Below are 72,089 nucleotides of genomic sequence, written 5' to 3' on the forward strand. Positions count from 1 at the left end.
GGGAGGTTGGGAGGAAGGATGGTGCCCCCAATGCACAAAGTGCATCCCTTGAAGATATTCTGTGCTTTCCAATTATGGAGTTGAGCTCAAATAATTTGTGAAAAGATTGGTATAGCCACCTGACCTTTTTTAAAAAGCCCCTGCTTCTGCTGAAAACAAGCTTTTTTTTAATATAGTAGGAATAATTGGAATTAATGTCTTCCCGTGGTTTAGTGATATTTTGTTCATAGACAAAGTAGAGATAATAATTGCAAGCTGTGCAGCAGAAAATTTGTTTCGCAAATGGCCTTGTGATGTGGACTGTTTTATTCTCTAGATCTTTTCAAAGTAATTTCAAGAGAATTTGAGTGCATTAGTGAAGAAATCTTGCTGCAATTGGATAGAACTTTGGTAAGACCACAGCTCTAATGTGAAGGTTTGATTTTCTTGACTAAGGAGAACATAATTTCCTTAGAGGGAGTGCAACAAGTTCATATGGCTGATTCTTGATCTGATGAAATTGTCCTATGAGGCAAAATTGAACATACTGAACCTAGATCCTCAAGCATTTAAAAAGATGAGAGATAAACTGATTGAACATGGTGCTTGACAGGAAGGATGTTTGGCCTGACCTGTGTATCAAGAACAAGGGGACAGTGTCAGCATAAGGGACAAGCTATTTAAAAATGAAATGAGGCCAAATTTCTTCACTCAGTCAGTGGTGAACCTTTAAGATTCTCTACCTATAGGACTCTCAGTCAATGAGTACATTCCAGATAGATTGTAGATATTAAAGATATTGATGATCATGTGGATAATTTGGAATAGTCTTTTAGATAAAGGATTGGAGACGGTCATTCCTAATTCTGCTTCCTAAGTTCCTAATTTCCTATTTATAAATGTATCTGCAAACTGATGGTTATAATCCATTATACAAATACTATAGTCAATCAGAGTCACTGGTGTTTGGATGAACAGTCTATGTTTGACACCAAGTCTTGCAGACTGACAAAAGAATTACATTGTATGGTGTTTTAAACCCTCCATTAGCCCAACCTCTGGTACAAATCTGAATATTTGTGGTAAGAAATTGAATTACAAACTAATTACATGGAATTTTAAGTTGAAAACTCTTTGTAGTCAAAGTTATATTTTAACATGCCTTCATTTACATGAATAAATCTCAAAAATGGTTGGTTCGTTGGTTTATTTTCTTTGCCAAACATATGGTACCATTTAGTCACAAAGGAAGAAAACAACTAAATAATGCGATGAACTAAATTGCAAACTCATTTATTTCAAAATACTATAAATATGTTGAAATATTTTTAATTTATTTCAAACTTTAAAACAAAGTTTAAAAATTAAAACAGTGCACACCAAAGTGGTTAGATAATTATGGGCTGTGGTCTTAAACTATTAATAGTAAAATGCAGGTGATCACAATGTTTTCTTTTCTTGACTACAGCTATTCAGCAGTTCAAAATCTCTGATCGGCCTTCATTGTTGATTGATGCTGTTCACATGGATGGATAATACTGTTCACAATAAATTATTACAAATCACATCCACAAGGGCCGTGTTGCATCAAGAGTTATTCAGAAAAATCTTCCACTTGAGGGATAATAAGTTTAAAGGAATACCAGGATAAAATGATGCATTGTTACAGTGAATAATCCACCTCTCAATTTCTGGAATGTAATAAACTGTATGATTCTGAATTTGTCTTTTCTTAAAGTCCACTTTGTGAAGCAGTAACAGAATGGCAGCAATTTGCTAGACCTAACATATGGTTACATCTGAGAGCACTAGGAATGATTTGATTCTGCCAGTTGTACTTACATACTTATAAGCCCTTCCATATTGAGATCTTGATCATTTATATTAGCTTGGGTGCTGAATCACTGTCTATATTGGAAAATTGACCTTATATTTTGCAGAATCATTGTCTTTAACTGACTAGTACCTATTCACACTGCACTTATGATGATACTCAAGGATTCAACAAACCATCCTTGACTGCTTTCTGATGCACCATCACATTATTCACTTGCCTTCAGAAGGTGGAAAAATAATCATGACCAAGATTAGAAGATTACTATCACAGCCAAAGACCCAAAGTTTCCTTTTCAACTAAAGGGTAAAGGTTTTGAGAGCTATAACAATCAATCTCACCAATACAAGTTTTGCTTGCTGAGCAAAGGATTCCTCAGAGAATAATATGAGACAATGGACCCCAAATTACCTCTGGAGAATTTTAGGAACAGGTTCAACATCCATCTCACCACCACATTAGTGGGGGAGACATAGATTTTTTTGTAAAGTGACATCTTAGCAGTCAAGAGAACTCTCATGAAATCTAAGAGTCAAAGGAAGACTCAGTCAGGTCTGCCCTTTTGAAGGCACATAGAGCCATAGAGTCATGGAGCTGTAAAGCACGGAAACAGGCCTTTCAGTCCAACTTGTCCATGCCGTCCAGATATCCTAAACTAATCTAGTCCCATTTGCCAGCACTTGGCCCATATCCCTCGAAACCATTCCTATTCATGTACCCATCCAGATGTTCTTTAAAGGTTGCAATTGTACCAGCCTTCACCACTTCCTCAGGCAGCTCATTCTATACATGCATCACCCTTTGCATGAAAAAGTTGCCCCTTAGGTCCCTTTTAAATCTTTCCTGTCTCATCCTAAACTCATGCCTTTTAGTTCTGGACTCCCCTAACCCGGGGAAAAGATCTTGTCTATGCCCTATCCATGTCACTCTTGATTTTATAAACCTCTATAAGGTCACTCCTCAGCTTCTGATGCTCCAGGGAAAATAGCGCCAACCTATTTGGCCTCTCTCTATAACTCAAACCCTTCTAACCTGGCAACACCAGGGTGGCATGGTGGCACAGTGGTTAGCACTGCTGCCTCACAGCGCCAGAGACCTGGGCTCAATTCCCGCCTCAGGCAACTGTCTGTGTGGAGTTTGCACATTCCCCCCGTGTCTGCGTGGGTTTCCTGCGGGTGCTCCGGTTTTCTCTGACAGTCCAAAAATGTGCAGGTTAGGTGAACTGGCCATGCTAAATTGCCCGTAGTGTTAGGTGAAGGGGTAAATGTATGGGAATGGGTCTGGGTGGGTTGCTTCTCGGAGGGTCAGTGTGGACTTGTTGTGCTGAAGGGCCTGTTTCCACACTTTAAGTAATCTAATCAACTTTGTAGATCTTTTCTGAACTCTTTCAAGTTTCACAACATTCTTCCTATAGCAGGGAGACCAGAACTGCACGCAATATTCCAAAAGTGGCCTAACCAATATCCTGTACAGCTGCAACATGACCTCCTAATTCCTATACTCAATGCTACAACCAATAAAGGAAAGCATACCAAACACCCTCTTCACTATCCTATCTACCTGCAACTCAGCTTTCAAGGGACTATGAACCTCCAAACTCTCTTTGTTCAGAAATACTCCTCAGAACCTTACCATCAATTGTATTAATCCTGACCTGATTTGTTTTTCCAAATTGCAGAACCTCACATTTATCTAAATTAAACTCAATTTGCCATTCCATTGGCCGATCTGATCAAGACCCCTTTGTACTCTTTCGTAACCTTCTTTGCTGTCCACTACACCTCCAATTTTGGTGTCATCTGCAAACTTACCGACTATACCTCCTGTTCACATCCAAATCATTTATATAAATGATGAAAAGCGTGGACCCAGCACCGAAGCCACCTGCAGAACAATTTGATGAGAAATCACAGAAGATAACTTAGTTAAGCAGGATAACTCCTCTAAGGGATCAGATGGATTTAAGAGAACAGTTCATAAACATACTCAATCCCATCCTGAGCTGTTAAAAGAACAAATAGTATATTCAGGATCTAATCATGTCAACTGGCATCCAGCAAAAGTATTTGCTGTAGTTGCAACTCAAATGACATACCTCATTGTGACTGAAACACATGAACAAATGAGTAAGAACAGAGTCCATACTCAACCTGCACCTGAGCTGGAAAAGCAGAAGAGATCATCTACAACTCCAGTAAGATCAGTACTCAGTGAGATATTATTGTTCACAAACAGTACAGCGTCAGCAATATCAACATCAAGTGATACATTAACAAACTCAAACACATCTGCAAGACTAGGAAAAATATATACACGCCACCTGTACAATGTACCAAATATAAAATGATGAGAACAATGAATGCCGAATCCTCAAGATAGATGCACAACATACTACGTCAGCAATATCATGAACAATGCTTTTCTTAGAAAATTGAAAAGAGTGTTAAAAGGTTCTTGATGTGTTCAGGTTAACTAGAACAGTTGATTGCTACTCTTCTTTCATAAAAAAAGGTTAATGATCGGAATAGTTATATTGGCTTTGGGCATTGTATATATTTTTTATAGAAAGAACATTGTAATGCTGTTGAATTATTGATAAAGAGAACAAAATAATTGTAATGGGAATAAATATCCTGGGGTGCACACCTGTGCAACAAAAAGTTAATATTATTTACTGATTTGCAGATTGTTTGTGGCACTGAGGAGTCAATGGTTCATGTATACATAGGATGTCTGAGGCTGCAGACCCACTTTCATTATTATACAGGCCACTGCTAAACTTCTGTTTGCAATTTGGTCCCACATTCCTGATCTTTAGTCACCCACTGCTTGGGAATTGTCTCACTGGCTTGCTCCTTAGTCTGACCAAGGTCATCATCGACAAGTCCAGGAAGCAGGCATGGGTGTTGTTAGACGTAACTGTGTTGCTTCTCTTCCACTGTTAAGTTTCCATTCATTTGTCCCTGAAGAGACAGAACATGCAATGTTCAGCAGTACACTTGAGACCTCCTGCAACTGCTGGGTACTTAAGGGACTGGACTAATCTCCACCCAAAATATCATTCGACATTAGTTCACTATGTTTCCTTCGAAAGCCTTTATTTTGTTGTCACATCCCTTCAAGGGGTTTTCAATTATTTCATTAGATTAATTATTTCATTTATTTAATTGCTTTCCAAAATTAATACCTGGGATAACATATTTACTGTTCCACAGAAACAATCTATCAGTTGACCAGCCAACTGTTGAGCTGCAAGAAATACACTTAATAAAACCTGAGAATTTTGAGTTGAAAGTGTGATTATTTGTAACTGATGGGACCAAAAATACATGATGGTGGCAGTGGCTAATTTGATTTCTGCTTGCAGGAAGATAGTTATAGCCAAAATGTCATTACTTTTATTACTTTCTACTTATCTATAACTTCCTGGAACATAAATTAATGAGTTGACTACACTGTATTCACACTAGACTTAATTGAAATTATCTTTCTTCCTGTGATTTTCAAAATCCTAACTTTTATAAGATGGTACTTTCTCAAGGCAGTAGCATGAGCACTGGCAAGGACAGTAACTGTTGTCCCTCATAACTGTAATTGAACTGGAGAGAGATATTGAGGGAGGAAAGAACTCGGTTCACAGAAATGTTCAGAACCTGAAGATCACAGTAAACTATTAGCCAAAGAATACTCCCGCTAGAATTAACAAGTAATGACCCAACATTTCAAGGAAAGAACCTGAAGAGAAGACAAACATGTTTTTTCTTTTTCATGACAGAGATCACTGATAGAATGAGGTTAACCTTTCAAATAAGTCTACAGTCCAGAATACTACATAGTAGCTTTTTACAGATGTCAGTCCAGCAGTAGATTCTGTTGAGGTTGAAGGTGCTGTCCTACTTTCTCGTAGAGCCTCTAAATGTCAATGTCATGACCACAGCAATGTCATACTAAAGAAAGTGTCAAAATGGTTCCACGACATACAGAAAGAAAAATTCCTACCCTAGACATAATAAGTAAACCTTCATTTCCTTGTCACCAAAATAATCTTCAGAAAGCTCTTTTTCTTCTTTTTATCCATAAAGGCCATACCAAGATCAGAAAACAAGACAGAAGGAAAGGAGAACAGGAATTGCAACTTCTTACCTACACTTTCAAGAGTCTGTGATAATGAGAGTCCCAGAGTTTTCTCCTTTGAATCTGGTGCATTCAAATTATTGTGAGTGTCAAAATCAAGTATCAGCTGTCATCATACTCCAGCAATGTATTCACCTTCTAAGAAAACAATAAGAGAGCATGTAAGTCCTGTATGTCCAATAAGGCACCCTAGTACACTGTTGGAGATTAATGTCTCAGGAAAAAGAAGAAGCAAACTGGATTAAAAATTTCAACATTCATGGTTAAATGATAATGGCTAAAAAATTTGGGATGGAGATTATTAAGTCTAAAAATAGCTATTGACTATGTGTGAAAGAAACTATGTCAAGTGATATCAATTCACGCAAAGCAGGACCCTGAGATTGTATTGTTCCAGGTAAGATGTCCTCCCTGGTCATCCTTGTTATATGGTTACGTTCAGTAAAGCCTTTTACTCCAGACTCACAGAAGTGTGAAACTTCCATTAATAAAGCTGCTTGCTTTTTATGAATTATTATCTATGAGTATTAGTCCACATAAATAGTTGAAAAGCTGTTCAGCTATGAAACTTCCAAATACTCAACCTTCTTTGCAGTGATGGCTGCTTTGCCTATTGTGATTTTCAACAATGTGTCTCGTAATTACTTTAATTGGTAGCAGAGTGGAGGTCATAGGCCAGATGTTGCAATGAAAATAGATGCATTCAGTTTGGATTAATGCAGTGAACCAGGACCATTATAAAACTTCATGATGACTATGTTTGCCAATTCTAAGGTCAACATTTTGCTCTTTTGATTCTTGAAATTTTGGAGATACTGTCAGATTGACTTGCTTAAATTTTGTACTCTTTCACAATAATGTTATAATAATGTAACTTCCTTGAATAATTAAATAATACCAAGAAACCAGTTTGACTTTGCATGTGTCTCCAAAATAATCGTCAGAATATCACATTAAAGTGGGTATTATTCAATGGGGGCAAGGAGCTGATATGTTCAAAGAATATTGCAAGCTATGAGCATGCTGTTATACTGCTGTCTCTGCTGTCAACTCTGTTACTTAAGTGCAAATCTTACATAAGCCAATGGCTTTGAAAGGGTTAATTTTCATGCTACATTGGTTTCACCAACTCTACTTTTTTAACTGACAATCTGTAGTTGGACAAAAGTGGATATACCCCAGTTTTCAGAGGGAGCAAATGTGTCTGTACCAGCCTTCTCAAGTCTGAATAATTATGTGTGACCTATTGTACTTGTACTTATTGTTGTCATGCAAATAAACCTTTTTGTTTTATGTGATCAGTGCCTCTTCTGTCGGTAATCCACAGCGATTCATTCTCTACCAATAATCACTAGATAGGCCCAAATTGAAGCAACGACAAAGGAGGACAGGTGGCAATGAATTATCTCAAATAATCCTTGCCCAATACTACATACTGGGCTGGCAAATACTACAAACTGCTCTGATTGACTATTTGAGAAGATACGACAGTTAGTTTAGTTAGTTTAATAATGTCCACCTAAAGTTATGCATGCATTTATTGTGTTCAATCTACTTCATAACAATATTCATGGGAATGAAAAGAGACATTGCTGGAAATACACTGCAAGTTATGGAGGGAGAAGTAATGAGTCTATAGCTTCTTTAGAATGACCAGAACATCAGAAGAACAATTCTGAAGAAAAATAATGGCAACTTGAATATTTAAATCTGGCTGTGAATTTTTTTCAACAGTATGCTATTTCCACTGTTGGAACTTGAACCAAGATTTCTCTTATTTTTCTTTCTCCCAGGTGATTAGAAATTGCATTTTATGTGTCAGCATCGAGAATGGAAAACACATGCAATTCAGCTGTGGGAGCGGCTTCCCAGTGGTGAAACCTTCCATCAGCAGATAATACAGCAGGTATTGCCACACAGTATAAGAGCTTCCTGGACAGAGAGGGATACATTCCGTCCTGACTACCACTCTCTTGTCCAACTCCATTGCTAATAACAAGACACTTGAGAGCACAAAGGTTCGGGTGTTTTTCATATTTGAAATTCACTTGTAAATATTTCACATAACATCAATTTTGCTTTAATCGCGTGCTCATCTTTGTCATTTGTTTAATAAGGCTTAAGCAGATAGCTCAGTGTACTGGCACACTTCACAGTTGGCATGCTTTGATGGCTACGTGGGAGTTAGAAGCATTTCAATTATGGTTCAGAAACATTTTGTTTGGTCTTTATGGAATATTCATGTTAAGATTGAGTCCTATACTTGCCACTTTGTGAGACAGGGTTGAATTTGGAGGCTCAGCTGATTCTCAGTTCTGTACACTGTGAAGAACATTGTCTGAGATCACTGTCAGCAGGATAATTGAAATATTAAGGGTGAACCCAATGACCTGCAGGGACACTGTCAGCTACATCCTGAGATGGATGCACATGGGGACAATACTGACATCACACTTAAGGCCCCTCATTTTCTTACCTTGACTGATTGTCCACACACTTCCCCTTCCTCACATGAAGTCTGAAACTTCCCATTCTACTCTTCATTGCAGCTAACCCTTGGAATCTTATTCTATTATTCTAATGACCATGACCTCACTTTGCAACCTTCTTCATCACTGGTCCTGTCTTGCCTGTCCTGAGTTTCCATGCAAGCTGCCACTCTTCTGCTTCCTTCTGTTGCGTTATAGAGTTGAACAAAGAAACTCGCTTGCTGAAACTTTATTGCTGGAACAGCACAGCAGGTCAGGCAGCATCTAGGGGACAGAAGATTCGACGTTTCGGGCACATGCCCTTCTTCCAACACAAAGAAACTCGCTTACCTTACATACAACAACGCCAAGCTGACAGATGCATGCCACCTTTAAACAAGGATAAGATATTTCCAAAATCACTTTTTTACACTTAAGCGTATTTATATCATGCAGATATATTGCATGTTTGAACCCACCACAAGCTGACAATATATCACTGACTTTGTTTCTGTTTCTCAAAATGCTGTACGAAAATTGAAATTTCATGTCCCACGTAATTCATCCGTTCTACACATAATGTTTCCACTCTTACAGGCACCATCACATTATCCCCTCTCTGCAGATACTGCCTGCCCAGGTCAGCATTTCCAGCACTTTCAGCTTTTGTTTCACATTTCCAACATCTTTAATATTTCATTTTTATATCAATGCTTTGTTGGTATTATTTATTCAAAATCAAAAATGATAAGTTGCTTTAAGTAGATGGGATCCAGACTGTTGTTAGTACTCATTTGGCTAATTGCATGTTTGTTCTGGATGTTGGTGTAATTGGTGAGTTAATTGATAAGCTCTACAATTAAGAGACAATCTTTAATCACAATAGAAAAACTTTTAGAATGTTGTGGATTGAGTCACATCAATACTCTACCTGTGATATTCAGGCACTGTGCTAACACAGATTCTCCTTTTTCAAGTGCCAGAACATGGATTTAATTCTGCTGCCTCGTGTTTACGCTGGCCAAGGTACTGCAGTGGTTTGTAATTGCCTTCAGCAAATGGTTGACAAGATGTATGTTAAAAGGATTCAAATGTCAGCACTCAAACTGCTTGACTGCATTCTGAATGTACCTTCAAGTGTTGGAGAGTGGCTTGAACTCAGACCTCTGGCTCAAAGGCAGGATGCTCTCCACTTCCCACAAGATCTCCAACCCTGACTATATTTGTCAAATAATGGTCAACTTATTTACAAATAAACTCGTGTTCCCTTTTAAAAAAATTATGACCAACATTTTTTTTACAAGCAGAACATTTTTTAATTTTGAACGTTGAATGGTTGAATGGCCGGTGCTGTAGGCCATGGAAATGGAATAAGGTAAACAGCAGCTTTTCATAGCAAGACAAGGATCAGTGAACTTGCAGCTATTAGTTAGCTCACAACTTTGTTTCAAAGACAACTGCAATGAAAATCAATAGGCCTTGTGGTGAACCCAAGAGTTGCGCACTGTCATGCATTACATTGTTGAGGCTTGCCAGGAAAAGAATGCGAAAATTACTTTTGGGAACATGAAGTTGCTTTAAGAAATTCCTTAAAGGAGCCATTAATTGGCTGTGACTATTTCCTCCAATCCTTTTATTGCAACGGCTTGGAAGAAATTTGAAACTAACCCAGAAGCAATAGCATCCTAAACAACTTTTAATTGTCAAAGCCTATCCAACACTAGTTCTGGAGCCTTCCATCGTTTCGAAAACGCGGCTCTTTATTTTCTCTGACACTTAATGGTAAGGTCCTTGGGAGTGTTACTGAACAAAAACACCTTGAAGTGCAGGTTTATAGTTCCTTGAATGTGACATTGCAGGTAGATAGGATAGCGAAGAAGGTGTTTGCTTTTCTTCATTGGGCAGGACGTTGAGTATAGGAGTTGCAGGTCATTTTGCAGCTGCACAGGACATTGGTTAGATCACCTTTGGAATATTGTGTGCAATTTTGGTCTCCCTCCTTTTGGAAGAATGCTTGAAACTTGAAATGGTTCAGAAAAGATTTACAAGGATAGGCTGAGGCCCTTTCCCTAGAGCATCGAATACTGACGGATGACCTTATATGGGGCATGGATAGGGTAAATAGACTAGGTCTTTTCCCTGGGGTGGGGGAGTCCAGAACTGGAGGGCATAGGTTTAGGATGAGAGGGGAACAATTTTAAAGGGACCAAAGGGGCAATGTTTTCACACAGAGGGTGGTGTGTGTAGGGAATGAGCTGCCAGAAGAAGTCTTTCAGGCTGGTACAATTAGAGCATTTAAAAGGCATCTGGATGGGTATATGAATAGGAAGGGTTTAGTGGGATATGGGCCAAGTGCTGGCAAATCGGAATAGATAAGGTTAGGATATCTGGTCGGCTTGGACAAGTTGGACTAATGGGTCTCTTTCTGTGCTGTACATCTCTATGACTCTATGGCTGTATGATTGAGAACCAATCCTTGCAGCAGAAACTATTTGTGTAGTAGGTACGCAGTGAACTTCTTAACTCACTTACTTATTGTTTTTCAAGTTCAGCATAATTTGCATGCATCCCTAAACCCAAGAACCTGTCAATATTTCTTGGTAGAACCTTTTGATGAGTTAAACATCATCTTGGTTTGCACATAACTGTAGTATTTCTTGCTTGAGGACAAATAATGTAATTATTTCCTTTATCATTTGACAAGAGATTAAAAGGAGATAATTTTCCTTTTTGATAAATCTGCATCTGACATTTTGTTTTTTTTTTCTACATTAGTTTAAAATTAGATGAAAATGAAGCATTTTATAACTTATTTACCAAATCACTTGTGTTTTAAGTGTTAGTCCCTTGATATAAAAGATAGTGTGTTTGTCTGAAGCCACATATAAATATCAGAGTGTGAAACAGATACTGTAAGTGTGTCATAGACATTTTAGCTTTAGTGGCAGCACAAGTCACATTCAGTATTGATGCACTACTACAAATTAATTTGTTACTAAACACTTTCTGAAATATCATTTATCCATGAAGGGCTTTTAAAGTTATATTCTTACGTTCACAGTTACTTATTAATGCTTTCCTCTATTGTTGGGGAAAATATTTGATAAATGGTTTATGTATACGATACAAAACATATACAAATAAAAATTAATCTTGAATCCAACCACCTCTCTTCAGTTTGCTTTCCTGTAAAATCTCCATTAATAAGACAGATTTCAAACGACTAATAGGACTAAGTAGGTATTGATACTAATAACCAGAATGTTCTGTAAGGTTTCCTTCTGTTCTATCAACTGGACTTTCAGATTAATTTAGAGCTTAAAGTGTTCATATTTTATATTTTACTAAAATGTCTATGTTTTAACAATGTTATATTAGTATTTGATTTAAATTAACTAAATTTCAAGGTCTATGTATACCCGTACCCAGATTTTCACAGCATGGGTGACATAGTGGCTCAATGGTTAGCACCGCTTCTTCAGTGCCAGGGACCCTGATTTGATTCCACCCTTGGGCGACTGTCTGTGTGGAGTTTGCACATTCGCCCTGTGTTGACTTGGATTTCCTTTGGGTGGTCTAGTTTCCTCCCACAGTTCAAAGACGTGCAGGTTAGGTGGATTGGCCATGCTAAACTGCCTAGTGTCGAGGGATGTGCAGGCTAGTGGATTAGCCGTGGGAAAATGCTCTTTGGAGGGTCAGTGTGGACATCATGGGCCGAATAGCCTGCTGCCACATTATAGGGATTCTATGATTCAGTCACCACTGCTCAGAGTCAGCTGATGAGTGATAAAACACAGCTCACGTATGATGTTTTATTTGATCTGTTCATGTATGTGATCACCAGTGGCTGGATTAGCATTGATTTCCCACCCTTAATTGTACGGGAGAAGATGATGTTTGGCTGCCATCCTGAATTGATGTGATCCATGTAATGCAAATGCACACATGGAGTGCCGTAACCTTGAACTAGCATCACTGTAGGATCAGTGATATAGGGATGAATCTTACTTTTTTTGGTGAGATCTAATTGTGTTGAGCTTTTCAGAGGTCTTGATAGTGTTCCCACTGTATCTTACCAACTTCATCACATTATTATTTACCCTCCCCCATGGCACCATCAAATTCAGGCCCTATCATACAATGCATTATTCTCAGAACAACTTGTCACTCAGTTGTTATCTGTCGTCTCTGCGTATCTGGATGAGCAGAGGCATTCGGAAGCTGCCCTCAGTTAAGAACAGATTCTAAGCACGTCACTTCTCCAAAAGTGAAGGGCAAGAGCAGAATATCCAGGGAACCCTGCATGTCAAGGGATGTCATGAGGTTGATAAAAAAATGAAACACTTTTAGAGGACTGACGTGTTTTGATAATGCTAAGGGTACACTAAGACCTTATTGAGGGCACTATGATGGCTCGGCTAAAATGGACTGTATGTGAATTTGTGCATTTTAATAAAAAAGATGGGATTGGCATAACACACTGCCATACAGCAATTCATGAGCTCTCCTTCCCTGAGGACTGCTGACCAGCAAGGCAAGCTGCTTGGTTGTGTGACTGTACTAATTGGCAAGACAAGTCGAGGCAGGATAAAGCAAGGCAAGGCAGGGATGCTGTGCCTAGACAGATGTGAGCAAGAACTATGAAAGCAAAAATGGAGCCCTGTGATGCAGGTTGTTCGGCCCTTTGTTTAGATGCAATGGGCTACAGGTCTTTTACCTGTGATGTAGATTTCTATCAACAATACATAAGAACAGAGATTTAAAAACCAATTCAATCTACTAAAGTGGACTAGAAGGACTGAATGTTTTTGAGCATTGCAGGCTGGGTTTGAATATTAGCATGATGTAACATTCATCAGAAACCTATCCTTAATTATCCCTATGTTGCAAAAGACCTCGAAATAACTCTGTGTACTATAACCAGTTAAACAAAATGTAAACAGAAGACTCTGTCTTATCCTGAGTACTAAAATATCAATCAACTTACAAAACCAAGAATCTCAAAACACAAATGTTCAACTACCAATGTCAATGTTACCAATAACCTCCTCTGCAATGGTGTAGAAGAGGAGTGAAAGGTTATGATAGTGGGTGGCATAGCTATTACTTTTGGTGCAGTTGGCTCGTGTCCCAATCAAATGAGTAAGCAGCGTAGAGAACATTGAGTCGTAGAGTCATAGAAATTTACAGCATGGAAACAGACTCTTCGGTCCAACCCGTCCATGCCGACCAGATATCCCAACCCAATCTAGTCCCAGCTGCCAGCACCTCCAAACCCTTCCTATTCATATACCCATCCAGATGCCTTTTAAATGTTGCAATTATACTAGTCTCCACCACTTCCTCATCCCATACACATACCACCCTCTGCGCAAAAACGTTGCCCCTTAGGTCTCTTTTATATCTTTTCCCTCTCGTTATATCTATGCCCTCTAGTTCTGGACTCCCCGAGCCCAGGGAAAAGACTTTATCTATTTATCCTAGCCATGCCCCATATGATTTTAAAAAAACTCTATAAGGTCACCCCTCAACCTCCGACACTCGAGGGAAAACAGCCCCAGCCTGTTCAGCCTCTCCTTATAGCTCAAATCCTCCAACCCTGACAACATCTTTGTAAATTTTTTCTGAATCCTTTCAAGTTTCACAACATCTTTCTGATAGGAAGGAGACCCAAATTGCATGCAATATTCCAACAGTGACCTAACCAAAGTCCTGTACAGCCGCAACATGACCTCCCAACTCCTGTACTCAATACTCTAACCAATAAAGGAAAGCATACCAAACACCTTTTTCACTATCCGATCAACCTGCGACTCCACTTTAACGGAGCTATGAACCTGCACTCCAAGGTCTCTTTGTTCAGGAACAGTCCCTAGGACCTTACCATTAAGTGTATAAGTCCTGCTAAGATTTGCTTTCCTAAAATTCAGCACCTCGCATTTATCTGGATTAAACTCCATCTACCACTTCTCTGCCCATTGGCCCATCTGGTCAAGGTCCTGTTGTAATCTGAGGTAACCCTCTTCGCTGTCCACTACACCTCCAATTTTGGTGTCATTTGCAAACTTATTAACTGTATGTCTTATGCTCGCATCCAAATCATTTATGTAAATGACAAAAAGTAGAGGGCCCAGCACTGATCCTTGTGGCACTCCACTGGTCACAGGCCTCCAGTCTGAAAAAAATAATCTGAGGCAACCTTCTTCACTGTCATTTAATGCTCAATTTTGGTGTCATCTGCAAACTTACTAACTGTACCTCTTATGCTCACATCCAAATTATTGATATAAATGATGAAATGTAATGGACACAGCACTGATCCTTGTGACACTCCACTGGTCACAGATCATCAGTCTGAAAAACAACTTTCCATCACCACTCTCTGTCTCCTACCTTTGATCCTAGTGGCTAGTTCTCTCTGTATTCCATGAGATCTAACCTTGCTAACCAGTCTCCCAGGGGGAGACTTGTCAAACACATTACTGAAGTCCATATAGATCACATCTACTGCTCTGCCCTTATTAATCCGCTTTGTTACTTCTTCAAACAACTCAATCAAATTTGTGCGACATGATTTCCCACGCACAAAGCCATATTGACTATCCCTAATCAGTCCTTGTCTTTCCAAATACATGTACATTCTGTCCCTCAGGATTCCCTCCAACAACTTGCTCACCATCAATGTCGGGCTCACTGATCTATAGTTCCCTGGCTTGTCCTTACCACTTAAACATGCACAGTTAATTGTCTCAGGGTGGATGTGAGTGAATGAGGGAAGATGTTGCTGGTGCAGTAGTAGAGAAAAAATGGCACTTACGCTGGCTGAATGGAGAAAGACTTGACCTGCTTCCTACAGTAATGTGCATTGCTCCATGTGGCTGAGACTGCTTTAACTTGGTAAATTTGGACATGACCAGGTGTTGTGCTTTCCACTGTTGATCCTAATGGAAGAAGAAGAAGACCCAGCTATGCATCATCGTTTTTTGCAACTGCATCACATCCTTGCCCGATCAGTGGGATGCTGGTTTCCTCCTGTCTTCCATGTCCTGGTCAAGTGTCAAGAAATATGCAGGACAGCGCCAGATAACACTGCTTGTCTGGGTATACAATGGACTTTTTAAAGATGGAAGTGATGCCAGTCCATTCCAAGATGTTCTGGCAGTAGCAACTTCTTCCATGTATGGAGAGTGCTAGAAGGGGGATAGAATCAGATGAAAGGTGTGTCAAAGGGACAGGGTAGTTAATAATGAGGCATGTTTGGCAAGATACTGCACAACGCTTCACTCGGCATCTCAGAAAAAAAATCATCCATGAAACTTGATGTGACTGACAGTTAAAAAAAGAAGATCCAGCCCAATGTGTTTTCAAACACTTTGATTGTGGTTACTGATATCTTCATATCTTCATTGAATAACTGGGAGAAAGTGAGGACTACAGATGCTGGAGATCTGAGTCAAGAGTGTGCTGCTGGAAAAGCACAGCAGGTCAGGCAGCATCCGAGGAGCAGGAAAATTGACGTTTCGGGCATAAGCCCTTCATCAGGATTCCTGATGAAGGGCTTATGCCCGAAACGTCAATTCTCCTGCTCCTCAGATTCTGCTTGACCTGCTCTACCTTTCCAGCACCACACTCTCAACTCTTCATTGAATAAGACTATTCTGAAGAAATCATTTTGGACTCAATATGCTTACCTGTTTTCCCTCCACAGATGTTGCCAGACCTGTTAAGTCTCTCCAGTACTTTCTGTTTTCATAAACTGTCCTGTCATTTTGTGTGAAAATCTTGCTGAACCTGCAAAACAGGTCTGTTGGTTTGGTAGCCATGAGGTGGTGAGTGAGGTCAAAACACAATATACATATCATGCAAAAGTCATATTACAACATAATTAGCTAAGAAAACCAACAAACATTTTTGGTGCTTAACAAAGCATTAGGCGTACATGTTGGTTGGAATAAAGAACATTGAAATCATGCATGCTTTTGCGAATATTGTAAGAATGTCAACATTTGGCTCATTGCATTAATGCTGATGCCAGTTTTATATTAGAGGTATCTGGTCTAATACCACTTATTGCTATTTGGACAAATATTTTACCCTTCAAGTGGTTGTCAAATTCTCTCTCTCTCTCTCTCTCGAATGTCAAAGTTGACTTGCAAAACACGTTCTCATGCTCTAGTAAGACTTATGTGCTTATGCTAACTTATACATAGGATCCAGAAAATGAAAACAATATTTTAGTCTACAATATTTTAGTCTAAACATTCATATTTTAACTTTCCTCAAGCTTAGCCATCTTTGCTGGACTGAATATTATCATCCTCATTCTTAGAGGCTGAATTCCATCTTCCCTCTGTATACTGACTTCCAAGACTTGTTTATTTTTCCTGTAATCTGGTGCCCAGATTACCATATGTCTTGTTTCAGCAGCAGACTAAACACATGAGAGATGGAAGCACAACAGATGATCATAAATACTCAACATTGAATTTGGATGTTATGATGTTGCATGGCTTCATGTCAACAAGGTTAAGAAAATCCCCTGACTACCATGGATCTTGCACTTGATGATGTAGTACTCTTCCACTCTGGATTCCCTTTAGCAAAAACAGTGAGCGAAGCATCTATAAGGGATATTTGAATGTCCGCTGCCAAGTGTAGTTTTTACCAATCTGAAACATTAAAGTGGGCTGGAAATCAATTAGCAAAGGAACTGATATGAAGGCATCTCATGGCTCATAGTTTGTAGATACTTCTGTCTGCAATAACATCGGAACACTTTACTTTGTGCATTGTCATGTTATTAAGAGAAATAAATCCAGTAATCAACAATTGGAATTCAGGTTACACTGTGGACCATAGTCAACATAATTGTCAACTGCTACAATTTGTACCTTTATAACCCAGTACATCCTTTAATACATTATCTTATGAAACCCAGAGTCCAATGTTTGATGGACAATATAGAAGGGTGCAACTTCAGGTTTTTTTATGATTCTAGTATTTCATGTGTGAGTTACTTAATTCTCAACAACTGCTGTAAACAGCACTGTACAATCCACATGTACAGTCAGGCCACTTATTATCCCCATCATGTTGCAATTGCCACCATGTATTGCAGGGCACTAAGACAGAGTGGCTGGAGTACCTGCTTGTTTCACTTATTCTCATTCCTGAGTAATTACCTAAACCTGCAATTCACCCAGAGCCCATGTATGCAGTCTAAACATGTAAATAACCCAAACATCAATTTGGCAAGAATGGTTGCATACGAATGAGCAAGGATAGGGTTTATTGGCAGTTAACCCTATTATGTTTCATTAATCTATTATTGTGTCTATCTTCAGAAGGCATTCTATTTTAGCAATGTGAAACCCTATTTTACAACGATGAAACTAGCAAATTTGCTTATTTAAATGGCAACATTGTCTTGGTCAATAAATGTCTGTGCAATGTCAGTGAGGAAGCTCTTTCTGGTCTTATGACCTAGGCTTCTAATAGATTAAGGAATATGCATCAACTGTATCATTTTCTAATTATACATTTAGCATGATCACACAAATATGGTACGTTAGGTATATCAGCTAACTGATAGCTGATCTTGATCTTGAAATTCTTTTCCTGTAATACTTTATTTTCTGAAGCACTTTTTCCTTGTAATACACTGTCAACTACAGTTCTCACCTCATATATCAGATGGGTTTGTACTAGGGTGATTTGGTTATTGCAAATGTTTTTAGTGAACCTGCATCTAAAGAGCAGATGGGACTTGAGCCCAGGCCTTTTGGCCCAGAGGTGGTGACACTACCACTGCACCAAAAGACTATGCTACTCACTTAACAGCCCCAATCTGTTTTCTCCACTTGATTTGATTTGATTCATTATTGCCATGTGCACCAAGATACAGTCAAAAGTATAGTTTTGTGTATTATCCAGACAGATCATACCAAACATAAGTACATTAGGGTAATAGAATAGAATGCAGAACATAGTGCTACAACTACAGAAAAGGTGCCGAGACAGATCAACTCTTTCAAGGGTGGACATTGGGAAGGTGTTTCTGTTAAGCAGGAAGACTAGAACCTGTGGACAGCTTTAGAATTAAAGGGGGTCAATTTAGAACAGAAATGAGGAGATATTTCTTCAGCCAGAGAGTGGTGAGCCTGTGGAATTCATTGCTACGGTGTGCAGTGAAGGCTGGGACGTTAAATGTCTTCAAAGCAGAGATTGATAAATTCTTGATCTCGCAATGAATTAAAGCAATGGGGAGAGTGCGGGTAAGTGGAGTTGAAATGCCCATCAGCCATGATTAAATGGTGGAGTGGGCCCAATGGGTCAAATGGCCTTACTTCTACTCCTATGTCTTATGGTCTTATGGTCCAACTCTAATATATGAGAGTTCCTTTCATTAGTCTGATAACAGCAGGGAAAAAGCTATTCTTGAACCTGTTGGTACATGTTTTTAAACTTTTCTATTTTCTGTCTAATAGAAGAGGATGGAAGGGAGCACAACAAGGCTGGGAGGGATCTTTGATTACGTTGGCAGCTTTCCTGAGGCAGCAGGAAAATCTTCAGAGTCAATGGAGGGAAGGCTGGTTTTCGTGAAGGACTGGGGTGCATTCACAACTCTCTGTAATTTCTTGCGTACTCGGGAGATCCGTTTCCGTACCAAACTGTGATGCATCCAGATACTTTCTGTGGTACATCTACAGAAACTCCACACCTTCCCACAATTGATTACAATGCAAATAGCTGATTGAAGTTGCGTGAATGACTGAAGTCAGCTGAGGAGGTGCTGATGCGCACAAAGTTAAAGGCCTGATATGGGCTGCTATCAATGACAAACTGTAGATGGTGAAAATGGTCTAAACTGTGCATATTACGACTGAATTCCTCTCAGTGGCCACGGTAGCGGTACCAGAATTGCATGGGAAATATTGCTGGCATTACTGAAGATGTTTAGTGAGATGTGAGCAGGTGTGCTGCCTGGGGACTCCCTAGTTATGGACTAAGCTGGAATAAGTTGGCTTCATAGTAGCAGTGAGACAGAATGGAAAGACACAATAACAGTTTATTTCATCCTGACTTTATTTCAACTAGAAGTTCAGTGCGCATATTACTTTTTTACAAGAAAGGCACCCCTGATTTATTTGCAAAACTGTACAGAATAAATAGCTTTCAGAATCTTACATTTTTGTAACTTAAAAAATATCTTGCAGAGTTCTATATAATATTTGAAACAAATTGTATCCTTCAGCATTTTGGTCTTTGTGTGCTTCTTGTTTTTACCCTACATGTGTTAGCTTTTAACTTTCGAGTGATTTGAAGATTTGCAAATGTATAGCACAAATTATTTTGTTTAAATTTCTCTCAAAATAAAAAGTGAATGGAGTCCCGGGCTTGGAGGACCTGGGAATGCCTCATGATATAAATGATGCAAGAGAAACTTCACAAAGAGGAACATGACATAGTCTAAATACAGTGTGCAGCCAGCTCTGTGTCTGCTTCATACAGTAGATTTTTCAGGCTTGCAGATTTTCAAGTACAAACTATAGTCTATACTGTAAATTAACATCCAGCAGCATCAGAAGATTGGATTGTCAGAAGTCATGTAACACACCCCAATATCAGACAATGAAATTGTAACAGGCTGTCAGAATATACATTAACTAAAATAAAATTAAGCCAAGTTGCTTGTTTACATTGACTGAATAAGTCAAATTTTGTTTTGTTACATGCAATTATTACTGTTGCTTTGGGGATCCCGTTCCACGATTTCACGTCCTTTTTTTTTCATGAAAACTGCAAACCGGTAGCCTTGAAAATAAGGCTCCCATTAAATGTGCATACAAGCAGTAATCATACCTTCAGGTTACCTCTTTTAACCACCATTGGCTCACATGATAACATTTTTAGATTATATTAATAGGATGTCTTTACAACTACAAAATGATCGTCCTGTCACTTTATAAAGCTATGTGCTTGACTACCACATACAGTCCCTGCATACTGTGAAACAAATGCTATTGACAGTTGCTGCACAGGTATCTGCATTCTCAATGGCTGTTCCCAATGGTTTGCCCATCGATCCCTGAGATTAATAAGGATTACTGCTGTATTTTGTGTAGAAAAAAGAGAACCATCTGTAAAGGCACTAATGTCTTAGAGTAGCAAATGAGCTTATTTATCACAACGTAACAACCAAGATAAAAATGTTAATATCCTTCCAGACATCATGGTTGGTTTAATGCTGTCTGTTGTTCCAGTACTTCTAGGTAGTCAGGCTCAGCCTGTAGTTTTGCTTTCAGCTCAAAATACTCATTTTTTGTCTCTTCCACCACAACCTTTTTAGGTCTCGAATACATGATCGCTTCCATCAGTTTCAGCTCTTCATGTCTTGATGGATATCGAACATCAAGTTCTGATTGTAGAGGTGGGATATTTTTCTTCAAATATTCAGCAATTCCAATTTGTTGAAGCTCCCTTTCTTTCTCAAGCATATTTCTATACATTGAACCAGGATCACAGAGAGGTATAAATTCTGGGGTCTGCTCTGTTACACTAAATTTGGAACCTGTGAGCATAGAATTCTTTTCTCTCATCATGTGACTCTTATATATCATTTTTGGTTCAATTCCATCTTTGTTTTCATTTTCCAGCTCTACGTCTCTAATGTTGTAAGGACGGCTTCTGCACACTGGACCAATTGCATTAATTGTATGCTGCTCATATATATTTCCATCTGGTCTTTCTTCTGTATGGTGGGTCCTCTTGTGTCCATATACACTATACTGAACATGCAACGGACTGCAGTCCTGCACTGGAGTAGTTTTGTGTTTCTTTTTTGATCTCCTCCGACGATGGAGCACAAGGACCACTATTCCGGCTGCACTAAATACAATCAAAATGAACACCACCAGCATACTTAGAATCAAAACAGAAAGTGGCACTGTGTCCATGATAGAATTCAGAAGGCTAGATGCTGTACTTGTGGCTGCTGTGACTAGGCTGATATCATTTGACTGTGTTGGTGCAGCTGGGACATTTATTAATCCAGGACATATCAATTCATTATTTAACATTTTCAAATCTTTCTTGGCAAACTTCTCAGGAGATTCACACATAATCTCACTCACAGTTACATTTTTACTGAGTTTTTCCATCCATTGTTTCAAGCTTACCAAGTCGCAAGTGCAATCCCATGGATTGTCTTCCAGATCAATTTGAACTAGAAACTCGAGTTGATCAATCACATTGCTTACAGGAAGATGCATAAAATGGTTATGTTTAAGATTTAACCGTAAAAGTGGAACGCCAGAAAATATATGTGGAGGAAAACTATGAAGGAGGTTATTATTCAAATATAAGACCTTGAGCTGTGGTAAGACACTGAACGTTCCTGGTAATATCTCTTTAATAATATTGTGTTCCAGATACAAGTACTGGAGGCAATGGAGCCCAATGAACATTTCTTTTGTTAATCTTACAATACCATTTCCATTCAAATACATCTTGTGGAGATTGGTGAGGTTGGCAAAAGCACCATCCTCAATTAGTGTTATTCGATTGTTGCCTAAATGTAATACATCCAAGCTGCCATATTCTAGGAGATCATTTTTTGCCACAGACTGGATAACGTTGTCAGTGAGATAAAGCTTTATTGGATGTGGGGGACTAGGCACAAGGTCCTTTAAACTCTTAATGTTTCTTTCTTGACATTTCATTATCTGCCCAACATTTGGTTGTGTACTGCAATGACAAGTTGTTGTGCAGGGTGATTTTGGATGTGATCCAGGCTGTGTTGTAGGAATTTTACCATCATCCTGTCCATCAGGCTGTGGAATAAATGGATCATTTTTAGGTTCTTTAATAACAGATTTATTTGCATTGTGAATATTGATGTGATTGCTATCAGCAACCGGAGTTACCACTAAATGGATTGAAGTTCTGGGCTCTTCAAAGTCAGTACCAGACCCCATTGGGCAAATCTCAGTAATGGATGTTTTAGTTAACACCTTGCTTTTCAGTCGAAATGGGTGCATACAAACAACATTGCCAATATTAGACTGGGGAGGCATGTTTTCTAGCCACGATCTGAGTGGCAATAAATCACAGTCGCATTTCCATGGGTTATCTTCCAGCTGAAGCTCCATTATTCTGCCAATGTGCTCCAGCAGACCAACATAAGGAAGTGAATCTAACTGATTTCCACGAAGGTCCAGATGGGTCAGAGGCACAAAGCGAAAGATATTGGTGGGAAGAAAAGAGATTGCATTGTCGTTCAGGATTAGTACCTTTAACCGGTGCAGCTTGCTGAATGCGCCAGGCTCAATAATGTGAATCAAATTATTGTCTGCCTGAAGGAATTCCAAATTTTCCAGTCCTTGAAATGTGCCCTCTCGTAGCACTTCCAAGTAGTTACCATTTATATGTAAGCGTTTCAGAGAACTAAGGCCAGTAAAAATGCCAGCCTCCAAATCTTGCAAGTTATTTTTGCCCAGGTGTAATGACAAAGCATTCTTAAATTTGAGAAAACCATTGCGATATAATGTGGTAACAAAGTTTTCCTGTATGTTAAGATTATAGGTACATGTCTGGGGTGGTTTTATTTGGGATATTTCAGTAATGTCCCTGTTTTGACAGTTTATATGCAGCAAACCATCTCTCTCTTCGCAGGAGCACAGATTCTCACACACTTCTTTATCGGAAGGATCTGCCTTCTGGGAATTGATTAAAACTAAAACTGCACTTAGAATAAGAATCCAGGTCAACATTTTTGTGGAATTAAAGTCCATCAACATTTCACAGGAGCAGTATCTGTAAGAGAAAAAAAAATAAGCTCACTTAAATATACAGCATTCAAAATATAAAAACATCTTTTAATTTAATGCAATCATAAAATCTTTATGATAGAGAGTTAAATTAGAATGGAACAGGCTGTTTTCAGGTGCATTTGTATTGCAAATGAAGTGTTTTGGTAGTTTCTGTTTCACATAGATGCTCACATGGAGTGCAATCCAGAAGTTAGCAGTCACCTGATTAACACAGGGGCATGAGACTCCTGCCTCGTACACATCATCATTTGGACAGTAACTGTACAGCATTGCTACCTGTGTGGAGTTCTCAAAATCATGCAATATAGGCGCTCATGAATAGAAAACACAAGTACTTTCTTTCACAGGATGTGAATGTCACTAGGAAAATCAGCATTTGTGACCCATCCTTAATTGCCCTTGAACTGAATGACTTGTTTGGCCACTTCAAACAGCAGTTAAGAGTCAACCACATTGCCATGTGTCTGGAGTCACATATAGGCAGTAGATTTCCTTTCCTAAAAGAACATTTATGAACCAAATGGATTCTTATCACAACAAATGCTGGACTTATGGCCACCATTACTAACCACCTTTCAATTCCAGGTTTATTAATTTAATTCAAATCCCACCAACTTTCACAGTGGGATTTGAACCCACATCCATTAATTACTAGCCTAGGTCTCTAAACTGCTAGTCCAATCATGCCATCAGTACACCACTGTTTTGCCCTCCTAAACAGAGAAAAGCTATAAGTTTTTGAGGTTTCACGTCATTAACTGTTAAATTGCCATTGGCCATTATTAGTGAAATGCACTTGAGGAATATTGAGTTTTTTTATCTCAATAATACAAAGTTATGTTAGAGCTATATGATTATAGAAAACAATTGGAGCATTATTTTCAGTCCTGGATACCACTCACCTATATTGCCCAAAGATGGAGTGCAGCATAACCTTAGCAACAGAGTGGTATTTATACTCTAAAGCAAAGATTAAGACTTGTATAATTTGGATTTTAGAAGATTATGAGATAATTTGAGCAAAACTATCTTATCATAACAGGGTACTGTTAGGGTATACAGAGAGAAAATTATTTTATCAATAGGATCTAAGACTAGGGCCATAAACTAATAACTAAAGTCAAGGTGTGGGTCAGAAACAACTTCACACACAAAGTCTCAGTTTGCAGGTGTGGGTGGGGTAAGGTAACATTTTAATAGTGTTTATTACATGTTTAAGTTCTTGGAGTTCTAACAAACTTAGCGATTTGTCTGTGTTAGCAGTTAACAATTTGATTTTAAAAACTGCAATACCCATAACTCTAAGTGAGAAAAAGTTCCTTGAGATGCCTTCCAGAAGGTTTAGAGGGAGGATATTTCAGCTTCTGAACAAAAACAAACCCAAAAGAACTGTGGATGCTGGAAATCATAAACAAAAACAAAAATGGCTAGAAAAACTCAGCAGATCCAGCAGCACCTATGGAGAGAAAGCAGAGTCACCTTTTTGGGTCCACTGATTTTTTTTTCAGAACTGATTGTAATAAGGAACAGGTTGGTAAGTGTGCTGAGGAGGAATAAAAGATAAGTGAAGATGGAACCCAGAGAGAGAACAACAGTTGGGCAGACAAATAAATGGGTAATGGCTAACATGTTTTTTCTCTCTCTGGGCTCCACCTCCATCTATCGGTTCCCCCAAACACCAAACCACCCCTACCCCTGACGCAATTCCTGTCTTCAGCATGTATACCAAAGTTTTCTTAGCTACAATCAGTTCTGAAGAAGGGTCACTGGACCCGAAGCATTAAGTCTTCTTTCTCTCTGCAGGTGCTGTAGGACCTGCTGTGTTTCTCCAACAAATTCTGTTTCAGATTCAGACTTTCATTTTTCCATCTGTGTTGGGAAGTCATTTAAGAGAGAATATAATATCAACCTCCAAAGTGCTGAGAAGTCTTTTGACGGAGTGCTACGCAGCATTCCTAAGAAACACTGTATAAAATAATGAAGCAATTTTAGATTAATAAGTCATTACTAACCGCAGTCTGGAGGATTAGGAGTCAGTCAGTATAAATGAAGTGAAGATAAGTTTTTATTGAAGTTATTTTTGTTAGAAAAAAATGGAATTGAAATATTATCAGAGATAGTATAGCATTGGAATGAAGCTAACCCATTAGTATAAGATAAATAATACTTCAGAGTTTTCTATAGTTTCAGATGAGTTGAAATCTTAATAACTTCAAGCCCATCAAAGTATTAAAACAAAAAGAGAAGAATCTTGGAAATGAGCAGGACTATGTCTTGCTAGAGATATAGCATGAGATGTTATCAGCATTGCAATAAAGTTCGTAAAATGTACCAGGGTATATATTGACTCAGATTCAAAGCTGTTGTTTCTGTTTAATCTACAAACAGTCCTTAGGTGATTTCTACTCTGTGCTTAAAATTCTTTGAATCTTGAGTTATAAGACAACAAAGGTGTTCTTTTTTTCTTGTCTGTCCTCATTTTAGTTGTCAATAAGTTTTTTTTATTTTACTCTTAAAACAAAGACTGCTATATTGTGCACTTATATTTTACTAAAAAATCACTTTAATGAGAAAAATAAACACAAAGTTTCTGATTTATCCTGCCAGGTTCCTGTCAGGGAACTGACTGGTCTGGTGTGAACATCAACTGTGATTGATTACAACTGGGTCCACTAGATTATAATACTTCATTCCATGGATTTGGCCTTTATTGGCTAGACCAACATTTATTGCTCAACACTAAATGTCCTTGGTACACTGCTCCCACTGTGCATCAGTAGTTGAAGGAGTCAATATAGAAGGTCATAGATCCCAAATGAAGCGGGCTGCTTTGTTTGGGTTGGTGTCAAACCTTTTGTGTGTTGTTGGAGCTGTAAGTGGAGGGTTTTGCATCATGCTCCTGACTTAGAGTTCCAGGGATGAATTACAGCAGAATCCCCAGCCTCTGACCTGCTCTTGTAGCTATAGTATTGATATAGCTGATCCAGTTCAGTTTTTAGTCAATAACAACTCCCAGGATGTTGATAGTGGGGTATTCAATGAAGGTAATACCGCTGAATAGAAAAGAAGATGGTTAGATTTGCTTTTCTTGGAAATGGTCATTGTCTGGGACTTGTGTGATACAATGCTACTTTTCACTTTATCAGTACAAGTATTGATACCCTCCAGGTCTTGCTGCATAGAGACATGAACTGCTTCAGTTTCTGAGGCATTATGTAAACTGCTAAGCAATATGCAATTATCAATGAACTTTCTCACTTCTGCCCTTGTGTTTAAAAGAATGTCATTAAGCAGGTAGCTGAAGATGGTTAGGCCTCAGACATTTCTCTGAGGAACTCCTGTTGTCATATTCTGAAAATGAGATGAATAACCTCCAAAGTTGATAAAATAAGGAGCTAGAAAAAACATAGCAGGTCAAGCAGCATCAAAGGAGCAGGAGAGTTGAAATTTCTGGCTGGACCCTTCATCAGGATTGGGGATGGTGAAGGGGACCGAGAATAAATAGAAGAGGGGGGGTGGGGCTGGGGGAAAGGTATGTGGGATGGCCTATCAACTTCAAACCCCTCAGCAGCCATGCTGATCACTGATGTTCCCTCAGCTCTACTCAACACAGCTTACAGCAAATGCTCATTTGGAACCATCCCCAGGGATCCTGACTGTCGCCTCCTGTGACTGACATTTCTTGAACATCTGATTGGGCTGCTGCTTTGGCCACCTGCCTCTTGGGAGGCAGTGCAACATGAGCTTAATGAGGCTGCACTCTTCAGATTGGTACAGCTTCAATTTTCTCAGATTTGTCGATGTCTTTCGTCCTCACTCTCTCTGGTTTGACATTAACATTTGGCTTATAAATCTGAATAGGGACAAACATTGTGATCCTGAGTCCCAAATTTTCTGTGGAGATGTAGCAATAGAAGACTTTTCAACATTTTACATGCAAGTTGAAAACAAAATAAAAATAAAAATAAAATAAAAAGTATTTTACTTAATGAAAGAAATGAAGAATGGTAGATTTTATCTTTGGCAACAGAGCTTTTTTTTCTGAACACTGTGATTTCTCAAAGCCTTTTCAAGTCCTGCTTGTATTTATGCCAGGATTTGCCTTGCCAGAAGGTCTGAGCAGCAGCGCTGGAATGCATCAATGAACGCTTTAATTGGGGGAGGGGAGAATGAGGTCACCATGCTCCAAGCGAAATTTACACCTCACTTGTTGAACACAAATCACTTACATTTATATTCCAATGTTATACACAATTTGATTCAAAAAGTTGCAAAAAGAAAATGTCAAAAAATCGTCTGTATTCCATTGTTGTCTGTGTGTGGGATCTTTGAAAACCAATTGTATTTGTCTATGGGTGCTGGGGAGTGGTTGTGAGGAGAGGCTCTTCATATTTTTTGACAAAATGATCATGGGTAGCGTTGATAATTGACATAATTTATGAGTGTGTCAGTTCCAGGTTTCTTTTAAAAAGTTAATTCTCATAAAAACATGACTAGTTTGTCAGAATGTGTTCTGCTTGGATCAAGGAGATGGTGGATGTGCAGATTTTTTAAAAGTTGGTTTTCACAGTCGAAGATACAAGTAAGATCCCAGAGACAGCTGTAAATCAGGAAACGTAACAGAAAGAGCAACTTAATACAAAATAGTACTGAGCAAATTGTGAAAATTGCAAACTGACAAGTTCTGGCATCTCATTGACTTGGGTCTGGGGCCTTAAAAGAAGTGAAGTAATTGTTGTGTCAGTTTTATTTTCCAAAATTATCTATTGGGATAGTAACAATAGATTAGAAAATAGTGAACATTACATCTTATGCAAAAAGGGAAGGAGATAAAGAAACAGGAATCTCTGAGCTGAATGCCTATAGATAGGGAAGATGTTCAAAACTATTATTACAGATACTTGAGCAGGATTCTTACAGATGCACATGGTAATTAGGCAAAGTCAACATGGCTTTTTAAAATAAAAATCATATTATATCAATATCAGGATATATTGTTTTTACATTTATAGAAGGTATTTAATAAGGTGCCACAATAAAAATTTAACTGTGGAACATAAAAGATCATCATTTAAATGCTTTAATATTGGCATGGAATGAAGTTTGCTATTTTACAGGAAACAAAGGTTAGGCATAAATAGATATTTTTCAGGTTGGCAAATGTAAGGAGGGGTAATGCCACAGGGATCAATGCTTAGAAACAAATTCTTACGGTTTATATAAATTACTTGGAGGAAGGCACTTAAGTTACTGCTGCCAAAGTTGCTCATGACACAAAAGTAGTTAGAAAAATAAGTTGTAAAGAAGACATAACGAACATCTGAAAGTGAACTTTGCAGCTCAGCGAGTAAACCTACTTCCAAGACATAAGGAGGCTATAATGTGGCTGGATAAAAATCTGTCAAATAGAGTAGGTTGTGGGAAAATGTAAATTTGTCCAGATTGGAAGTGAAAGTAAAATGATGCATCTTATGTAAATGTTGGAGGATTACAGAGTTCTGAGATGTAGAGGGATCTGAGTGTCACTGTGTGTGAATCACAAAAGGGTAGTTTGCAGGTACAGAAAATAATTGGAAAATATCACAGTATCAAAATGTCACTGTTCATTATGAGGAGAATTGAAAAAAAAGTGGGGCGGGTATTCTTCAGTTATACAGGACATTTATGAGGTCACATTTGGAGCACTGCGCACTGTATTAGTCTCATTATTTAAAGAAGAACATCAATGTGTTGGTAGAAGTTCAAAGAAGGTTGACCAGACAGATACCTGAAATGTGCAGGTTGCCTTAAACAGAATGGTTGGACAGGCTAAGAAGTCAACTATAATCTTCTTGTATGGTGGAGCAGACTCAGGGCTGAGTGGCCTCCTCCTGCTTCTAGTTCACATGGTTAGATCATTCTTGTGGGGAATATTAATACCTAATCATCTACTCTATCTCCCAGAGACCTAGAAGTTAATTTTGCTTCCACGTCAATCCAATTTTCTTTTGAAATTATTAATTGTATTGACTTCCACCAGCCTCAAAGGCAGCAGGTTCAAAGTCCTCGCCACATTTTGGGCAAAATAATTTCCTCACATTACCCTATATTGTTTTCTCAAAATCCTAAACTTGTGTCCCCTACTCCTTATGCAATTAACTAATGGGATCAACTTTTCTTGTGTAACTTGTGCAAACCTCTTGTACACCTCAATCAAATTTCCCCTCAACTTTGCTTTAAGAAGAACAACCCAGCTTCTCCAACCTAACCTCGTCACTAAATTCCCCCATCTCTGGTAAATCTCCTATGCACCTTGACAAGCTTACTCACATTATTCCAGAACTGATTGAAATACTCTTACTGGGGACAAAGTGGAGGTTTATAAAAGCTCAGCATATGTTCACAATTTTTGTACTCAATGCCTCCACTTATGGAGTCTAGGGTCCAATATGCTTTGCTAACTATTCTTTCATATGTGCTATAATCTATGCACATGAACCCCCAAGGTCCCACTCTCCCTGAATGTATGTTAAATTTTACCATTGCCTCAATATTGCCTCCTTATCCTTTCTCACTCTTCTGTCTTTTGTCTATCCATTCTGCTACCTTTCTAAATTCTATTGTAGTTAACTAATATCATCCTTATTGTCTGCCACAATTTATACCTAGGAACATAGGACTATAAGGAATAGAAGTAGACTGCTTAGCCCAGCATTCAGTGAGATGTTTGGCCTCCTACTTCAACCCAAATTCCTATCATCATATCCCTTAATGCCACTGATCTCCAGAAACTTGTTAATTTCAGTCTTGAATAGATTCAGTGATTAAGGTTCCACAGAAGAATTCCAAGGATTCTCCACTCTCTGAAAGAAGAAATGCCTCACCTCCATCTTAAATAGCATAACTCTTATCCTGAGACTATGTCTCCTGCTTATAGAGTCATAAGCCAGGGGAAATAAATGATCTACATTGACCTCGTCATGACCTATAAGAATTTTTGAAGTTCGAATGAGATCAACTCCTATTCTTCAAAACTCTAGAGAATACAGACATTGTACTAACTTATTCCAAGTATATCCTTCCTTAGATAAGGATATCAAAACCATACACAATATTGTAGTTGCAGTTTCACCCAGACTCTATATAAACACAGAAAGACATTCTGACTTTTGCACTAAATATCTTTCAAATTAATGCTAACATAACATTTGCCTTTTTAGTACATTATTAAGTACATTCAACTCTGAAATAGACACATTTTTAATCAGAGATCTAATCAAAGATTATGGGGTTAAGTGGGGTTGAGCATCATAAGATCAACCAATGCTGGAAATGTGTTGCTGGAAAAGCGCAGCAGGTCAGGCAGCATCCAGGGAACAGGAGAATCGACGTTTCGGGCACAAGCCCTTCTTCAGGAAAGGGCTTATGCCCGAAACGTCGATTCTCCTGTTCCCTGGATGCTGCCTGACCTGCTGCGCTTTTCCAGCAACACATTTCCAGCTCTGATCTCCAGCATCTGCAGACCTCACTTTCTCCTCTAAGATCAACCAATGTCTAACTGAATGGCAGAGCATACTTGATAGGCTGAATGATTTGTTTTTCTCCAACATCTTATGACCTTACATTCAAACTTCATGCAAAATTCAATCATATTGTGTTCTCCATTTCCAAAATCTCCATGGTAGCATGGTTTTTATTAGACAACATCAAATTAGAGTTGAAACTTTATTGCTGGAACAGCACAGCAGGTCAGGCAGCATCCAGGGAACAGGAGATTCGACGTTTCGGGCACAGGCCCTTCTTCAGGAATGAGCAGAGAGTGTTCAGCAGGAGAAGATAAAAGGTAGGGAGGAGGGACTTGGAGGAGGGGCGTTGGAAATGTGATAGGTGGAAAGAGGTCAAGGTGAGGGTGATAGGTCGGAGTAGGATGGAGGCGGAGAGGTCAAGAAGAAGACTGCAGGTCAGGAAGGCGGTGCCGGGCTGGAGGGATTCGGCTGAGACAAGGTGGGGGGAGGGGGGATGAAGAAACTGGTGAAGTCCAAGTTCATCCCCTGTGGTTGGAGGGTTCCCAGTCGGAAGATAAGACGCTCCTCCTCCGACCATCGCGTTGTTGTGGTTTGGCGGTGGATGAGTCCAATGACCTGCATATCCTCGGTGGAGTGGGAGGGGGAGTTGAAATGCTGTGCTACAGGGTGGTTGGGTTGGTTCGTCCGGGTGGCCCAGAGGTGCTCTCTGAATCGCTCCGCAAGTAGGCGGCCTGTCTCCCCAATATAGAGGAGGCCACACCGGCTGCAGCGGATGCAGTAGATGATGTGGGTGGAGGTGCAGGTGAATCTGTGGCGGATATGGAAGTTTCCTTTGGGCCTTGGAGAGAAGTGAGGGGGGAGGTGTGGGCGCAAGTGTTGCACCTCCTGCGGTTGCAAGGGAAGGTGCCGGGAGTGGAGGTTGGGTCGGTGGGGGGTGTGGATCTGACAAGGGAGTCGCGGAGGGAGTGGTCTCTACGGAAAGCTGATAGGGGAGGGGAGGGAAATATATCCTTGGTGCTGGGGTCTGTTTGGAGGTGGCGGAAGTGACGGCGAATGATGCGCTGTACATGGAGATTGGTGGGGTGGTAGGTGAGGACCAGTGGGGTTCTGTCCTGGTGGCGGTTGGAGGGGCGGGGCTCAAGGGCGGAGGAGCGGGAAGTGGAGGAGATGCGGTGGAGGGCACCGTCGACCACGTCGGGGGGGGGGAAATTGCGGTCCTTGATGAAGGAGGCCATCTGTGTTGTACGTATTTTGAACTGGTCCTCCTGGGAGCAGATGCGGCGGAGACGAAGGAATTGGGAGAATGGGATGGCGTTTTTACAGGGGGCAGGATGGGAGGAGGTGTAGTCCAGGTAGCTGTGGGAGTCGGTTGGTTTGTAGTAGATGTCCGTGTTGATTCGGTACCGAATCAACACGGACATCTACTACAAACCAACCGACTCCCACAGCTACCTGGACTACACCTCCTCCCATCCTGCCCCCTGTAAAAACGCCATCCCATTCTCCCAATTCTTTCGTCTCCGCCGCATCTGCTCCCAGGAGGACCAGTTCAAAATACGTACAACACAGATGGCCTCCTTCTTCAAGGACCGCAATTTCCCCCCCCGACGTGGTCGACGGTGCCCTCCACCGCATCTCCTCCACTTCCTGCTCCTCCGCCCTTGAGCCCCGCCCCTCCAACCGCCACCAGGACAGAACCCCACTGGTCCTCACCTACCACCCCACCAATCTCCATGTACAGCGCATCATTCGCCGTCACTTCCGCCACCTCCAAACAGACCCCAGCACCAAGGATATATTTCCCTCCCCTCCCCTATCAGCTTTCCGTAGAGACCACTCCCTCCGCGACTCCCTTGTCAGATCCACACCCCCCACCGACCCAACCTCCACTCCCGGCACCTTCCCTTGCAACCGCAGGAGGTGCAACACTTGCGCCCACACCTCCCCCCTCACTTCTCTCCAAGGCCCCAAAGGAAACTTCCATATCCGCCACAGATTCACCTGCACCTCCACCCACATCATCTACTGCAACCGCTGCAGCCGGTGTGGCCTCCTCTATATTGGGGAGACAGGCCGCCTACTTGCGGAGCGATTCAGAGAGCACCTCTGGGCCACCCGGACGAACCAACCCAACCACCCTGTAGCACAGCATTTCAACTCCCCCTCCCACTCCACCGAGGATATGCAGGTCATTGGACTCATCCACTGCCAAACCACAACAACGCGACGGTCGGAGGAGGAGCGTCTTATCTTCTGAATGGGAACCCTCCAACCACAGGGGATGAACTTGGACTTCACCAGTTTCTTCATCCCCCCTTCCCCCACCTTGTCTCAGCTGAATCCCTCCAGCCCGGCACCGCCTTCCTGACCTGCAGTCTTCTTCTTGACCTCTCCGCCTCCATCCTACTCCGACCTATCACCCTCACCTTGACCTCTTTCCACCTATCACATTTCCAACGCCCCTCCTCCAAGTCCCTCCTCCCTACCTTTTATCTTCTCCTGCTGAACACTCTCTGCTCATTCCTGAAGAAGGGCCTGTGCCCGAAACGTCGAATCTCCTGTTCCCTGGATGCTGCCTGACCTGCTGTGCTGTTCCAGCAATAAAGTTTCAACTTTGATCTCCAGCATCTGCAGACCTCACTTTCTCCTCGAAAACATTAAATTAGACAACATCAAATCCAAAATAGCCCAATCCTTAGTTGGCTTCTTAACATACTGTTTCAAATCTTCATGTTATACAAAGTCCAGGAATTCATCCTCTACAGCATTAGTACTGACTTTGTTAACCCAGGTGATATGTAAATTTAAGTCATCCTTTATAATTGTATTACTCATGCATCTCTGTTTTACTGATTTATGCCATAACCAAAAATTAGCTCTACCATCTATGGCTTAGAAATAACTCCCAACAATATGTCCTCAACTTGCCATTGCTTAGCTCTACCCAAGCTAATTCTTCATCTTAGTCCTTCAATCTAAGATACTCTTTTACAAATGTACTGATCTCATTTCTTATTCGGAGTGCTATCCCACATTGTTATCCTTGATGCCTATCCCTCCTAAAAAGGAGAACATCATTGGATATTTATTTCACAAATTTGATTCGCCTTAGCTGCATTTCTGCAATGTTAATGAAAACATACATTTACAATCAATTCATGCACTCAAATAATCATTGACATTTGCCATTATTTTCCCTAGACTCTATTTTGGCTCACTATCCCATTATTCCCTTTTACCACTTTTGCTTCCATTGAATCACAGCTCTCACTTAGATTCTATTCCCCTACTGTCTAGTTTAACCCCTCCCTAACAGCAAAGCAAATCTCCCCAAGAGAGTGTTATTTCTGATCTTTCTAAATTGCAGATTGTCCATCTTGCATATGTCCCATCTGCCCAAAACTGGTCCCTCTGCCCTGTAATCTGATGTCCTAACCACATAGGTTTTCTAGCCATATATTCAATTGCTCAGTTCTCCTGTTTCTATTCTAGCATGAGAGACTGGAAGTAAACATGGGATTACTACATTAGGTGTCTTGCTTTTCACTCTTGCTCCTAGCTTCCTGAAATCTACTTTCAGGACCTCGTCCTCCTTTCTACTCAAGTCACTGGTGCCAACATGGAACCTCTCCTTGTAGAATGTCCTACAGCTGCTCTGTGACATGGTTGGCCCTGGCATCAGGGAGGTAGTATATTATCCTGGAATCCGGTTGTATAAACTCCTGTCTAATCCCCTAATGAAAGGATCCCCTCCTAGGACCACTCTTCCACTCTTCTTCCTCTCCTTCTGTATAGCTGAGCTACTAGAGGTAACATTAACTTCATTCTAACTGCACGCCTTTGAAGGATCATCACTCTTACCCGTAATCACTGTGTAAAACCAATTTGTGAACAAGAATGTCTCTGGGACTTCTGCACTACTTATTTGGTTTTTCCTCGCAAATTGCAGTGTGACTACTCCCTAAGGAAACTATCCATTTTGTCTTCAGTTATGTAGATGCACAACAGTGACACTAGCCATCACTCAAGTTGTGAAATCCAGAGCTCAAGTTTATGCAGGGAACCGCACTTCCTGCAGACATTTGCATTTTGGACATTTAGTGTATCCATGACTTCCCACATTCCACAAGCTGTATATTCCACTTGGCCAAGCTGCCTAGCCATGTCTTAATTGTACTGACAAGTTAATGTCATAGAATAATTTGCCAGTTATTCACCAACCTGGATGGTGAAGAAAGTAGGTTAGAAAAAGGAAAAAGAATACCTCTTCCCTCTTCATCTAAATCATGAAACTCCATGATATACTATTACATAAATATATATGCAGTGATAATCGCACTAACTATTGAAGAACACCATTATCTCCCACCCTCCAGTCTGACCACTTTTAAGGGGCATATCTAGAACTAATGCTACCCATCATTAACATGATATGATGGATGCTCATGTGTTCTTCAGACTGATGATATCAGCAGAGCTAGAAATCAAATGTGTGAACTCTTAGATTTGTTTCTATAGTTTTATTCCTTCAAACAAATGCACACAGTTTGAGTTACCAGTCCTCTGTATGGATTAGCATAGATAAGCACAACAACCACAATTCACTGCTATCTTCTTTTAAACAAATATTTTATCCAAGCTGACACTGACCTTCTTGTTGCATGAGCTTCAATTTGTGATCAAGTCTTTTATTGACTTTGTCATACACTTTCTGAAAGACCATAGAGAAAATATCCAGTACATTCTCTTCATTAGCCATCTCTGTTACTTCATTGAGAAAGTCTTGAGATAAGTGAGGAGCATGAGAGAAATATGAAGTTATTTTATGTCACAACTAAACATTTGATTTATGAAAGATTCTTTGCTATTTTACTCCACATTGGAAGCTATGAAGCTTTATCACACACTTATGATCTGTAACAGATGCTACTTCAGCAGCTTTTTATTTTTTCTGCACAGTTTCAGGTGTTTGTCAGCTTTAATAGGATAAAAATGTGAACAGATGTCTTATGCAGTAGTATGATATACAGGATATACTGTATTGGTTGCTCTCTAGAGTATAACACATCATCACTATGCAGACATATGTGAGGAAAGCAATTGATCACAGCTCTTTTTCATCATTACCCACACTGCATTGCTGTTGTTAGATGAAACTATCTGAAGCAACAGTATATGAGATCCTCTCTACCTAATAGGCTATTGTACAGTGTACCATTTAAAGATTAAGCAGATCTTTCAATGAGGTTAACATAAAAGCAAAGTATTGTGGATGCTGGAAAATTTAAATAAAGAAGATGAAAGGTCTGGAAATGCTTAGCATTTCTTTCTACTACTTTAAAATCCTTCTTTAACCAAGTAATAGTGATTCAAAGCATTGCACCACAGATATAGCCAGGTCTGCTGAGCATTTCTAGCACTTTCTGATATATTCCTCTGAAGCATCATTTTTAACCACCACAGTTAGTTACAACATTCTGGTAATACCACTGTAACGCAAACAATCCTTTTTGTACTGTGAAAGTTAATTGTTTGTAATATAACATGAAGATCCAATGTGACACAAAGCAGAATCCTTTGATAAAATTTGCTGAAAGTGATTCTAAAAGACCCTGGAGACTGATCATGGTCCTAATAGCACTGTGGATGCCCCTGGACCCCAACAACTGCAATTGTTTAAGAAAGGAGCTCAACACCATCTTCTGAAGGGCATGCAAGCATGGACAATAAATGCTCATCCAGCCAGCAAAATCCTCAACCTATGAATAAATAAAAATGTGTTCACTCACTGTATTCTCATTACTGTGCTCTGTGAAGTATGTGAAGGGCTGTCCTTCTCAACCACTTTCCTTTTTTGAGATGTGTTATAGAGTCATAGTGTTGTAAAGCACAGGAACAGACCTTTCGGTCCACCCTGTCCATGTCGAACAGATATCCGAAGTTAATCTAGTCCCATTTGCCAGCTTTTGGCCAATATCCTTCCAAACCATTCCTATTCATATACCTATCCAGATGACTTTTAAATGTTGTAATTGTACCAGCCTCCACCACTTAGTTTGGCAGCTCATTCCACACGCCACCTTCTGTGTGAAAATGTTGTCCCTTAGGTGCTTTTTAAATCTTTACCCTCACACGATAAACATTTGCCTTCTAATTTTAGACTCCCCTATCCTGGGGTAAAGGCATTGAATGTTCACCCTATCCATGCCGCTCATGACTTTATAAACTTCTATAAGGTCACCCCTCAGCTTCCGGTGCTCCAGAGAAAATAGCCCCAGCCTATTCAGCTTCTCCCTATAACTGAAACCCTCCAACCCTGGCAATATCCTTGGAAATCTTTTCTGAACCCTCTCCTTGTTTCACAACATCTTTCCTACAGTAGGAAGACCCGAATTACACACAGGATTCCAAAAGTGGCCTAATCAATGTCCTGTGCAGCCACAATATGACCACTCAAACTCTTCTACTCAATGCAATGACCAATAAAGACAAGCATATCAAACACCTTCTTCATTGTCCTATCTACCTGTTACTCCACCTTCAAGGAATTATGAACTTGCACTCCAAGGTCTCTTTGTTCAGCAACACTCCCCAGGACAATACCATTAAGTGTATTAATCCTGCCCTGATTTGCCATAGGAAAATATAGGGCAAATTGAACTCCTCAGCCTATCTGATCAACATCCCATTTTACTCTGAGGTAACCTTCTTTGCTAACTACTACACCTCCAATTTTAGTGTCAACTGGACTGCAGATGCTGGAAAGTGAGAGTCAATAAAATATGGAGCTGGAAAAACCACAGCAGGTCAAGCAGCATCAGAACAGCAGGAGAGATAATGTTTTGGACAGAATCCTTAATCAGGACTGGGGAGGGGGAGGGGCTGAGAAATGGATAGGGGGACTGGGCTGGGGGAAAAGGTAGTGGGATGGCCATAGGTGGATGTAGGTAGGAGGTGAATGAGTTTGGTAAGTGGGAAGGGTGGAGGGGTAGGTGGGAAGGAAGATGGACGGGTTAGATCAGATCAAGGGGCAGGGTGGAGAGGGAGGGCTGGGCCTGGTATGAGGTGGGGGGTGGGGAGATCTGGAAGCTGTTGAATTCTATGTTGAGGCCATAAGGTTGTAAGCTCCTGAGGCAGAAGATGAGGTGTTCTTCCTCCAGTTTACATGTGGCTTTATTTTGACAGTGGAGGAGGCTCACAATGGACATATCATTAGAGGAGAGGGAGAGGGAGTTGAAATGGCTGGCAACCAGGATGTGGGTTTGATTAGAGCATGAGGACCATAGATGTTCCCGAATTGATCCCCATCTTTGCACTTGATCTCTCCAATGCATTCGAGACCACGTGGTAACAAAGTATGCAATAAATCAGGTTAGTGGAAATGCAGGTAAATCTCTGCCAGACTTGGGAGTGATTCTTTGGTCCCTTCCCACCGACCAATCACCGTCCCACCTACCTTTCTTCCAGCCCAACACCCTCCCTCTATTTAATTCCCAGTCCCCTTCCCCCTCCCCAGTTCTGATGGAGAGTCCTGCCCAAAACTTCGGCTCTCCTGCTCTTCTGATGCTGCTTGACTTGCTGTGCTTTATCCAGCTCCTCACTTTATCAACTCTAACTTTCCAGCATCTGCATTCCTCACCATCTCCAAGTTGCTGCAAACCTTCCTGCGAAGCCTCTGCAAAGAATGCTCATCTTGAAGAGGGTTTCTTCCTCCTCCTGCTGCAAAGATCTCAGCGAGTGTCTCTCCCACTGCAACCCTCGGCCATCTCCACCACCTTGAAGCTCTTTGATCACATCCTGAAACAATCCCATTACTACAGCTATGTCTCCTTCCTCAGCACCTGCCTACACAGCTTCAGCCACCCATACAGCCACAGAGGATGACATCTTTTCTGCCGATCCTGCCGACCACATCGCCTTTGCAGACTGGACCCACCACGCTGCCCCCGCGACTGCCACTGACCATATCACTTCTGCCTTTGCTGACAACGTTAATTCCATCTTCACCAACAACACCACTTCTGCTAACGTCACTGCAGATCACATGACCACTTCCACACACTCCCTCTTCAGAAGCAATCTTCACCCTCATTCCCAAATCCAGCTCAACACTAGGCCCCAGCTCCAAGCCCTGCTAGGTATTTACCATTCTCCCACACTTCCCCCTCACTGAGGATGAACAGTCAGGCCTCAGCAAAGGAATCACGTTCATTCCACTGCGCCCACACATTAATGAATTTCATACATGTTGAGATGTTGAACTCTTTTTCTGCCGCTTCCACTTCTGTGCCTACTTCTTCAAACATGACTCAGACCTTCCCTCCGAAGACCCCTTCTCCATCCTTCTGAACACCGCATCCTGGCCTCCTACCTTTCCTTGACCTCTTCATCTCCAGCTGCTGTTGCAACATCAACTGCCTCAATCTCTCCACCCCTCTCACCTACTCCAACCTCCCACCCTCACAATGTGCAGCAATCAGCTCCCTCCCCAACCTTACCAATAAATCAGCTGACAAGGGAGGTGCAGCAGTAGTTTGGCACACTGACCTCTACCTCACTGAAGCCAGACACCAACTCACTGACACCTCCTCTTACTGCCCCCTTGACCATGACCCCACCTCCTATCACCAAACCTATATCTCCAGGACCATCCACAACCTCATTGCCTAGGGAGATTACCTATCCACAGTCCCCAACCTTATAGTTCCCCAACACTGCACCATCTGTTTCTATCTCCTACCCAAAATCCAAAAACCTGACTCCCCACGTCGACCGATTGTCTCTGCCTGCTCCTGCCCCACTGAATTCATCTATTCTTATCTCGACTCTGTCTTGTCCCCTTTGGTGCACCTACATTTAGGATGCCACTCACACCCTCTACTTCCTCCATGACTTTCAGTTCCCTGGCCTAAAAGCCCTCCACTTCTTCCTCTTCTGCAGACTCAATCAGTCCCCCTCCACCAACACTCTCGTTCACTTGGCAGAACTGGTACTCACCCTTTACAAATTTTTCCTTGAACCCTCCCACTTCCACAAAGCAGAGGGGTGGCTATGGGCATTTGCATGGATCCGAGCTGTGCTAGCCTCTTTGTAGGATATGTGGAACAGTCCCTCTTTTGCAGCTACGCCAACTCCAGCCCCCACCTTTTCCTCTGCTATGTCGATGACTGTATCGTCACTGCCTTGTGCTCCCACAGCTTGAACAGTTCATCCACCTCACCCAGATCTTCCACCCTGCCCTCAAATTCACCTGGACCATTTCTGACACCTACCACCCCCTTTCCTGGACCTTTCCTTCTCCATTTCCGGCAACCGACTCAGCAGTGACATCTATTTCAAATCCACTGTCCCCCATAGTAACCTTGACCACACATTCTCCCACTCCACCACTGCAAAAATGTAATCACAATTCCTCCGTCTCTGCCGTATCTGCTCCCAGGATGAGCAATTCCACTCCAGGACATCCCAAATGTCCTCCAACTTCAACGACCGTAATTTTCCCTCCCCATTATCAATGAGGCCTTCAACTGCATCTCCCACCTCTGCCCTCAAACATCCAAGACACCCCACCCTCAAATACAACAGGGACAGAAACCGTACCTCACCTTACACTTTACTCATCTCCAAATCCAATGCACCATACTTCACCATTTTCACAACCTGCAGTCAGAACCCACCACCAAAAGGATATTTCCTTCCCCACCCCTATCTGCTTTCCATAGGGATCGTTTCCTCTGCAACTCATTAGGTCCACACTCCCCACCAACAGTTCCTCCACACCTTGCACCTTTCCCAGGAGGTGCAACACCTGCTGTAACACCTCTTCTCTTACTTCCATACATGGTCCCTAAGAATCATTCCAAGTCTGGCAGAGGTTCACCTGTATTCGCTCGAACCTGATTTACTGTATCCGTTGCTCTCAATGTGGTCTTCTATACATTGGAGAGACCAAACGCAAACTTGGGGATTGGTTCAGGGAACATCTATAGTCCACACTCGCCAATCAACCCCACCTCTCTGTTGCCAGCTATTTCAGCTCCTCCTCCACTCACCACCACCACCACCAAAACAAGACCATATGTAAATTAGAATAAGAACACCTCATCTTCTGCCACAGCAGCTTATAACCTTATGGCCTCAACATAGAATTCACCAGCTTCCAAATCTCCCCACCTTCCTACCTCATCCCAGGTCTAGCCCTCGCTCTCTGATCCACCCCCTTGACCTGATCTAACTTGTTCATCTTCCTTTCCACCTCCCTCCTTCACCCTTCCCACTGGCCAATCTCATTCACCTCCTATGCACATCCACCTATTGCCATCCTACATACCTTTCCCCCAGCCCCACTCGCCTCCCTCTACTTATTTCTCAGCCTCCAACCCCATTCCCAGTCCTAATGAAGGGACCTGCCCGAAACATCAACATGCCTGCTCTTCTGATATTGCTTGACCTGCTGTGCTTTATCCAGCTCCACATTTTACTAACCATACTTCCTATATTCACATCCAAATCATTTACATGAATGACAATTGACCCTTAGGTTAATCCATCACCAGCCATCTCTCTCTCTAGTAAGAGAGTAGCCATATAGTCTGGTAGGACTATGGTGACTTTACCTTTTATGTTGCACCAGGAGTTAAATCATGAATTACCAAATTAGAAAATCTGAAGATTCACCCCATAGTTATGATCTCTAGTATGTGTTGTTCAGCAATTTTTTATTCCTCCTTGCATTGTTTCCCCAATTTGCCAGCTATAATGGAATATAAATAAGAGATGCTTATATAAGATGTTGTTGTAATACGGAAGAGTATTATGATATAGGCATCTTTTGACAGAATCTGGAAGATATGATCTGGTGACCTGTCACAACAATGTCTCCTTTTAATATCTGATTAACATTCATTAAAAAAAGAAATTTTAAATTATGTCTCTTATAGTTTTTAAATCAAGTGTTGTAACAATGATCCTAAAGTAGCTTTTGAACAAGTATATAGAAAAGATAAATAAAGAATCATAGTCTTCCTCAAATTCAAAGATTTACCTGAACTAAGCCCATGTGACAGAGAGGCCCTTAAAATGTATAAGACTTTGATGGTAGGAAAGATTGAGCAACTTAGCGGAAAGGTGAGCAAGGTTGTTCTCTGAAGAAGCAGCTTGGACTTGCTGGATTTTTTTTTGAGTATCTGATAAAAGTCTTAGGCTGGATTTTTCACCCTCTTGCCAGTGGCTTTGAAGATAAAGGAGGCACATAAAATCCATTGGCAGTTCTCCTGCCAGTTCCTGACCTGTTAAAAAGGTTCGGATGGAGGAGTTGTTGAACAGCCCATCCATTGTGCAGTCTATCATGAACCCAAAGTGGCTGAGTAAGTAGCTGGCCACTTAAGTTCCTTAACCTGTTTGGAGAAATATATTTGCATATGGTACCTTGTACACTGTAACTTGCTATACTTTAAATGATCTTTGATATAGTTATTATCTAGGCATGAAGGCAGGGGTTATAGAGTCATAGAGTCAGAGAGATGCACAGCACAGAAAGAGACCCTTTGGTACAACTTGTCCATGCCAACCAGATATCCCATCTCAATCTAGTCCCACCTGCCAGCACCTGGCCCATGTCCCTCCAAACCCTCCAAACCCTTCCTATTCATATACCCATCCAGATGCCTTTTAAATGTTGCATTTATATCTTTCCCTTTTCACCCTAAAACTATGCCCTCTAGTTCTGGACTCCCCCTCTCCAGGGAAAAGACTTTGTCTATTTATCCTATCCATGCTCTTTATGATTTTATAAACCTCTATAAGGTCATCCCTCAGCCTCCAATGCTCCAGGGAAAACAGGACTATTCAACCTCTCCCTATAGCACAAATCGTCCAACCCTGGAAACATCCTTGTAAATCTTTTCTGAACCCTGTCAAGTTTCACAACATCCTTCCGAGAGGAAGATCAGAATTGCACACAATATTCCAAAAGTGGCCTAACTGATGTCCTTTACAGCTGCACCATGACCTCCCAATTCCTGTACGCAATACTCTGCCCAATAAAGGAAAGCATACCAAATGCCTCCTTCACTGTCCTAATTACCTGTGATTCCACTTTCAAGGAGCTATGAACCTGCACTCCAAGATCTCTTTGTTCAGCAGCACTCTCTAGGACCTTACCATTAACCGTATAAGTCCTGCTAAGATTTGCTTTCCCAAAATGCAGCACCTCGCATTTATCTAAATTAAACTCTCATTGGCCCATCAGTAAAGCATGGAGCATGATGTCACAGTATGTTGCTTAAATTGTGTAAATTTTGATAATTATAAGAAAATCAATTATTGCAAGGAGCAGCAAAAAATAACTAGAACTATTATTCCCAACTTGACATTGCTGGGTGAGTCAGTACAGCTGTGAATTTTTCAGTCCTGTTCCTATAGGGAAGAAAGTTGATTCGAAACAGAATTGGAATATTTCCAGTTTTAATAGCAAAATTATGAGAGAGCCACAGAGCTAAACAGAAAATGTGAATGAGTAAGAGCTGCGATCCTGCTATCAGTACTGGGGGACAAGTACTATAAGCTCAGTTACAACCCAGACCTCACAGAGTTGCAGAATAGCCAGACTGGAGAAAATTTGAAGTCTGTGAAGATCCACTTTGAGCCTTCTACTAATGTTATTTATGAATGGTACATGTTTAAATCGAGCACGAGGAGAAGGAAAATTTTGATCAGTCTGCACTGTGACATCTAACTAAATCTTCACTGAAGTATGATCTCAATTGAAAAAAAAAAGAATTAGAAATTCTAAAATGCTGATGTGTTTGCTGAGAGAAGAAAAGTTATGCTCAAGAAAACAACTGACGTGCAGAAGTTCTGAGGTTCCTGCAAGTCCTGACCTGAACATCGTCTCTAACAGCAGTAAGAACAGGGATATTACAACTGATGGAATCATGCAGTGTTGAAATGTATTCCCAGGGTGACTGTTATTGCACACCTACAAATTAGCATGAACACAGTTTAATGGCCTGGTGCCAGTTCTGAGGGATCAGTCAGGATGAGGAACAGCCAGCATCTGCATCTGCTTTGCCTAGTTGGCATGACCATAGGTCTAGTATTGCAGCACCTTTATACCATCTATTGTATATCCATTTGGCAAGTTATTTATATAAGTCAGTGAAATAGAAAGAATCCCACTCTACTGTCCTACTTCACACTTGGATTTTTGATCTCTGTATTCCTTTGGCCTAATTATTTGACGCCATTAATGCCTAATTACTGATGCCAACAATAACTGTCACCTTAGGGTTGGATTTGGGTAGGATCATTGCAGATTGTCTGTGGACACAAGAAAGTCATGATACTAATAATCACTTCCAGCTATTAATAACTTGCTTATAAAATTTTAATTTTTTAACTTCCCAATATTATGTAATCCTTTACATTTGCAGAGTTTTAACTGTTCACTTCATGTCCAAACTTGTTCAGCCCTTTCTGAGACTTTCTATAGCCTACTATCAAAAAGCTCCACTTTTATGAAATCCTTTGAATCTGTTGCAAATCTTTTTATACTTGATCATTAACTTTGCATTTTGAATCTGCCATTTATTGCTTTAGATGTACATCATTTTGATTACTACATATCAAATATCCTCTTGTTTTAAGGTAAATTTGAATTATTTCAAATAGTTCTTACTGGATACTGTCAGCAGTCTGCTAAAATGGCAGAAATTGACGTGTTCATGTGACAATACTGTAGTAGATTGCACAACTGCATAAAGTGTCTCAACGCTTAACAATTCTAGTCAAACCTCCCTTGAATTCCTGGGATGTGGCTACATGTTTAATTCTATCAGCATGAACTATTATTTTTTGGGCAGTGGCTACTTACACCAATAAAGAAAGAAAGAGTATTACACACATCCGTTAACAGTCAGTATAATATCACATAAAACACCATATTAGATTCAGCTATGTCATTCACTTCCCAGAGATCCCAAATATTCTTTCAATGATATGTAAAATCCAGATGTTAACTTACATCATCCCAGATTTATGCTTTTCTTATCCATCAAAGACCAGCTAGAATTTAGACTAATCTGTGGTATACCTGCTCTGAGGGTGTTACATGAAGCAAACAACCACAAAAAGGTAACATTCTTGGACAGCTTAATTTGTGTATATAAATGCTGCTAACATAATTTTGCATCAATTATAAGATTATCTGTTGGATTTATAAAACAAATAACTTTATTTGGAGAAGAAAACTGAAAGGACAAAAAAGTCACTCCAGATTTCAAAAGGAAGCAATATCTTTTGGAGAATACAAAAGTTTTTTTTTACTCACTTATGAAACATGAATTTGCCACTCAATCATGTGGAATGACATATTCCTCAGTAGTAATTCTACTTCTACCTGTCAAAATAGAAGAACCCTGACATCAAAGATGCTATAACACCTTTATCACCCAGCAATGTATCATTCTTTCCCCAGACGATCAATAGTATATCATTCTTTGAATAATTAAAATAAACATAGATACAGCATGTTCATGAAGTGTATGAAAACGCAGATTGGAAAAAACCTGTGACATAATTTTTCATCATAAGTTATTTTTGTTAACGTCTTAAGTTGTGTTCTGCTACTTTATGCTCAGTTTAAATTCCTAAATTCAGTGATACAGTGATAACTGTACTCAGGCTGTACATTTGTATTTATTAAAATAAAACATATTTATTTTAGAAATATTTATCTCAATGCAGCAATGGGCTATCACTCCACTATTATGCCACTCGTTAACAGACTGAACACATTTTCATGTGATAATAATTTTATTAGATGGAGGAATAGGGTCCAATTTTGAAAATGTTTTACTAACATAAACTATTGCATGAATACTTTGTCACATTGTTCTTTGATTCATTGTTTTAACAGGGCTGTTTGTCTGATGAAAATAAATGTGTGAAGCACTTGCATGCTAAAATTTCTAATAATTACTTTGAATGAGTCATTTTTTAAAAATTGGACTATTAAAAGCATTTCAAACCTCAGTTGATCTTATGAAGAGTTAAATTATGTATTTCTTTAGGGATGGATCAAAGCAGACCACTGCGTGTTGCATTACATTACATAACACCTTAATAGTCAAAATACTCCAAAATATTTTATGTTTTGAATTTGTTGTATGGGTAAACACAGTTCTCCACATAATTATTCACCCAAACAGCACAAGCTTTAAGGAAGCTTTACTTGAGCTCAGCGGTGAAATATGTTTGCATCATATAAAGTTATAAAGCAAGACGTTGTGGATCACACTCCTCAGCTGTGTTGTTAACTAGTCTTAATTAGGATCATACAAACAAAGAACTTTTCTTGCACAGATAACAGCCCGTTGTCCACCATGTCCACACTGGCCAAGAAATGAAATGGCCAATGTAATGTTACTTTCTAGTATGAGGAGGCACTAACCTAGTGGTATTATCACTGGACTATTAATTCAGAGAGGAGAAAGTGAGGACTGCAGATGCTGGAGATCAGAGCTGAAAAATGTGTTGCTGGAAAAGCGCAGCAGGTCAGGCAGCATCCAAGGAGTAAGAGAATCGATGTTTAGGGCATAAGTCCTTCTTCAGGAATGAGGAAGATGTGACAAGCAGGCTAAGATAAAAGGTAGGGAGGAGGGACTTTGGGGAGGGACGTTGGGAATGCGATAGGTGGAAGGAGGTTAAGGTGAGGGTGGTAGGCCGGAAACGGGGTGGGGGCGGAGAGGTCGGGAAGAAGATTGCAGGTCAAGAAGGCGGTGCTGAGTCCGAGGGTTGGGACTGAGATAAGATGGGGGGAGGGGAAATGAGGAAGCTGGAGAAATCTGCATTCATCCCTTGTGGTTATGCAGATTTCTCCAGCTTCCTCATTTCCCCTCCCCCCCACTTTATCTCAGTCCTAACCCTCGGACTCAGCACCGCCTTCTTGACCTGCAATCTTCTTCCCCCCCTCTCCGACCTATCACCCTCACCTTAACCTCCTTCCACCTATCACATTCCCAACACCCCTCCCCCAAGTCCCTCCTCCCTACCTTTTATCTTAGCCTGCTTGGCAACCTTCCTCATTCCTGAAGAAGGGCTTATGCCTGGAACGTCAATTCTCCTGCTCCTTGGATGCTGCCTGACCTGCTGCGCTTTTCCAGCAACACATTTTTCAGTATTAATCCAGAGACCCAGGTAATACCTATGTGATCTGGGTTTGAATCTTGCCATGATAGGAATTTGAATTCAATTCTTAAAAAAAATCTGAAATTGGAGTTCAATGATAACTGTGCATTGTCAATTGTCAAAAAAAAACATCTTGTTCACTAATGTCCTTTAGAGAAGGTAACTGCCATTCTTACCAAGTCTGAACTATATATGACTGCAGATCCACACAATATTGTTGACTCTAAACATTCATTTGGACAATTAGGGAAGGGCAATAAATACTGGCCTAGCCAGCAATGCACACACAAATGACCCAAATATATTTAGCTACTGAGTTCAAAGATTGACCCATAAACTATTAGTTAAAGAATCCGAATATATTTTTAGTGAGTTGCAGGTTTCTCTTTCTACTAGTCTTTCAGATAGTAAGTTTCAGACCTCTACTGCCTTCCAGGTGAACAATGTTCCATCATTTTCCCCCAACCTTTCTACTTTAATCTTATGCCACTTCGTCACTAACCTCTCTGCTAAGTAGGCTCTTTCCATCCACTCAATACAGGTCCCTCATAGCTTGAACTTTGAATTAAATTTCACCTCAGTCTATTGTGTTCTGAGGAAAATGATCCATGTGTTTTCAACAACAGATGAATAAGTTGAAAGAATAGATAGACAGATTTTTAGTTACCAATGTTTTGAAGAAAGTGGCCAATAAAGTAGATTTGAGGCTGGTATAAGATCAACTGTAATCGTATTAAAAGGCGGAACAGGCTCAAGTGGCTGAATCTCCTACTCCTGGACTGAGGTTCTTATTCAAGCTTTCTTCTTTGCTGGTTTTCAAGTCCTGGCATCATCTCACAAACCTTCTTTGTACTCTAACTAGTGCATCCTTTCTGTGATAAAGTGATCAGATCTGCATGCAGTTATTAAGTTGTGCCCTAATTGCTGATTTATCCAGTTCCAGCAGAATTTTCCTGCTCATGTATTCTATACATCAGCGAATAGAGGAATGGATTTCAGGCGCCCTCTTCATGAGGTCATAAAGAGGCCTTAATTTTTGTTCTTGAACTCTTATCTGAGGCTCCTTGCTATAAAATGTACATAACTGGATATCAAGTGAGGATAGAATTAGCCTTAGTCATACTTACACACACTGTTGCTAGCATCTTGAGTGCAGAATCTGCCAGCTGTTATGCAAAGTTGGCTAATCTTTGTTAAACCACATGCTGGTTCTGAACAGAGCCCAAGTGCAGTTACAAAAGATATTTTCTGGCAATGATAATGTTTGATGTTAGCAGAATTACAGGATGTCCAAACTTAAAAAATTTCATTCAGTGTTCTCAAAATTCACATGAAGCTCAGTGAAATATCGGAGCAACTTTTAAAATTTAATTTTACACCAGCCAAGTTAAATCAGCCTTCCTTTTGAAAGGACAAATATCTCTTCGATTAATGCACTTGGATTTTATTTAGCCCATTCTTTCATTGAATGTAGGTATCAGTGGAAAAGCCAAGATTTGTTGCCTATGCCTAACTCTGGCAATGTGCCATCACTTGGATCTGTTTGTGCAAGTAAACCTACATCGCTCTTCAGGGACACCCAGGATTTTGGATCCAGCATTAGTAAAGGATTCATGATATAGTTCCAACTTAGGATGGCATGTGACTCAGAGGGGAGTTTGGGGATAATGGTGTTCTTGTGAATCTGCTGCTCTAGTCCATCAAACTGCAAGAGGCAATAGGTTTAGAAGGCCCTGTCAACGAAGCTTGGATGAGATGTTGTATCATACCCTGTAAATATACTATATCCTGCTGCCACCATGGACTGCTACAGGAGGGAGTGAATGCTTGTTGATGGAAAGTATGCTGACCAAGCAGACTGCTTTGTCTTAGATGATATTGGGCTTCTTGAGTGTTGTTGTAGTTGCTCATCCAGATTACTGAAGAATATTCCATTATATTCCTGACTGGAGCCTGTAGATGGTGGGCAGTTGGTTGGGAGTCAGGATGTTAGTTATTCACTGCAGGATTCCTAGCCTCTGACCTTCTCTTGTAAACACTATATTCATATGTCTAGTCCAATTCAGTTTCTGGTCAATGGTAGTTCCACTGGATATTAAAGAGAGACAGATGGTCAGGTTATTTCTTTTTTTTGTTAGAGATAATCACTAACTGGCATTATTTTAGCACAAATGCTACTTGTCACTTGTCAACCCAAGCCCCGGATGACATCCAGCTGTCAGCTTAGATGACACACAGCAACCGAGAACAAACTAGACTGCACTTCTTTCAGAAATTGAATACACCCATGCACAGTTGCAGTTAGTACTTCACATAATGGGATAACACACCAGTGCCTGGTTGTGTAGTCTCACTTGACAGGAGCATGAGTCAGAGAATTGGATGTCATTCAGTTTAATGGATGAGAAACTGTGAGTTGTGTGGACTAAATCCAAATCTGAAGATAGGTTTTCAACTTGCAGCAGGACATTAAAATGAAGATTTTGTTCCTTTACTTAAAGAAATCAATTTTGATTTCTGTTCATCTCATAAAGATTCACACATTCATTCAGCTAGTATAATTGTACCAGAAACCAAGACTCTGAAAAGTTAAATTCTCTTCTGAACAGTGCATTGTATAGGAAATGATCTTGCATTCCACAGTTGAGGTAATATACTTCCTAATGCTTTAGTGATTTTTAAAAACAAATTGCCTCCTCAAACATTGTCCTTAATGATACGCTAAAATTGAAAGTTATCTTTCTCAATCCTCCTAGATTAATTTTATTGCATTCATGCATCATATTGTTGCATGAATATGAGCAATATTTTCAGTTAGTAGTAATACATTTCAAAACTTTGCATGTTTTTGCTCTGGTTTCTATTACTCTCAGCCAGAAACTCTTAACACTAAAGTTGGCATTAATATCTAAATCAGTTTTATTAATATGAAGTGGCTCAAGTCTGAACACGACCTCCACAGGAGATCATTCGACACTTGAATCTATTAGTGAGACTTCCCTCTCTTTTTCCTGATTAAGAGTGGCAATTTTTAAAAACAACTTGGCATCGAATTCCATATTTATTTTTCTAACCTTTGTTCTCTACTTTATATTAAATCTATAAATTTCATGTATGATTCTGTGTCTCTGTGCATCTACTTTTAACTCTTTGCCTTTTGGTATTCTTGACACTAGGATTGTTTTCTTGCTCCAATTCTTCCAAATAATGCAGCTTTTCAAAAAAAAAATCTGACTATTATTTATCTTCCCATATGCTTGTACCTTTTTCCATTCTTAGTATTGCAGTAGATGTTGAATATTTTACCAAAACAATGAGTGGCAAGAGATCATTTGATCTATTTTTGATTCAATTAGAAGGAAACTGCTCGCAGAGGTAATATATAAATAGGAATATTTTGAAGTTAATCAGCATATACAGCAATAGGGGGGCAAAGTCACTATGCTCTGAAATAAATGAGATCAGGTATGGAGAATGTTGCAATAATGAGTAATGATGAATGCAGGATGCTTTAAATATATAGGTCTGCAGCGAACAATGCCTGACATCCATAGGGAGCACAAGCCAAAGAAATTATGATAAGGATTCAGCTCACTAAGAGCAGATGTAGGACAAATAGGCTGGTACATGTTGTCACAATTCCATGCTATCTGCTATCTTTATGCAAAATTACATGTGCCATATCTGAGAAAGACAACAGAAGTAGCACTCTAGTGCTTGATAGTGGAGAGGTCAAACCACAAGATAATTACTAATGATGCTAAGCTCTAATAGCTGGCATTATATCTACTACCAGTGCAGTAAGGCATGCATTGTGCCTTTTTCATGCCAGCCTCTGAAATTACTATTTTAATAATTTTATGATGAATCATGTAACTGAGTAGGCGACCAGTACAACGCAAAGGAAAATTACAGCTTAACCATATCGGTGGCACATTCTTGTATCAGTTCATGAAGGTTAGGTATTTGAAAATCTCAAAGCAGATCACATATTCAACATAAGGGGAATTTTCACATTGAACAAAAAGACCTTGTTTGGTCACTTGACCACCTGGCATGGAAATAATAGCCAGGTGAAATAAAATATTCTTGAAATCATTTTCAACAAAATGCATTTTCTTACTCATGATTAATGAATGTCAAAGTTCAGCAATAGGCATTGGTGTTATTCTGAAATATGATGCTGTGAATTTGGTCTATGACTTGTATGCAGATGCATCTATTCTAGAATGTGATAATAAGCGTAACCTTAGTTTGGACTTGCATGTTTCATATCAGTATCTCTGGAACATGACAAAGAATTAGTAGGCAAAAGTTATTTGCCTACTGTGTATCACAGTAGGCAACTGATAATGAAAAACTGAACATCTAAAGGACTTCAGTTCCTGGAAGCTTTTTTTGAATGTTAAGAGTGGACAGGAGTGTTCACTTAAACAGTTCAGTTATTTGTGTTGAAATTGAACTAAATGTTATTAGCATACAATGGTGTTAATGGGTTGAGACATTTATGTTTACAATAAGTATGATTAAGGCATCATAAAAATACTAATTTAAATAAATGCTTTTCAGCAAACTTGAATCTCATCCAAATTGCTAATATATTTATAAGCTAAATATCACACAGAAAAATGTCACCTACTTTAATGAATTAATTTTTAAAGTGCCTAACCAATCCTTAAGTTAAACTGAAACCTATTTTCATAGCCTCTAGAAATTGTTTCTGAGCTCCTATCCAGAATGTCAAATGGGAGACTGGATCACAAGTCTTATGCCATTGCACTTTGGTTGGTCCCATTTTCATCTCTAAGTCAGAGGAGTGTGGGTTCAGTTCCACTCCAGGCCTTGAGCACAAAGATTCTGACTGACATTAAGTGGGGATTGTGCTGCTTTTAGAAATAGATGACTCCAGAGATGGTCCCATGCAACTTTTCCTCACACCAAAACTAAGTGGATGGAGAAGATCTCATGGTATGATTTCAAAGAACAGCTTTTAAGGATATTACCTCCATTTGCAGGTCAATAACTATCATTCAATCAACACCTGTGCAAAAGACAAGCTTGAAGCATTTGTAACCATCATCAGCAGAAGTGCCAAGTGGACAGTCCATTCCTGTCCCCATCTGAAGTCTCCAACATTACAGATACCATTCTCCAGACAACGATTCACTCCACTCAGTTTCAAAGAATGGCTGAAAGCACTTGATACAGCATAAGCAATAGGCCCTGACAACATTCTGGCATTAGGGTTCGAGAACTAATTGTGTCTTTACGCAAACTGTTCTACTCAGCTAACCTGGTCCATTTTACCATTTTACAAATATCAGCAAAGTGATGCAAGGTATTGTCCAAAATGATATCAAACAGCACATACTCAGCCATATCTGGCTCATTCACACTCAGTTTACGTCCATTAGACCCATCCATCTCCTGACCTCATCTGAACCCTGGTCGAAACATGGTCAAATGAGCTGAATTCAACAGGGAAAGCAAGAATGGCTGTCCTTGACATCAAAGCTGTGATTAACCAAGTATGGCATCAAAGAGCTGTGGTAGAACTGGAGAATGTTGATAGCAGTTCTCCACTGGTTGGAGTGATAACTAGTACATAGGAAGACTCATTGTTGCAGGTCAATCATCTCTGTCCATTTGCGACTTTTAGATACAAAAGCAGATTGCGCCCATATGCAACAGGATCTTAGCATCATTCAGGCTTGAGCTGGTAACAATTGTGCCTTACAAGCACCAAACAATGACCAAGTTCAATAGGAGAGAATCTAATCATCTCCTCGCAACATTCAGTGGTATCACATCACTAAGTTCCCAATTATGAACATCCTGGAGATTATCATTGACCAGAAAATTAACAGAACAAAAATGTGCAGGGCCGGTGAATTGACCGTGTTAAGTCGTCCATAGTGTTAGATGCATTAGTCAGAGGGAAATGGGTCTGGTGGGTTACTTTTCAGAGGGTCGGTGTGAACTTGTTGGGCTGAAGGGCCTGTTTCCACACTGTAGGGAATTTAATCTAAAATGCAGTTAGTGCATAGCATATAAAACAGCTGGAGATTCGATGTTATAGTGAAGACCCAGAACATTCTATTTTGGCAACATTGTAAGCGTGCCTGTACAAACCTTATATCGAAATTTCTATCAAAGTTTTCGAATACATGGCATTGCTCCAGTCAACCACTTACCTTGATCTTTTTCTTTTAAAAGTTATTATTTGTTTGATGTGAGTTATTTTCTCAATCGAAAGTACGTCTTCATCAATTCTCCTTCTGGGCTACGAGTCCAGTTTTGAAAACTGGGACTACAAACTGCTTCAGGCAATAATTGCCTGACCGCCTCAAACGCTGGCGGGATTGTGGACAGGTTTCGCAAACCCTGAGCAGCGTAGCGATAAGAGGGGCAAGCTGTCACCAACAATGGCCTGTGCTCTTTACCTTAGTCCGGACGGCTGTGGCAAGCTGTTAGTACAATTTTCTGGTTAACTGCCAACATGATTGCCTGCTCTGACCTGCTGCTCAGATTAGGATCCACTGTAAATGTAGGTCAAAGTGATTATAAATCGGGAACACAGACATGCACTACAATTATTTGCTGAAATGTCATTTCCACGGAAGTCGTTTTACCACTCAGAAAATGCCTGGTGCACATTGTTGATCCAATATTATTAATTTCTGGTAGAAATCCCCGTCCGGGATATGTGTGTGTTTGTATCTGGTCCTCTGTTTTCTGAGTCCAGCTGCAAATAACCGAAACATTTCACCACTTCCGAGGAAGCTTCCGATAGGATCGAGATATCCCGAACTGTTTTGCAAACATGATTTGGAGATGCCGGTGTTGGACTGGGGTGTACAAAGTTAAAAATCACACAACACCAGGTTATAGTCTAACAGGTTTAATTGGAAGCACACTAGCTTTCGGAGCGACGCTCCTTCATCAGGTGGGTAGTGGAGGGCTCAATCCTAACACAGAATTTATAGCAAAAATTTAGTGTGATGTAACTGAAATTATACATTGAAAAATTGATTGCTAAGCCTTTCATCTGATAGAGGACAGTGATAGTTTCACTTCTTTCATTCTTTCACATGAAAGAAGTGAAACTATCACTGTATTCTAACAGATGAAAGGCTTAACAGACAATCAATTTTTCAATGTATAATTTCAGTTACATCACACTGTAAATTTTTGCTATAAATTCTGTGTTAGGATTGAGCCCTCCACTACCCACCTGATGAAGGAGCGTCGCTCCGAAAGCTAGTGTGCTTCCAATTAAACCTGTTGGACTATAACCTGGTGTTGTGTGATTTTTAACTCTGTTTTGCAAACGAACGTCCGCAGAAGGAATTTCTCACAAGATTTTGACTGAGCCCCGATTTGGGGGCGGGGGAGGGGGTTGCTTTACGAATACCTACACTGAATTTAATTCATTCTCCTAAATAACACTATACCACAAAGGCAATTACTCGGCATGCAAACACAACTGGGCATTAAATGTTTGACACCATTTGACTGTCATCGTTTATTACTTTGCAAGGGCTATTATAGACTTACTTAAAGTCACAGGAACAGGACTTTATAGGAACAATCGTGTCTGGTATCTCGAAGGTGATCCTTCCAAAGGGACAAAATCGCGCGAGCTCTCCAAGCCCTTCATTATATTCTCCTTTCATATTGTGCTAAAATAACTCAAATTCCAGAAAAAAAAGCCACCTACCCCAACATCAAGCAAGCACCGGCGTCAATAACTGTTTACGCCGCGTTTGTATTCACTGGACACTTTTAACTTAAGCCAGGAAAGCAGCCTATGTGATTTCTCTCTCTTTCCCTTTCCCTTTGATGCGATGCCTTGCTGGACGACACTGGGAGGAAGCAGCTAGGAAGGAGCTCCTCTTACCTGCAAAGCGGCCGGTCTGTCCCAGAAACAGGTTTTCAAGTCGAGTGAGATCCGCCAGTTATCTGGGGAGCCACGCGAGGTGCAGCCCGCATTTTGTCTTAAAGGCAACAAGCGGCGTATCAAACAAACTGCGTTTTCTAAGACAGGATGCAGGTGTAACGTTTAAGATTCACTTACCCGTAAGTGCAGCCTACCCAGAAGCCGAGTTGCACAGGTTCTCGGCGATGTAGATTGGCAGAAGAGACAAGCGAAGTTTCCTCTCACTCGGCGTCTCCTCTCAGACAACAGAATAGTCTCATTTTGATCCGTGCTATCAGTGTCCCAACAAGTCCGGAGTTATACTGACGCTGGCGCTGTGTGGAAGTCAAACACACGCTTGCAGGAACTTGATTTAAAATTTAAAAAAACACGATTGTGAAGAACTGATACTTCTCAAAACTGTGTTCACACTCCAACAGACACGACCTATTCCGGTGACAGTTTCCTCAGATGCTGTGACAGTTTTATAATCGGTTTCCTTTCTTCTTTCTGTGGTTCCTGTACAATAACGCCAACAGCAGAGAGAGAGGGAGAAATACAGAGCGGAATACGCGCTGGAGCTGCAAAGCTACTGTTTTCCTGGTGTTCTCTCAGATTGCCAGAGGTTTTTGTTTAGGAGACTTCTTTTGACTTCTGAATCAGCTCAGAAGCCCTGCCCCCTTCAAACTCGCTTTAATCAGCTTTCGTTGGAAAGGCCGGGAGCTCCACCCGAGCGATTTGCATGAAACCTCAGCCCCTCCCTTTCCCACCCCCTGTCCTCAGTACTACCTCAACCCTCCCGAACCTCTCAGAGGTGAGCAGTAATTCTCAGAGGGGCGCCGAGACTGAGCGCGTCACTGCAACATTTCATGTTCACGCTGCAACGTTAGGGAAATGCACGGCTCTGCATCGGTCCTCAGGAACAGTTTTTTTTTTGCCTTTTGGACCGAATTCATTTGATTGGAAACATCAAAGCTTTGCGGATTCCGGAATCTTAAATGAAAGCAGCAAGGGCTGGAGAACCCAGGCAGTTCCGGCACCATGTGTGGAGAGAGAACGAGCAGTCTCTCCACAGACTTTGCTGAGATTCTCCAGCATCCACGGTCTTTTTTTTAAAAAGTGTTGAACCGGTGACAATAAACGGCTGGCAAGAGGGGAAGAGTGATGAGGAAACATGAGTAGAATCCAGGACACACCGTGGGACAGTGCCTGAATGGACCTGTCCAACTCTTTCAAGCCCATTATGGGGAATATGTTAAATAAATGATGTGCATTTTACCAATTACGTGTCCAGGCCTGAGATTTGATCTACACCAGCGCCCTGCCAGTACGGTGCATTCTCGCTAGGTTGGGTAGGGAGTACTTGGTTAAAGTAAAACTGACCCTGATCTTCAAGCAAACAGTATGATAACAAGATGTATGCCGCTTGCAAAAAAGAAAAGCCAGGCACACTGACACTTTGACTCGGTTTGCCTTTCACATAGAATGTAATGTGGTTTCATGCATCCGTATGTGCTTCTTTCTAATCGAATCATACACTTAAAAAAAACTTTACTCTGGTAAGAGATAAAGCATTGCAGCATCACACACGATAGCAGTAAAAAGTAATTCTTGCTGACTGTATTTTGTGATTTTAACCTTTCGCTGATATACTTCCCCAAAAAGTAAAATAGAAAATAGCTAATGTCTCGTTTGCAGTTAGTTGCATGTACACTCCCGTTCGACAGGCAAACCAGACCCAGTTAGTAGTACTCATCGCAGACTTCTTAAAACACAATGTGTGGGGTAAATGCCTGATTTCAAATAAAGATGCTACACAATATCTTTTTTGTTTCTCTCCCTGACAAAGGTAACACGAACTTCTGGCATCAAATCGTTCTCATTTGCTTTGCCAGATGAACTTCCCCCGAACACAGCCACACACTCCTTTCGGCAGACCCAACCGCTTTGTGAAATTTATGGCGTTCCAGCACACAGCTAATTGTCTCACTATTTGACATACGAGTGGAATCCTGTCTGGGAGGTTTTTTTTTGCCCCGTGAATTTATGGAGTTGACCACTTCAGTGTGGCCTGATTACTTTACAACACCACCCTAATGACATGTCTGCATTACAGTGACAGCGAGCCGGAAACAAGATTTTGAACTGCAATTCAACATCGCCCTCTCCTGACCGTAAACCATGCAGGAATAATTGGCAATCCCGTCAGTGTTGCAGGACATCAGTTTTGTTTTGAGCACGAATTCTTATACGTCCGAAACCGTTTTGCTGCCCCTATAGTTTAGTGTAGTTGCACATCTCATTAATGATTAAATAGCCACTTCTCTTCAAACGTGAAATATGCCGTGCACAGATATTTATTTTAAATGGTTTACTTTTGGCAAACATTTCCTTTAATAACGCATATTATCTAAACATATCGTGGGCATTCAATGTTTCAGTGCATTGATTTCAGGTAGTGTTATTCTTTCTCGCACTGTGGTGTGATCACGAAACACATTTCAGTCTATTCAGTCATGCTATAACACACCTCTGGAGCAGGTGCGATTTGAACCAGGGCTGCCTCACGCAGATACTGTATAGGGGGACTACCTAATGTCCTAATAATGCACATCATAATCTTTTCTAATCAACCAGCTCAGACATATAATTATACAGGTGCCTCCTAACTCAAAGTTGGGGCACGAACAGCGCGCCACAAAAAACACCGAATATCGCACATTATAGTTTTTAAAATCAACTTGCTAAAGAGATATTACGATACACCACTGGAGCAGGTACGATTTAAACTTGGGTCTCCTGGTTCAGATGGAGGGACTTTACCATTGCACACAAAAGCCCAGACACATTGCATTTTTTTTCTTATGCGATGATTGAACCCTGGAGCAGGTGGGACTTGAACTCATGCCTCTGGAGAGAGGGACACAACTTCTGAAGAGCCTCTCAAGCACACATTTTAACTTTTTTAAAACTAACCATGTTATTGCACACGTCTGGAAGCAGGTGGGATTTGAAGACGGACCTTTTGATTTCGGGGTAGGGACTATAGGACCCTCAAGCACTTTATTTTTCATTATGCACCCTCCTACCCACCGCCCCCCCCCCTCCCTCCCTCCAGCAGGTGGGACTTGAACTGGAGTCTCTTCATTCAGGAGTAGGGAATGTAGGGTCCCTCCAGTATGGAAACAGGCCCTTCGAAGACTAACCCATCCAGACCCATTCCTCATATTCACCCCTGACTATGGGCAACTTAGCATGACCAATTCACATAACCTGCACATCTTTTGGATTGTGGAAGGAAACCCATGTAGACATGGGGGGAGAATGTGCAAACTCCACACAGTCACCCAAGGCAGGAATCGAAACTGGGTCGTTGGTGCTGTGAGGCAGCAGTGCTAACCACTGTGCCACCGTGCCGCCTACTACTGCTGCATCACAAGGGCACCCTCAAATGCACATTACATTAAAAAAAAAACTATTTTTCCAATCAACCTGTTCAGAGACGTTATTACATACCTCTGGAGCAGGTGGGACTTGAAGCTGGGATTCCCAGTCCAGGGGTGGGAAGGAACTCTGCCTCTGCACCTCAAGAGCCCCTATACTGGTGCAAAATGCATGTTCCAGGTGCTCCTACAAATGTGGACTTGTTCACTTTATCCTGTGGTTTTTAATATTGCTCATGAAATAGACAGGCAGCAATTATATCCATAGCTAATGGGAAAATAGTTTGACATGGAAAATGTATATCTGAACCAGAGTTGGAAATAAATTGCAAAGATGCCAACATTTGTGAAATGTGTTAGCTGTTGGAAAAATGATTTAATTCTTTCTAAACCACAGATGCTGATTTATTACAGTTGTGCAACATCAATTATAACTGTAAACATTGTGGTGCAGTTTCCGATGGTTAGGCTTTAGTACATGCTTCATATAAAAAGAAGTCATTTGCATAATCACAAATGATTTTGCATGAACCAGCAAAAACGGCTACTGGCAGTGCAGAACAGAATTTTTTTTTTCACTTTACTTTGGCACACATAGAAGTGGCAAGTGGGCAGGTTCACTAATTTAGCAAAAAGTGAATTTTATCATACATAGACAAAAAAAATTAGGAAGATTATCTAGCCCTCTGATTTTTTAAAATCATTCATTAATTCATTCACTGGCTTGGCCAGTATTTGGTGCCAATCCCAAACTTCCCTTGAGAAGATGGTGGTGAGCTGTGGTCCATATGGTTTGGCTACACCTACAGTGCTGTTAGGAGGCAAGCCCCAGGAATTTAGCCCAGCCTGAAGGATTGGCAATATAGTTACATGTCAGAACAGTATGCAACTTGGAAGGGAACTTGCAGGTGGTGGTGCTCCCATGCATCTGTTTCCCTTGCGCTTCTGGGTGGTAGAGGCTGCAGATTTGGAAGATGCTGTCAAAGATCCTTGGTGAGGTGTGGTGGATTCAGTAATGGTAATAACATTGAACGTCAAGAGGAGGATCAGATTATTTCTTGTTGGAGATTGTGATTGTCCATTTATCTTGCCTTGACATTAAATTCCATTGCTGTAGTTGAATCCCTGCCTATTAACATTCAGGTAGTTACCATTGACCAGATGGAGAACTGGACCATCTATTTTAAGACTGCAGCTACAAGAACAGGTCAAAAGCTAAGAATCCTGCAGTGAGTTATTGAATTTGATTGAACAACATTGAAAATTACTTTAACAAAGTTAATTGGAGCCATGACTAATTTCATTAATGTGCTCAAAGTAATTTTTCAGTATGTTAAATATTTTGTGACCTATAGAAATATTTAAAAGAAAAGGAATTTGTCCATTGAAGAAAACTAATACAATTTGATCAATCAGTAGAAAAATTCACTGTTGACTTATAGGCATTGTGGCCAGGGCTAGATTTGGCTGAACTATTGTTGAACCATCATAAAAAAGATCACAAGATCTTAAATGTGAATAGTTTTCATTATTTTTGATAATTCCTGCATCCTTTGGGCTAGTTTGCTCAGTGGTACCTGGAGTGTGTTGACATCACTGCCATAAAATTGTGGAAAGTTGACCTCATTATGTGCTTTCTAACTTTTCATCCAGACATATGTATTGATGTTGATTCATGCCGGGCTGCTGAAGTGAGATGTATAGCAGTAAAATAACTCAAAGGAGAAAAACACTGAGTTAGCATATTTTCCCAAATTTTACTCTTGTGACACTGTTTTAATATGTTTAGAAAAAAGATGAACAAACTTGTCACTTCCTCAAATTTTGCTCATAATGTAATTTTAATGTGAAGAACACTTTGATAGTCATAGGATATTCTTGACAGTTGTTAAGAGCAGATATGGAGTAGCAGGAAGTTCTTCTGATCTTTTAAAGTAGAAGATAAGTCTAGAGGGAACACTATCAATATTAACGTACTCCATTATCTAGATATTCAACAAAAACTGAAGAGAAAAGCAATCACTTATCTTGAACAAGATAATCATTATATTAATCACAACATCATTCCTTAGAATCTCCCCTCTCACTGAGACAAGTCAGGAAGTGGCTTCACAAAGGAAATTGGTATTTTGATTGATCATCACAGAATTCCTATAGTGGGGAAACAAGCTATTTGGTCCATCCTATCCACACCAACCCATCGAAGAACATTCCACCCAGAATAGTCCTCCCTCTATCCTATCCATGTAAATGTGTATTTCCCATGGCTAATCATCCCAGTTTATACATCTAAGGACACTAGATGTAATGTGGCCAATCTGCTTAACACAGACATCTTTGGACAGTAGGAGAAAATCGGAGCACCTGGAGGAAACCCAAGCAGACACAGAGAGAATGCATACTCCACTCAGCCAGTCAGCTGAGGGTGAAATCAAACCCAGGTTCATGGTTCTTTGAGGCAGCAGTGCGAGTCACTGACACACTGTGCTGCCCCACATCTTGGGAGCTTCATAACTAGACCTAGTACCTGGATGTTTCCCAACCTACATCCATGATTGCAACAGAGGCTAATCCATGAGATTACAAAAAATTGCAATTTACAAATGAAAACATTTGGTCATGCATGAATATGGTCAATTTATCCCTAAGAGGAAGTGTCATGAGTGCCAAGTGCTTTTTGTCACATTAGGTCAGATGGACATTCTTCATACATATGTCAATACTGTTTCAGGAGGCTTCACTGGTCACTTTGAATTGTTGTCTTCAGACATCTGCAGTTTTTCACCCTTAAGATTCATTGGATAGCAATCCAGGCCAGGAACACTAGCTAGTTTGTATTACTTAATCTGTTAGTAGCTTAGGAACATAAGAGCGAAGGAGACCAGTCAGCCTATCAAGCTTGCTTTACCAGAAAATAGGATCATGCCTGAGTATTCACTTAAATGCCTCCCTTACACACTATCCCATATGCCTTTAAATAGGGTGCCACAGTCCCTTTGTACATTTACACGTTTTAACATTTTACCAATAATGAAATACTCTGCACATCTGTTCCTTCTATTGAATGGATAATCTCAAATTTTCCCACACTATATTCAACTGTCATTTTCTTATCCATTCCTGAAGTCTTTCCAAATTGTTCTGAAGCTGCTTTTCTCTTTCTCACAGTGAGTACTTAGTTTTGCGTCATCTGTAAATGTAGAAACATTACATTTAGTCTTCAAATTCAAATCAATGCAATAAATTGTGAATAGCTGGGACCAAGTAGTGATCCTTGTAGTACCTTACCAGTCACAGTCTGCCATAGTGAGAATGGCCCATTTTCTCCTACTCTCAGTTTTCTGTCTATTAGTCAATCTTTAATTCATACCAGTACTTTACCTTCTATCTCATACATTTTAGCTTTGCTAACCAAATGTTTGTGGTGGCCTCTATGAAAAAACCTTCTGAAAATTTAAGCCTACTTCATTCTGCTTTTCAATTGTGTTTGTAACTACTTAAAAAAAAAACCCACAGGTTCATTAACTATGACTTCTCATTCACAAACCCTTGCTGACTCTGCTCAATCTGATTGTTATCCAAATGTTTATTTACCACATCATTCATAATAGTTTCTACCATTTTTCCTGTTACTGATGTATTAGAATTAGAATCCCTACAGTGTGGAAACAGCCCTTCAGCCCAATAATTCCACACCGACCCTCCGAACAGTAACCCACCCAGACCCACTCCCCTAACCTATTATCGTTAATTTACCCCTAACTAATGCCCCTAACTGACATATCCCTGAGCACTATAGGCAATTTAGCATGACCAATTCACCGAACCTGCACATCTTTGGATTGTGGGAGGAAATCCACACAGACAGACATGGGGAGAATGTGCAAAATCCACACAGACAGTTATCTGATGTTGGAATCGAACCCAGGTCCCTGGAACTGTGAGGCAGCAGTGCTAACCATTGAGCCACCATGCTACCCATTATACAGTTAATAGGTCTGTAGTTTCATGTTTTGTCAATCCTGCTTCACTAAATAGTCAGACATTTGCTGACTCCTCACCCTCAGGTACCATTTCAGAATAGAGTTTTGGAAGCTGAACACACTGCATCCTCTATCTCAATAGCAAACAGTTTTACCATCCTGGGATGTAGAGCATCAGGTCCCAGGGACCCATCAACCTTCAGTTTTATTAATTTTTCCTTACTATACAATTTCATTCAATTCATCATTTTCCCTTGATCCTTTGGGTCTAAAAAACTGGCAGTTTTTTTGTTTATTCCTCAGTGAAAGCAGACACAGAGCAATCATTCAACTTTTCTGTGATTTCTCTCATGTCTATTATAAACTATCTTCACTCTGTCTGTGAGGGTCCACCTTTATATTTGCCAGATGCTTCCATTTTACCTACTTGTATAATCTTTCAAGGTTTTTGTTGTTTTTTCTTTATTTTACATGCATATTCTATTCTCCATTTCCTCATCCGTTTCTTTACTTGTCCATTACTGTAATCTAAAATCTTCCAATGCTTAGGTTTATTACAATTTCTGGCAGTTTTATAAGATTTTATAGCATTCATTCAGTCCAGGTTTATGTTTAATTTGTCTATCTCAATAAAACTATAGACTGTGCAAACTTATTAGGGGAATTCTCATGTCATATAATACCAGTATTCATGGTCAATCTGCATACATTATTTGAATGGAGATTTACATGTCTATACAGAGAAACCTATTTCAATCTAATGGGAGACATGTCATGTGTGACAGAGCAATCACGTTTCGTCTTTGTCAATACAGATAATTACATTGTTTCATTTGGACAAAGTAACCTTATAGGCCTCTACTTCATGTAGCGCAGTCTGTACTGATGCAATTTGATTAAAATTAAGGTTACAATTAACTTTGTAACTTATAAGTAACTACATAATTTCTTCACAGGTTAGTTCATCAAAAGTATGACAGACTGCTTATCTACAGCATTATTCAGGTTGTCATTAACACCTATGCTTTCTGTGCCCTTTAGGACCTATCAGATACTTCAACCAATAGGTTCTAAATGAATTTATCCAGCTTTCCCACAGTACCAGAACAGCTAAACTACTACAGACACAGTTTGGTAGCGTTGCAAACTGCCACAAGTTTATTACGGAATAAGGAACAGTAAGACTCTAATATTAACAATGCAAGTACTAATCCTGCCCATCAACCTTCGTTGCTACCATACTTACTAAAGTTTTGTATAACTTGTGTTGGATTCACAATGTCATTGTTCTCTCTCTCTCTGAATTCAGACGGTCAGTTGGTCTTTAGCTTCACCATGCTGGTCACTTCTTCTTTGTCTCCAAAAGGCCCAAGAGATTGATCTGCAGGCAAGCCTTGTTTTTATACCTTTTTGGATGGTTTTCTCAAACCTTCTATAGTTCTGGCCAATCAGGAATACTCATTTAATGGTCGAAAATATTATCAATCATTTGGATGGGTTTGCTAATGTTTATTTCTTTGTGTAGCAGGGCCTGCATGCCTTTCTGTTTGGTTTTTGTTTTTTTGGTTGATATGTTGTTGAGGATATGCCTGTTCAGGATAACTGTTCACAAGATGTGCCCTTTTACAGTATGCTGATGTCATTCGCATCTGTCTGCTGTGTTTATACTGTGCCTAGTTTCTGGGTTTGCAATTTGGACAGCTTTACTTGGCCAACATGTCCTGTACACAGCATGTCTTGCTATTCAGCCAAGTTGGCAATCTACTTGTGTTTTAGCAACCCTGAGGCTGCTACACCTATTTATATCAATTATTTTCATATATTTTACTTTCAACATTATTTTAATTTACAACTCCATCTTTACCTAATTTTATCATGTTATACATTTTTCTTCTGAGAGGCATAACAGAGACCATTGAACTGCAACTGCACATTTAAGGTTGTTGTTAAGTCCTGGTAATGTGAGGCTAATCTGCGTATTGAAGAATCAGGATGTGAGGTTTGTGTTGCTGCCTTTGGGGAACACCTGCCAGTTAGGGAGTCGAGAGTTTTATGGCCAGCCCTTTCTGGGGTCAAGGAGCTGCTAGGCCACTTGATCAGGAATTGAGGACCTGACAATAATGGAGGAATTGCCTGGGAGGCCATAACCAAGTTCAAATCCAAGCTTTATCAGGATGAGGCCTTTTAAGTAGACTTCAATTGTCCATTTAAGGGCCTCATTTAACATCAGGGCAGGAGGCAGTGAAGGGTGCTGCTGACGAAGGCATCATGAAAGTTTCTAGACTGGATTTAAGGGTTTAGCCAGTGTTGAGGTGGGAGGCAGCAGGATGCACTCGTAAAACCCTCCCGCTCAATAATATATCTGCAGCCCCTTCAAAATATGCCTCAGGCAGGCATTAAATTCCCGCAGACAATGCTTGCATGACATGTTTGGTCACATTTGCTCTATACCTAAAGTAAAAGCATCCTCTGATTGGCTTCTCTTTCTATTGGTATCGAGACCAAATATTCAAGGCATGAATAAAGATAACCATAAGCTCATGAGCTGGTCAAAACACTCATGGCACTGTCACCTAATACATACGATTACATCTGACAATATTTTCAGACGATAGAATTGTTGAAAGTGAATGCAGAGGGGAAGCTAATTCTGCACTATTCCAGTTGTGTATTGAACAATAAATTTATAACAAAAATCAGAAGGGTAGTGATCAATAAAGAGAATATGACTCTACAATAAAGGCAGAAAATACTAGAAATGCTCAGTGAGTCTAAGAAAATCCATAAGAACAGAAGCACAGTTAACACTTCAGGACAGCTAACTATCATCAGAAGTTTTAAATTTATAGAAACAAAAGTTTGGTTGTACAAAGTTTGGGTGACACATTTCACCAACTTCCTACCCTGGCAGTCAAGCTGAAAATTATCACAAGTACAGTGTCAATCTTTCACAGACGGTACATCATTGTGAAACATTTGTTTCTGCAATCCACTTGACAAATTTGGTGAAGAGTGTTTACAGGTCTAAATGTTAATGCTTGCTGTAAAACTCGTTGGTGAGTACATTAAACCTTTTGCTTCCCTGTTGTTGCTACCATGAGGCTTAATCCATTTTGATGTGCAGATAGGAAAGCTGCATGTAAAATTTAAACAAATGCTTCAGCAGGTCTTAGCAGATGTGGAGATTGGGATGTGGGATATTGCTCAGTTCCTGCATGGAACCAGTTGACAGCCCAGTGCTACCTTCAGGAAGGGTGCAATGTGGTCGGGGTGGAGGGGAGGTGGAGGGTGAGGCAGACGTGGTCATGATTACAGGATAGATTATTTCGATGTCTGTTTAGACTTCACAGCAATAATAAATTATACTGGTTTTATTTGCTGACTTTATTAAGCCACTCAATACTTCATCCTCTTATTCTTTATAATTTCACATTCTATTTTGGTCCCAAATGTTTCATAAAGCCATGAGCCATGTGGTTAAAATGATCTTTTTGCAGAAGACAGGATGGCACTCCAGGTGTCCAGCTAAATGCCATCAAGACGGTTCTGACTTGAGTGCAAATATAAATTGGATAGTATTGGGCTGAAAGGTGGAATGTAACATTCATGCTATATAAATGCCAGACAATGACCATCTCCAATAAAAGACAATAAACGACCAACCCTTGACAAGTAATGGTGCTATCATCATAGAATTCTCTTCTATTGATATCCTGAGGGTTAACATTAGTCAGAAACTAAAATGGACCAGCTACATAAACACAGTGGCTGCAAGAGCAGATCAAACACTGGAATACTACAGTGTGTAACTCACCTCCAAGCTCCCCAAAGCCTGTCAACCATCTACAAGGCACAAGCACATTGGAACAGGAGTATGCTATTCAATCCCTTAAGCCTGCTCCGCCATGCAATAATATCATGGCCGTTGTGCAGCCTAACTCCAATTGCCCCTCTTAGACCCATATTCATTGAAATCCTTCCTGAATAAAAATTGTTTTACATCAGATTCAAATTTAAGAATTGAATTAGCATCAACAGCCATTTGAGGAACCTCCACTACTCTTTGCATGGAGAAATGCCTTTTTTTTTGTAAATATACTTTTGAGCAAAAAAAACCTTTTTTGACTTTACAAAAAATATGAAGTTATATAAAATATAACAAACACTATTATAATAAAAATGCAAATTACAATGCAACTACTGTCTACTAACTACTAACCTACTCTACAAAACAAAATAAAATTAAACACTATGCAAAACAACACCAATAAATAAGTAGTTGACTAAAAGAAACAAAAGAACACACAAGAACACAAAATAATAATGCTCGGCGCAGAGCTGCCAGACAAAAAACTGGAGCTTTGTATATATCCTCATGTTAACTCAGAAGTCCCCCTTCCAGGGCCCAGGGCTCAGCAAACCTAACCATCCTAGTTAAACAAATGCCCTACTTAAGATAGCAGACAAATCTGTGTTAAATTACTCAAAAAGGGCTGCCATGTCTTATAAAAAAGGTCTGTTGTGTGGTGCACCATAGATGTGAAAAAATCCAAGGCGATGTGCTCCATAATTAATTTCCGCCATCCCAACAAACCCGGTAGGTTCTCAGACACCCAATTCATCAGAATATGCTTCCATGTACAGTAAGTAAGAATATTCTTCCCATGCCCATCTAAAGATGATAAATTCGGTAGACCTACAAGGAGAGATGTTGGGTCTACTTTAACTTTGGTCCTCAATACTCTCCCTATCTCTCCCGCAACAGTGCTCCAGTAAACACTGTGGCCTGTAGCATGCCCAGACTACCTACACTTATTTTACATTTGGGACACATTGGAGATGCCTCTTTTTAAACTTCGCCAGATGGTACGGTACCAAATGAATCCTGTGCAGAACTTTTAACTGCATAGCGTATGTCCTATTACAGATTGAGATCTTTTGCGGGTTCTCCCACATGTCCTCCTATGTTTTAGAAGAGATCTCCACTCCTAGCTCTCGCTGTCAGACTTCACATGACAGGTTAATATCCTGCCAGGCCCTGCCACCCAGCAGGCGATAGAGGCACTAACCGAAAGGGTGCTTGAGGCATGTAGCAACAGCCTCTCTGTATCGGGCTTATAGGGCTTAGTGAGAAGCATAGACTTCTTCTGGATGAAATCCCTAACCTGAAAAAAAAAGAAAAGATCTATACTGAGCAGCCCGTATTTGCAGCTCAGTTGCTCGAAAGACATCATAACCTCCCCCTCAAACAGGTCTCCCAAACGGGAAACTCCTCTTGCTACCCATAGCTTGAACCCTGGGTCCACCATCCCTAGTTGGAACCCTGGCATACCAACTATGGGAGTGAGTGGAGAAGTCTTGGGTAGGCAATCCAACCCCAATGCACTGTCCTCCATGCCTTGACCATACTAATAACAATGGGGTTCCAGCAATGGTCCATAACTGTCCTCATCTTATCCATTAACAGCAGGTTAATAAGAAGGCACTTTGCCTGTGACGCCTCGACATCCAGCCTGGATCGTTACCTATCCAATCGCATACAAAGGACAGCAGGGAACTCAATTGATACTTCCTGATGTCTGGGAAATCAAACTCCTCTCTATCCTTGAGGTAACTGCAATTTAGTAAGTTTGATGAGGGGCCGCCCACGACGCCAAGCGATGGAACTAAACCAACCCATAAGTTTCCACAACATTGACCTGGGAAGCATTATAGGGATCATGCGCATGGGATAAAGCAAACGAGGGAGGACATTCATCTTAATAAGGGCTATTTGGCCCAACCACAAAATTGGAAGAGCCTCCCATCTCTGGAGATCCCGCCTAATATTGTTGAGCAGGTGAACAAAACTAGTTCGAAATAACCGATCAAACATGTGGTAATAAAGATACCTAGATATCAGAAACCTGTCCATGACCACTTAAAGGGGAACCTAAGGCCACCTTCAACCTTTGGCACTTCCTTAATGTCCACCAAAGGCATAGCCCCCGACCTTGCAAAATTGATCTTATATTCTGAAAAAGCCCCAAATGAATTAATACATTGTATCAGATGAGGTATGGAGGTCATCGGGTCTGATAAAAGCAGAAGGACATCATGCGCAAATAGTGTGATCTTATGTACCCTCGATCCAACTTCCAAAGCGGTTATGAGGACATTCTGATGAATGGCCTCTGTCAGCGGCTCTATCATCAATGTAAACAACAACGTTAAGAGGGGGCAGCCTTGACGACTACCCCTGCCAATCCTAAAGTTCTCAGACTTTAGCCCGTTGGTGATGACTGTAGCCAGAGGGTGGCGATGTAAAACCTTCACCCACCTAGCAAAGACCCTACCCAGCCCAAACTGCTCTAAGACATAAAAGAAATATGGCCATTCTACCTGGTCAAATGCTTTCTCTGCATCTAAGTAAATCACATCCCCTGGATCAAGTGTTGCTGACATACTTGGACCATATTCAGCAACCTTCTAATATTATTGGGGGACCTACAGCCCCTTATAAAACCTGTCTGGTCCTCTTTGATAATATAGGGCAACACCTTTTCCAATCTCAGCACCAAAATCTTAAATAGAATCTTAGACAGAATTTTAAAATCTGAATTTAATAGAGAGATCGGCTTGTATGAGGCATAGTCCTCAGGAACCTACCCCTTCTTAAGAATGAGGGAAATATTAGCTTCTCTCAAAGATAGTGGTAGGCATTCATGCATGTAGGAGTGATTGTACATCTCCAGCATCGGTCCTGACAGAATCCCTATAAACTCCTTGTAAAACTCACCGGGAGTGGCCTAACTGCCACCTGTATTTCCTGATCTGTCCAGGGGGGCATTGCAGAGAGAGCCCTTATCCAAGATTACCCCTGGGAGGTCCACGCTCTTAAAAAATATTTCCATCTTGGCCCTCCCATCCTGCAACCTTCAGACCGATGCAATGCAGTGTAAAAACTCTGAAAAGCCTCATTAATCCTTTTGGCATCACATGTAAGGACCCCAGTGCTGTGTCTAACTGCAGTAATGGATTGGGGAGCTCACTTCTTTCCTCGTCAGATACACTAAATACTTCCCTTGCCTATTCCCATACTCAAACAACCTTTGTCTAGCAAAAGCAAGTTCTTTCTTTGTGGTTTGTGTAAGGACTGAATTCAGGGCAGCCCCGAGGGCCGTGATCTGCTGTAGCTTGGTCACCGAAGGCCACACAAAATGTGCCGCCTCAGCGGCTTTCAGCTGTGTCTCAAGTAGACGTTGCTGCTCTCCCTTCTGTCGTTTCCAGCTAACCGAATAGGAAATAACTAATCCCCTAGCAAAGGCCTTAGCAGTCTCCCATAGCAGAGATGAACTACTCGCAAGGCGATGATCCTTAAATCAGCAAAAGAAGACAAAGTCAGGATAAGCACTCCGCCCATCTTCGGCTCCATGTCAACCCCAATTATGACTAAAAGAGAAAAAGAACAAAAAAAGCAAAACAACAAAAGGCACCCATAAAATTCCCCATAATAAAATCGAGTTATAAAAATATAATAGGAATAACATATTCCAAGATATTTTTTGAGAAAATGAAAATGATTAAGGAGAGAGAAAAAAAAGGGAAAAGGGAAAACACAGGGAAAGGAGGAAAAAGTGGACAAATATTTTAAAGTGTCCACAAAATTCTTGGCTTTATCCACCGAGTCAAATATATAAACTGAATCTGCATGGCTGAAACATAGCACTGCCGGGTACCTCATGGAGTACTGGATGCCTAGGTTCCTCAGGCTCTTCTTAATTTCATCGAAGGACTTCATCTTTTGAATTACAACTGTAGGAAATCTTGAAAAAAACATAATTTTTTTACCCTTTGTGCAGCAGTGCCTGTGCATCTTTCCCCAGCAATCTGGAAGCTTCTAGCACTCTTTGCTTGTCTCTGTATGTGTGGACGTGCACTAGGACCGGGAGGGGGCACTGTACCGGCCCAGACCTGTGCACTGACACTGGATAGGCCCTTTCAACGTGCAGCTGGCTGGACTCTATTTGACGGCCCAGGAACTGCAGCAGCCAGTATTCAAAAAAGCTGACTGGCTGCCCACTTTCTTCACCCTCCAGAAGCCCGACAATCTGAAGATTTGTCCTCCGACCTCACTTCTCCAGGTCATCGACCTGATCTCGCAAGGCCTGTACTTGCTGTTCCAGAGTTTGGATCCGTCCAGACGATGACTCGATCACCGCTTCAGAGCCCATGGTTCGACCCTCCACCTCCTCCATTTACGCCCCAAGGCCCCGTTCATACTTTTGCAGGATGGACATGATAGGTTGGATCTGGGCGTGGATCTCCTCAATCACAGCCTCAACCTTCGTGGTAAGTCGCCATTGCTGCCGCCATTCCTGCAAGTCTGTTAAGTCCCTCGGGGGTTTGGTTGAGGGCGCTGCTGCAGCCTCTGGCATGCCCAGTGGTGCAGGGGAGTGTCCTCCCTGCTATTGTTTGCTCACTCCCTTTCCCTTTGGCATCCCTCCCACTCCCAAATATTAATAAATATGTGTTCCCAAGGCTTTAAATGAACAACTCTCTCATAGGAGTTAGCCAGGGATGGCAAAAAAACCAATGTGTCTTGGCTGTTAGCAGTGCTTTCTACGGCGGTTGGACTGAATCGCCGCCATCTTGTCGAGTCCCCAGAGAAATGTTTTCTAAGATCTCTCCTGAATGGCCTGGTTCTAACTCTTAGACTATGCTGCCTAGTTCTAGAATCTTTAACCAGTAGATATGGTTTATCTACCCTTTCTTTCCCTGTTAATGTCCTGAAAACCTGAATTGGATCACCGATCAACCTTTTAAATTCTAGAGAATAAAGCCTTAATTTGTTTAATCTCTTTTCATAATTTGACCTCTGAAGTCTAGGTATCATACTTGTAAATCTGCACTGAACTCACTCAAGGGCCAAAACATCTTTCCTAAGATGCAGTGTTCAGATCTACCTTTGGTACACTAAGTGGGGTGTAACTAGAACTTTGTATAACTGCAGCCTAACGTTTGCATTCTTATACTCTAACCCTTTAGAATTTTTAGAAGTCAGGAGTGTGATGGAATATTTCCCATTTACTTGGATTAATGCAGTTTCAGCACCACTCAAGAAGCTTGACACCATCCAGGACAAAGCAGCTCCCTTGATTGACATCACATTGACAAGCATCCACTTCCTCCACCATTGGTATTCAGTAGCAGCAATGTGAGTAATCTACAGTTTCTGCACTGCAAAAATTGACTAAAGATCCTGAAATGGCATTTGTCAAACCCAGAACCCCTACTACCTAAAAGAACAAGGGGAGCACACAGATGGGAACACTTGGAAATATGTCATCATATCTTCAGTGTAAAAATCCTGAAAACTCCTTCCCTACAGCATTGTGGGTCCAACTACAACACATGGATTCAAGCGGTTCCAAAAGGCAGCTTGCTACTATCTTCTCAAAGGCAACTAGAGATGGGCAATAAAGACTGGCCCAGCCAAAGATGTCCACATCATGAGTGAAAGTAAACTAATGTTGGGCACCCACAGTACAAGTCAGAGCCACAGTTGGCAGCATCTCTGAGGAATGGTCACTAGATCGGAAATGTTAACTTTGATTTCTCTTCACAAATGCTGCCAGACCTGCTGAGCTTTTTCTGTAGCACATGTTATGGAGCTTTGCACTTCAAACAAATCTATATCATGAGCCACTAAATTAAAGACTTAAGTTAAGTATTATCAATAATGATTACCAGAAACAAAAATAACTCTTACTGACAGTGTTGCACCAGGCGATTGAAAATATTGGACTCAAAAGATGTGTTCCAGT

At 40.5% G+C, this 72,089-nt stretch overlaps 1 protein-coding gene across 3 annotated transcripts; it reads right to left on the reverse strand.

Annotated features, from left to right (window-relative positions):
- Nucleotides 1-19,488: 19,488 nt before the first annotated feature.
- On the reverse strand, nucleotides 19,489-56,236 carry slitrk6 (SLIT and NTRK-like family, member 6). 3 transcript variants are annotated; one of them, XM_087987981.1, is made up of 3 exons: nucleotides 55,017-56,236; nucleotides 45,081-45,149; nucleotides 19,489-23,229 (listed from the first exon to the last, which is right to left on the reverse strand). In XM_087987981.1, the coding sequence occupies exons 2-3, from the start codon at nucleotides 45,089-45,091 to the stop codon at nucleotides 20,646-20,648; spliced, it is 2,595 nt and encodes an 864-aa protein (XP_087844107.1). In that variant the 5' UTR covers nucleotides 45,092-45,149; nucleotides 55,017-56,236; the 3' UTR covers nucleotides 19,489-20,645. The 3 variants fall into 3 exon arrangements, with proteins under 3 accessions (XP_087844107.1, XP_043547378.2, XP_087844108.1); XM_043691443.2 differs by lacking the exon at nucleotides 45,081-45,149 and having other exon boundaries at nucleotides 55,017-56,235; XM_087987982.1 differs by lacking the exons at nucleotides 45,081-45,149; nucleotides 55,017-56,236 and adding an exon at nucleotides 54,660-54,792.
- Between the last annotated feature and the right edge of the window lie 15,853 nt (nucleotides 56,237-72,089).

This window comes from Chiloscyllium plagiosum, unplaced genomic scaffold (assembly GCF_037043375.1).
Source record: "Chiloscyllium plagiosum isolate Xiang-an unplaced genomic scaffold, Cpla_swu_hap1 HiC_scaffold_6, whole genome shotgun sequence".
NCBI lineage: Eukaryota > Metazoa > Chordata > Chondrichthyes > Orectolobiformes > Hemiscylliidae > Chiloscyllium > Chiloscyllium plagiosum.